Source organism: Nicotiana sylvestris, chromosome 5 (assembly GCF_000393655.2).
Source record: "Nicotiana sylvestris chromosome 5, ASM39365v2, whole genome shotgun sequence".
Taxonomy (NCBI): Eukaryota; Viridiplantae; Streptophyta; class Magnoliopsida; order Solanales; family Solanaceae; genus Nicotiana; species Nicotiana sylvestris.
The window spans coordinates 84,005,682-84,077,770 of NC_091061.1; the positions used below are offsets into that span (position 1 = coordinate 84,005,682).

Sequence of the window (72,089 nt, forward strand, 5' to 3'; positions counted from 1 at the left end):
CATTGTTTTCTTCCGCTTAAATTTAAACTTCCGTTATTTATGCGTTATCACTTTATGTTTGTTAAAGAGAAATAAAATTGGTAAAAAGGTAATTGTTTGATAATTGGCTTTCCTAACTCCCATTAGTAGGCGCCATCATGACTCCCAATGGTTGGGAATTAGATTCGTGACAAGTTGGTATCAGAGCTCTAGGTTACATGGGTCTCACAGTTCATAGACAAGCTTAGTAGAGTCTGAGGGATCGGTATGGAGACGTCTATATTTATCTCCCAGAGGCTACAGAGTTAGGAAAAACTTCACATTTATTCTTTCCTATCATGCAACTTGGTTTCTCAATGCTAATTGAATTTCTACTTTGTTCTTTCGCAGATGGAGAGAACACGCGCTTCCTCATCCACTGACCAGCAACCCAAGCCCCCAACAGCAGCTCCCACGAGGGGCAGAGGGCGAGGTCGAGGCCATGCTAGAGGTCGAGGTAGAGGCAGAGCTCAGCCCAGGGCAGCAGCACCCGCAGCGGAGCCTCAAGTTGATTTTGATGATGAGGTTCTGGCCCCAGCAGTTCCGGTGGGCCCATCTCAGGTCCCAGAGGGGTTTATTGCTACCCTAGTTCTCCAGGATGCTCTGGTCCGTCTAGTGGGCCTTATGGAGAGTGTCACCCGGGCAGGTTTGCTTCCTATAGCACCATCCATCTCTCAGGATGGAGAAGGAGCCCAGACTCCTGCTACTCGAAATCCGGAGCAGGTAGCTCCCTAGTTTCAGACTCCAGTAGTTCAGCCAGTTGGAGCAGTTCAGCTGGGTGTGGTAGCTCAGACCGGTGATGGAGCAGCTATGTCTGTCAATTCCTTGTGGAGGTTGGATAGGTTCACCAAGATCTTCACTACTACTTTCAGCGGTGCATCTTCTGAGGATCCCCAGGATTATCTAGATAGTTGTCACGAGGTTCTCAGGAACATGGGAATAGTTGAGACAAATGGGGTCGATTTTGCTACTTTTCGCTTGTCTGGATCTGCCAAGACTTGGTGGAGGGATTACTATTTAGCTAGACCAGCCGGATCGCTAGTTTTGACTTGAGAGCAGTTTACTCAGCTATTTCTGGAGAAGTTTCTCCCTATAACTCAGAGAGAGGCCTATCAGAGGCAGTTTGAGCATCTCCAGCAGGGTTCTATGACTGTTACCCAGTATGAGACCAGATTCATCGACTTGGCTCGTCATGCTCTTATCATACTTCTACCGAGAGAGAGAGGGTGGGGAGGTTCATTGATGGACTTATTCAGCTGATTCGTCTTCAGATGGCTAGGGAGACTGGGAGTGAGATATCTTTCCAGGAGGCGGCCAATGTGGCCAGAAGAGTGGAGATGGTTCTGTCACAGGGAGGTGGCCATGGGTTGGACAAGAGGCCCTGTTATTCAGGCAGATTCAGTGGTACCTCGTCTGGAGGTAGGAATTCATATGGTAGAGGCCATCCTCCTAGGCCTTTTTAGTCAGCACTTCAGGTTTCTCACGGTGCCTCAGGTGGCCTTGGTCCTCAGATGCAGTATTTTGATCATCAGTCCTACAGTGCACCACCAACTCCTATCAATGCACCGCCGCTTCAGAGTTTTCAGGGTGGTCATTCAGGTCGACAGGGTCAGTAGTCTCAGCAGCTGAGGGCTTGTTACACTTGTGATGATATAGGTCACATTGCTAGGTTTTTCCCTCGAGCACCGAGTAGCTCTCAGTATTAGGGTTCCCGTGCCATTATTCAGGCACTAAGTGTTCCACAGCCCGCCCAACCAGCTAGAGGTGGGGGTAGAGGTGCTAGAGGTGGAGGTAGACGTATTAGAGGTGGAGCTCAGGCCGCTAGAGGTGGAGGCCAGCTAGCAGCAGGCCATCCCAGAGATGTAGTTCAAGGTGGTGGGGCCCATCCCCGATGTTATGCCCTTCCAGCCAGTCCCAAGGCTAAGGCTTTCTATGTAGTTATCACAGGTACGGTTCTGGTTTGTGATAGAGATGCTTCAGTGTTATTTGATCCAGAGTCTACATACTCGTATGTGTCATCTTATTTTGCACCGTATCTGGTCATGCCTAGTAATTCTTTGAGTGCTCCTATTTATGTGTCTACACCGGTGGGTGATTCTATTATAGTAGATCGAGTCCATCGTTCATGTATAGTCATGATTGTAGGTCTTGAGACTCGTGTGGATTTGCTTCTTCTGGACATGGTGGATTTTGATGTCATATTGGGGATGGGCTGGTTATCACCTTACCATGCTATCTTGGACTGTCATGCCAAGACTGTTACCTTAGCCTTACTAGGTTTACCTCATTTAGTGTGGAAAAGGACTCCTAGTCATTCTACCCACAGTGTTATCTCATATGTGAAGGCTCGGCGTATGGTCGAGAAGGGGTGTTTGGCCTATTTGGCCTATGTTTGTAATTCTACTACTGAGGTTCCTTCTATTGATTCTATGCCCGTTGTTCATAATTTTCCTGAGGTCTTCCCTTTAGACCTGCCGGGTATGCCACCAGACAGGGATATTGACTTTTGCATTGATTTGGCTCCGGGCACTCAGCCCATTTCTATACCGCCATATCGTATGGCCCCACCTGAGTTGAAAGAGTTGAAAAGGCAGTTGCAAGACTTGCTTGAGAAGGGTTTCATTAGACCCAGTGTTTCGCCTTAGGGTGTGCTGCTGTTGTTTGTTAAGAAGAAGGATTGGATCGATGAGGATGTGTATTGATTACCGGCAGTTGAACAAGGTTATAATCAAGAATAAGTATCCCTTGCCAAGGATTGATGATTTGTTTGATCAGCTTCATGGTGCCAAGATATTTTTGAAGATTGACTTGAGATCTGGCTAACATCAGTTGAGGATTAGGGCATCTGATGTCCCTAAGATAGCTTTTCGCACTTGGTACGGGCATTATGAGTTCTTGGTGATGTCATTCGGGTTGACAAATTCCCCAGCTGTTTTTATGGATTTGATGAACCGAGTGTTCAGGCCTTATTTGGATTCGTTCATGATAGTCTTCATTGATGATATTTTGATCTATTCCCGCAGCTGGGAGGAGCACGAGCAGCATCTTAGAGTGGTTCTTCAGACCTTGAGGGATAGTCAGTTATATGCTAAGTTCTCGAAGTGTGAGTTTTGGTTAAGCTCAGTTGCATTTCTGGGTCATGTTGTATCAGTAGAGGGTATTCAGGTTGATCCGAAGAAGATTGAGGCAGTCAAGAACTGTCCTAGACCAGCATCAGCTACAGAGATTCGGAGTTTCTTGGGATTGGCAGGCTACTATCGTCGGTTCATGGAGGGGTTTTCATCTATCGCAGTCCCGATGACCAGATTGACTCGGAAGGGTGCCTAGTTCAGATGGTCGGATGAGTGTGAGGCAATCTTTCAGAAGCTCAAGACATCTTTGACTACGGCACCGGTGTTGGTTTTGCCCATAGGTTTAGGGCTTTATACAGTTTATTGTGATGCATCTTGTATTGGACTTGGTGTGGTGTTGATATAGGATGGCAAGGTCATTGCCTATGCTTTGCGGCAGTTGAAGATTCATGAAAAGAACTATCCGGTTCATGACTTGGAGTTGGCAGCCATAGTTCACGCGTTGAAGATTTTGAGGCATTATCTATATGGCGTGTCATATGAGGTGTTCACGGATCACAAGAGTCTGCAGTATTTGTTCAAGCAAAAGGAGTTGAATTTGAAGCAAAGAAGGTAGTTGGAGTTGTTGAAGGATTATGATATCACCATCTTATATCATTCGGGGAAGTCCAATGTGGTGGCCGATGCTTTGAGTAGGAAGTCAGCCAGTATGGGCAGTCTTGCTTATATTCCGGTCGATGAGAGACTGCTTGCTTTGGATGTTCAGGCTTTGGCCAATAAGTTCATGAGTTTGGATGTTTCTGAGCCTAGTCGTGTGTTAGCTTGCACAGTTGCTCGTTCTTCTTTAATAGAGCGCATCCATTATCGGCAGTATTATGATCCCCATTTGTGTGTCCTCAGAGACACGGTGCAGCACGGAGGTGCCAAACAGGTTACCTTAGGTGATGATGGAGTTTTGAGATTTCAGGGTCGAGTTTGTGTGCCTAATATGGATAGACTCTGAGAGTTGATTTTAGAGGAGGCCCATAGTTCCCGGTACTCTATTCACTCGGGCGCCGCGAAGATGTATCAGGTTTTGTAGTGGCATTATTGGTGGAGGAGGATGAAGAAGGATATCGTTGCATATGTGGCTCAGTGTTTGAATTGTCAGCAGGTTAAGTACGAGCATTAGAGGCCCAGTGATTTATTTCAGCAAATTGAGATTCCCGAGTGGAAGTGGGAGCGTATCACTATGGACTTTGTTGTTGGACTCCCACGGACTCAGAGGAAGTTCGATGCAGTGTGGGTTATTGTTGATAGGCTAACCAAGTCAGCGCATTTCATTCCTGTGGCAGTCTCATATTCTTCCAAGAGGTTAGTTGGGATCTATATCTGGGAGATTGTTCGTCTTCATGGTGTGCCCGAGTCTATCATTTCAGACCGAAGTATGCAGTTTACCTCATGTTTCTGGAGAGTAGTTCAGTGAAAGTTGGGCACGCGGGTTGAGTTAAGCACAGTATTTCATCCTCAAACGGACGGGCAGTCCGAGCAGACTATTCAGAATTTAGAGGATATGCTCCGAGATTGTGTCATTGACTTTGGAGGCTCGTGGGATCAGTTTTTGCCTTTAGCAGAGTTTGTCTACAACAACAGCCACCAGTCGAGTATTCAGATGGCTCCGTGTGAGGCTTTGTATGGTAGGTTGTGTCGATCACCGGTTGGATAGTTTGAGCCGGGAGAGGCTCAGTTGTTGGGTACGAATCGGGTTCAAGATGTCTTGGACAAGGTTAGGATTATTTAGGATAGGCTTCGTACAGCTCAGTCCAAGCAAAAGAGTTATGTTGACCGCAAGGTTCGTGATTTGGCATCCATGGTCGGTGAGCGGGTATTGCTTCGAGTGTCGCCTATGAAGGGCGTGATGAGATTTGGGAAGAAGGGCAAGCTTAGTCCTAGGTTCATTTGCCCGTTTAAGATTCTTGATCGAGTGGGAGAGGTGGCTTATAGACTTGCGTTGACGCCGAGCTTGTCAGCCGTGCATCCAGTGTTTCATGTGTCCATGCTTCGGAAATATCACGGCGATCCATCCCACGTGTTAGATTTCAGCACTGTCCAGTTGGACAAGGACTTGTCTTATAAGGAGGAGCTGGTAGCTATTCTAGACCGGCAGGTTCGTTAGTTGAGATCGAAGAGTTTTTCTTCTATTCGTGTTCAGTGGAGAGGTCATCCTGCTGAGGCATCGACCTGGGAGTCCGAGTCCGATATGCGGAGCCGTTATCCCTATCTTTTCCCCGACTCAAGTACTTTATTCATTTGTCTGTTCGAGGACGAATGGTTGTTTTAGAGGTGGAGAATGTGATGACCTTTTTTAAAATGAATTCTGCATTTCGAGGCCTTAAAAACCTCTTTTAGCATCACCTCAATTTGTGTGCGCATTCCAGCCACGTAGCCGGAAAGCCTATGTGTGAAAATCTGTGAAAAATGATAAATTTTGACTATAAAATGAATTAATTTGGCTTCGATCTACGTTTAGGGTAAACGGACTCGAGCCCGTGATTTGACGGTCCTAGAGGGTCCGTAGGAAAATATGGGACTTGGACGTATGCCCGGAGTCGAATTCTGAGGTCCCAAGCCCGAGAAATGAATTTTTGAAAGAAATTATTTTCCAAAAAATATAAAGGTTTTGAAAGAGAAATGTATATGAAACCTGTGCTATGGGGTCCGTATTATAGTTTCGGAGCCCGGTACAGGTTTAATATGATTTATATGTGTTGACGATAAAGTTTGGTAAGAAATGGAATCCATTCGACGTGATTTGGACCTTAAATGCAAAATTTGATGTTTAAAGAAGTTTTGAGAAATTTCATTGATCTTGAGGTTTAATTCGACGTTCATGATGTTATTTTGGTGATTTGATCACACGAATAAGTCTGTAGGATATTTTTGAGGTAGTGTGCATGTTTGGTTTGGAGCCCCGAGGGCGCGGGTGAGTTTTGGATAGGCCACGGGGTGCATTTTGGACTTAGAAAAATTGCAGATTTTCAGTTGTGCATAGCAGCCTGGCTCGCAAATGCGAGTGGTTGATCGCGAAGTCAGGCCAGCTCCAGTCTCGCAAATGTGAGGCTTCTTTCGCAAATGCGAAACTCCCCTGTTCAGCCTTGAGTCGCAAATGCGACCCTGTCTTCGCAATTCCTATGTCGCAATTGTGAGACCCCCTTCGCATTTCCCAACCTAGCAGAGGTCGAGGTTCACAATTGCGAACCCCTGTTCGCAATTCCACATCTGAGACCTGCAACTTTTATACTTAGACGAATTTTAACCCATTTTCACATCTTTTCAAAACACATACTCCCTAAGGCGATTTTTCAAGAACAACTCTTCTTCCAAATCGATTGTAAGTTAATTTTAACTCATTTCCTTCAATCATTAACCTCTTTTAACATGATTTCAACTCAAAATCAATGATTTTCATGGGGGAATTGGGTGTTTTGGGTAGAACATAGGTTTTTCAAAAATTGGGATTTTGGACCTCGATTTGAGGTTCGATTTCAAAACAAATTATATATTTGGATTCGTGGGGGAATGGGTAATCGGATTTTGGTTCGAACCTCGGGTTTTGACTATGTGGGCCCGGGGGCAATTTTTGACTTTTTGGGAAATTCATTTTCATGCATTGGGGTTGATTCATTTAGCGTTTATTGATGTAATTAAGTAACTTGTGGCTAGATACGAGCGAATTGGTGGTGGAATCAAGGGGTAAAGCGATAATTGAGACGTGAATTGTGTTCGTGGCATCGAGGTAAGTGTTCGGTCTAACCTTAGCTTGAGGGATTAGGAGTTGTGTCCTATTTGCTACTTGTTTCTTATTGAGTACGATGTATAGGCATGGTGACGACTATCTATACGTTGGTGTCGAGCATGACCGTGAGTCTTAAATTGAACTTATTGTGTTCTTAACAATTACTACGAATTCCTAAGTCGTTGATTCTCTGTATTGAGCAAGGATTATTATTATTCTCGTGAAAATTACTTATGACTGAGTATTGGTGTTAGTTGAGGTAGTTAGATATTGGAATAAGTCTGGTTATAGTTGTTTCTCCCTTGCCAGGATGTATTTATTTATACTATTGATTCCCTTGCCGGGACAGTGTAATTCTTTATTAATCCCTTGCCGGGACTCTTTTTGTGATTGTTTTTGATTGTATATTTGGATCTGGTTGCATGCGTGCAAATGGTGCAGGTTAATGTAGTGATAGCTAGTGATCAACTGGTACATTCCAAGGTGAAAGAAAAATGTACACAATTTACATGTGACATAACATTTGTGTATGGGAAGAATACTATAGCTAAAAGAAGAAGCCTATGGGATTAACTAAGACAAATACAAAATATTATACAATAGGCATGGTTGGTTATAGGTGGCTTCAATAGTGTGTTATCTATTGATGATCGAATCAATGGGCAACCAGTGCAACAAGCTGAATTGGTGGACTTTCAAAGATGCATTGCTGACATTGGGTTGGGACAACTGAACAGAAAGGGGTGCCAATGGTCTTGGTGTAACAAAGGGATGCAGAAAATAGGATTTTCAATAATATTGACTAGGCTTTTGGAAATGCTTCATGGCTGACATGATATAGTAGTCTTGAAGCTATTTTTGAAAAGCCTGGAGTTTTAGATCATTCTCTTATTATCATTAACACAGTTGCAGTCAAGTCCTATTTGCAAATTCAGACTATAAAATGTGCTATTGAATAATAAGGAGTTTGAAAATCTGTGAATGATGTGTGGTGTCAATAAATATGGGGGAATACTATGTACTCTATTTGGGTAAAATTACCGAGGCTAAAAGACGAAGCAGGGCAGTTGAACAAGGAGGTGTCTTCTTTAGAGAGGAAGCTGGACAATCTAAGGGTACAATTGTAGACTGTTCAAGGGAAACTTGATGTGGATCTATTTAATGGTCAACTGATATCAGAAGAGAAAGAGCTGCTGGTGCAGATAGAAAAATGGGAAGGAATTAATGAGCAAGTGATGTGTCAGAGATCCAAAGCAATGTGGATTAAAGATGGAGACCAAAATACCAAATTCTTTCATGCGCATCTAAAGGAAAGGCATGCCAAAAACAGGATTGATTTGATCTACGATGATCAAGGAACCAGAAATTACTAAACCAAAACTGATAGAGCAAGAGTTTACAGGGTTCTTTAAATCATTGTCAGAAGAGTGTGCTGATGAATTGCCATGTATTGATATAGATAAAGCCAAAAATGGACCTTGCCTCACTAAGTAACAACAAAAAGAGCTCAACAGACCAATAACAGAAAAGGATATTGATCAGGCCCTCAAAGATTTGCCTAATGAAAAAGCACCAAGTATAGATGTGATGACCTTTTTAGGTCATCACTTGTTTTAGAAATAAACTCTGTGTTCTGAGGCCTTGAAAACCTCTTTCTGTATCACCTTGATTTGTGTGAGCAGTCCGGGCGCATAGCAGGAAAGCCATTATGTGAAAATCTGTGAAAAATAATGAATTTTGCCTTTAAAATGAATTTAAGTTGACTTCGGTCAACATTTTGGATAAACGGACCCGGACCCGTGATTTGATGGTCCTGGAGGGTCCGTTGGAAAATATGGGACGGGCATATTCCTGGAATCGAATTCCGACGTCCCAAGCCCGAGAAATGAATTTTTAAAGAAAATTATTTTCTTGAATATTTATGAGTTTTTGAAAATGAAATGTGTTTGAAATTTGATGGTATCAGGCCCGTATTTTGGTTTCGGAACCCGGTACAGGTCTTATATGTGGTTTAAGTTGAGTCTGTAAAATTTTGTAAGAAACGGACTTGAAATGACGTGAATCAGACCTTATTTGAAAAAATTAGAAAATTTGATGTTCTTAAGTGATTTCATGATTTTGATGCTAAATTCATAATTGTTAATGTTATTTTGGTAATTTGAATGCACGAGCAAGTCCGTATAAGGTTTTTAGGTTGTTGGGCATGTTTGGTTTGGAGCCCCGACGGCTCGGGTGAGTTTTGGATAGGCCACAGATTGGAATTTGGACTTAGGATGTTGCAGATTTTATCTGGTATGCTTCAGCCTTGCAGGCTTCGCAATTGCGAAGCCTGGCTCGTAAATGCGAGCAATGAGTCACAAATGCGAGAAGTGGCCTGGGCTGCCTTGGGTCGCAAATGCGATGACTTTATCGCAAAAGCGATTCCTCAAATGCGAAAGTCCCTTCACAAATGCGAAGATGCCCTGAACTCCTCAGTCGTCGCAAATGCGACAAATTTATCGCAAAAGCGACTTCGCAAACGCGAAGGTCCCTTCACAAATGCGAAATAGCAGACTTCTGGGTTCGCAATTGTGAACCCTAGCCGCAATTGTGATACCTGCAACCTTTAAATTCATAACTTAGATGCATTTCAACCATTTTTCACACTCTTTCAAAATCAAAACACTCTTGGACGATTTTTCAAAGACAACTTCTCTTCCAAATCGATTGTAAGTCAATTCTAACTCGTTTTCTTCAATCTTTAGCATCTTTTCATATAATTTCAACTCAAAATCAATGATTTTCATGCGGGAAAATGGGTGTTTTGGGTAGAACCTAGGTTTTTCAAATTTTGGGGATTTGGACCTCGATTTGAAGTCCGAGTTCAAAACAAATCATATATTTGGGTTCGTGGGGGAATGGGTAATCGGGTTTTGGTTCGAACCTCAGGTTTTGACCATGTGGGCTCGGGAGCAATTTTTGACTTTTGGGTAAAACTTTGGAAAACGCATTTTCATGCATTGGGCTTGATTCATTTAGCGTTTATTGATGTAATTAAGTAACTTGTGGCTATATACAAGCGAATTAGTGGTGGAATCAAGGGGTAAAGCAATAATTGAGACGTGAATTGTGTTCGTGGCATCGAGGTAAGTGTTTGGTCTAACCTTAGCTTGAGGAATTAGGAGTTGTGTCCTATTTGCTACTTGTTTCTTGTTGAGTACCACGTATAGGCTTGGTGATGAGTATCTATACGTTGGTGTCGAGCATGACCGTGAGTCTTAAATTGAACTTGTTGTATTCTTAACAATTACTACTAATGCCTAAGTCGTTGATTCTCTGTGTTGAGCAAGAATTATAATTATTCTTGTGAAAATTACTTATGACTGAGTATTGGTATTAGTTGAGGTAGTTAGATGTTGGAATAAGTCTGGTTATAGTTGTTTCTACCTTGTCGGGACGTATTTATTTATATTGTTAATTCCCTTGCCAGGACAGTGTAGTTCTTTATCAATCCCTTGTCGGGACTCTTGTTGTGATTGTTGTTGATTGTATATTTGGATCAGGTTGCACGCCGCAACAATATTATATGTGGATCGGGTTGCATGCCGCAACAATGATATAATTGGATCGGGTTGAACGCCGCAACAATGATATAACCGGATCAGGTTGCACGCCGCAACAGTGATAAACGATATGGATCGGGTTGCACGCTGCAACTGTGTTGTTATAAATTGGGATCGGGTTGCGCGCCGCAACAATTGATGATACAAAGTGTTTTGTAGATTGGATACACGTTCCTTATTATTTTGTTGTGAATTCCAAGTTGTCTTATGCCTTTACTCTTGATTTACTGTTGATATTGATATACCCCCGCAGCATGTACCCCCTCCTGTCTTTACTTGTTTATTCCTATTTTATTTTCCGCTGTATATTATATAACTGCACAGGTTTTGTGACGATCCGGCTAGTAGTTTTATGAGTTACCGCTCTGTTTTTCCCATTTCTGTTTCTTTATGCCTTGTTATCCGTGTTATATGGTATCGGGTTGGTCGGATCAAATCCGGAATGATTTTGGGTAAGGTTTGAGACACTTAGTCTCTCTTTAGGAAGTTTAAGTTGGAAAAATTAACTGGATGTTGACTTATGTGTTAGAGGGCTCGGATGTGAGTTCTGATAGTTCGGTTAGCTTTGGGAGGTGATTTGTGACTTAGAAGCCTGATCGGAATGAGTTTTGGAGGTTTGGAGTAGATTTAAGCTTGAATTGGCGAAGTTGATATTTTGGCGATTTCCGGTTGGTAGGAGAGATTTTGATATAGGGGTCGGAATGGAATTCCAAAAGTTCCAGTAGTTCTGTTGTGTCATTTGGGATGTGTGTGCAAAATTTCAGGTCATTCGAACGTGGTTTGGTTGGGTTTTTTATCAAAAGCGGAATTCGAAAGATATTAGAAAGTTAGGCTTGAATTCGATGTGTTTTGGTTGATTTGATGTTGTTTGAGGTATTTTGAAGATTGGAACAAGTTTAAATAAGGTATTGGGATATGTTTGTGCCTTTGGTTGAGGTCCCAGGGGCCTCGGGTGAGTTTCGGGTGGTCAACCGGATCATTTTGAAGTTAAGAAAGTTGCAGAAATTGCAGGTTCAGCAGTTGCAGGTATTTACTCTTCACGTTCACGAGTGGAACCTCGCGTTCGTGAAGAGTCAGCTGAGGGAGGTGGAAATTTAGCCTTCGTATTCGCGAGGCAGGTTACACGTTCGCGAAGGGCTACGAGATTGTGCATCGCGTTCGTAGGTGTGTAGTCGTGTTCGCATAGAAGGAATTGAGAGGCTGAGCTTTAGTGGAATTAACCCATCGCGTTCGCAATGGATGGAACGCGTTCGCGAAGGTTCGTCTGGGTAAATCATCGCGTTCACGAGGGTCTTGTCGCGTTCGCGTAAGAGGATTTTGGTCAAAGTTATTTTGTGCTTCGCGAATGCGAGGATTTGACCGCGTTCGTGAAGAAGGATTTTCAAGCCTATGCAAAAGTTTAAAAGGTCGTCTTGTCCGCGAATGTGGGGTTTATTTCCTCCATAGTTGGTCATTTGCTTTTTGAAGGAGATTGAAGAGGGATTCAAGGGGAATCACTTGGAGGTAAGATTCTTGGACTTAAAACTCGATTATTATATGAATTCCACCTAGACAATCATGCAAATTAAGGCAAAAATTGAAGAACTGGGGCTTGAAAATTTAGACATTTAATTGAGGATTTGAAGGACCATTTGGGGTCGAATTTGAGAACTTTTGATATGTATGAACTCGTGGGGATATAAGGAATCTATTGATGCAAAAATTATTGAATTCAAAGACGTGGGCCCGGGGGTCGGGTTTTGGTAATTTCGGGATTTGTGTAGTATTTTGATTATTTCCGCTTGTGCTTCGTTCCCTTAGCCTATTTTAACGTCCTCGTTCTGATTTTGAATAGATTTGATGCGAGTGGAGGCCGATTCGAAGGGCAAAGGCTTCGCGAGATAGAGATTTGACCGGTTCGAGGTGAGTAATGATTGTAAATGATGTTCTGAGGGTTTGAAACCCCGGATTTGCACATCGTAGTGCTATATTGAGGTGAGACACACGCTCGATGATGAGTGTGGGGTTGTACACTATTGGGGATTGTGACTTGGTTCGTCCCGACTGATGATTTTACTGCGTATTTGACTGAAATCTATTTGTTATCATCATTATTTGGGCCGAATGCCATATTTGGGCCAAATGCCAACTATTTGAACCTTCGGGGATTTTTACTGGTATTTCCTCACTGTTTTGACTTTATACTTGAACTCAGTCATGTTATATTTCGTTGTTTTCGTACTCAGCCATGTTTACTCTGTTTTAACACTTACATGATCTTTTAAATGATATTTTGGGCCGAGAAACATGTTTTACTAGTGCCCGAGTGGCTTGTGAGGATTTTTGACTGAGTAAGGTCGAGGGCCTATGTTGTGAGGAAACATTTGATATTGATTATGAGGCCGAGGGCCTGAGATATGTACGCCACGAGGTGGCTTGATTGATATGAGGCCGAGGGCCTAATGATGATGCCACAAGGTGGCTTAATATTGCACTTGGGCTGTAAGGGGCCCCTCCAGGAGTCTGTACACCCCCAGTGAGCGCGGGTACCCATTGTGATATGAGATTGAGCTCGAGGGGATGGTATTGTTCTATGTGATTTGCCCGAGGGGCTGGTACTGTTTTGAGATGTTGCCCAAGGGGCGGATTTGTTGATACTGTGCCCGAGGGGCGAGCCTTTATGCGTTTATTTTTCATATTTGACTGTTAATTACCTGCTTAATCATTGAAAAAGGCTTTTCATGAAACTACATTGAGTTAAAGAATTTTACCCATCTTTCATTGATTTACTATTTTTAAGTGGTTTTACTGCTTCATTATAGATGCTTTGTGTCTTACGTGATTTCTTGCTTTCAGTCTTTATTTACATTTGTTACTCACTGAGTTGGAGTACTCACTTTACTCTCTGCACCCCTGTGTGCAGATTCAGGCATTGCTGATCCTGCTAGTGCGAGTTGAGAGCTCCCGGCGGACATTCGGAGTTCACGAGGTAGCTGCTTGATGTCTGTAGTCCCGTGTCTCCCTCTTTATTATTTCTATCATATATCAGACATTTGTAATAGTTTGTAGACTTTTCAGACTTGTATTAGGTGTTATAGATGCTCATGACTAGTGACATGCCGGTTAGGGCTGTGTATGGGTGTTCTTTCGCGTATTTACGTTATCATGGTTATTTCGAATTTATTTTATCATGTCTAGACCGTTTCTTAAATGCTTAACCATTAATAATTGGAAAACGGGAAGTGTTGGCTGGCCTTGTCTTCACAAGAGGTGCCATCACGACCGGGTCCGGGTTAGGGTCGTGATAGGTTTATTTGGTAGTCTAGTCCTAGCCTCGTCACTACTTCGTCAAGGTTAGGCTAGGCACTTACCAACACATGGGGTCGGTAGTGCTGATACTACACTCTGCACTATGTGCAAATCCCGGAGCAGCTCTTGGGCCATAGCATTTGGGTGGTTGCCTTCAGGCCAGCTAGAGATCCCGAGGTAGACCTCCAGGCATCCGCAGGCCCGGCGTTCTCATCTATCTTATTATGTATTCTATTTTCAGTTGTTTTCGAGACATATTATACTTTCTTTTAGACATTTTCTTGTAGTATTCATAGACAGCCCGTGATATTGTGACACCGGATTCCGGGTAGAGACGTATGTTGGCATTGTCGTACTAGCTTTAGTTATTTTATCAGATTAAGTCTTCCGCTTGATTTTTATTTATCGTTAATATTTCAATGTTGATTACATGTTAATTCAAATTGTTAAAAGGGGCTAAAATGAAAGAGTTAGTGATTCTTTATTTCGCGGCTTGCCTAGCTTCTACGAGTAGGCACCATCACGACTCCCGAGGGTGGGAATTCCAAGTCGTGACAAGTTGGTATCAGAGATCTAGGTTACATAGGTCTCACAATTCACGGACAAGTGATAACTAGGGATTTTGACGTATGTCATGCTCCTTCTTGCTTACGCTTTGATTATAAATTCATACAAAATAGTCCCAAAAGACTCATAAGTTGTGCTTGATTGCAGGTTTGATCAATAAAGTGACGAGATGTCAAAGATCGGCTCAAAAGGAGTGAAACCGGCACAAGTACCAAAGACAAGACAAAACTCAGGAGAAACAGGCCTAGTGCGCCCACACTACACTTTGTGCGGTCCGCACTAGGGAGATTCAGAGAGTTGGTTTTTCAAGCATTAAAGTAGTACAGCCGTAGTAGATATTGTGCGACCCGCACTGAAGGCACCACGGTCGCACTACCACTTTGTGCGGTCCGCACTAGGGAGGTTCAGAGAGATGCCAAGTTCTGAAGATCAAGCCTGTGTGGTCCACGGTCATGTTTGTGCGGACCGCACTAGATGCCTCCGCGGCCGCAGTCCATTCTGTGCGGTCCGCGGAGCCTGGGTTCAGAGAGTCAAATTTGCAGAGTCAAGAGCCTAGTGCGGCCGCACACCATTTTATGCGGTCCGTACTGACCCCGTAGGGGCATTTTTGTCCAGTTTTTCTAGCATATTATAAATAGAACCTTTTTCCATTTTTAGGGTATCAGATATTATCAGACGTTAGTTGCGCTCGTGAGAAGACTTTTCTTAGCCATTTTGGGCATTTTTACTTAGTTTTTATCATTGAATCTTTGTATTTACCTTAGCAATTAATTAATATGTTTTTATCTTCATCTATTTCTCTGTTTTTCTCTTCAAGCATGAGTAGCTAGACTCATTAGCTAGGGTTATGGCTCAACCCTAGTGTGGGTAACTGATGGGTGTTGTGATTTAAGGTTAGATTGACTATGGGTGTTTGTTATTTGGGTCAATTTCATGGTTTAATCTATGAATTAATGGTTGCAAACACTAGTTTGTGCTAAGTTTACTTGGGTTCTTCTTGAGAAAGAGAGCCTAAGTCTCCGAAATTGACCCAACAAGGAATTGGGATGGACTCAAGAGAACTGATAGTCCCAATTAAAGGGTTAAACCTCGAGAGAGTAATACCCGACTTGAACCCCAGTTGCTTAAGCAAATTTTCCTACCCTATTGGTCTTGAGAAAGTCAATTGGGCAAAATCATTTTCTCTACCGAGAGGTGTGAGAGTGGGTAAAATTGTGCAATGGTTATAGCATATTCCCCAATCATGTCAATTGTGCCTTAGGCTCAATTACCCGTCAATTGGCCACCTAGGAGCATGCCACTACCCTAGTGCCTTTTAAACTATTAGATACAACTTGTAGCAATTTACTCATAGTTAATTTAATAGCAATTGTAATTTGTAGTTTGATAATATTAGAATATAAAGAACACCCAAAAATGATTAGAAGTGATATTTGGAACAAATACGCAATTCCAACCTAAATAGATACTCGACTCCACTCCTAGTTCTATGTGGAAATCGATCCCGACCCACAAATCGGGTAAAAGCTATTGTGACCCTCTCTTCCTACTTTTTAGTAGTGTGGAGTAGGCAGCGATCAACAAGCTTAGTAGAGTCTGAGGGATCGGTACAGAGATGTCTATATTTATCCCCCAAAGGCTATAGAGTTAGGAAGAACTTCACAATTATTCCTTCTTATCGTGCGGTTTGGTTTCTCAATGCTAATTGAATTTCTACTCTGTTCTTTCGCAGATGGCGAGAACACGCACTTCCTCATCCACCGATCAGCAGCCTGAGCCCCCAACAGCAGCTCCCATAAGGGGCAGAGGGCGAGGCTGAGGCCGAGGCAGGGCAGAGCTCAGCCTAGAGCAGCAACACCAACGGCGGAGCCTCAAGTTGACTTTGATGATGAGGTTTCGGCCCAGACAATTCTGGTGGGCTCGGCTCAGGTGCCAGAGGGGTTTATTGCTACCCCAGTACTCCGGAATGCTCTGATTCATCTAGTAGGCCTTATGGAGAGTGTCACCTGGGCAGGCTTGCTTCCCGTAGCACCAGCCGTCTCTCAGGTTGGAGGAGGAGCCCAGACTCCTACTACTCGCACTCCGGAGAAGGTAGCTCCCCAGTTTTAGACTCCAGCAGTTCAGCCAGTTGGAGCAGTTCAGCCGGGTGTGGTATCTCAGACCGGTGATGGAGCAACTATGTTTGTTGATGCTTTGTGGAGATTGGACAGGTTCACCAAGCTCTTCACTACTACCTTCAGTGGTGCATCTTCTAAGGATCCCCAGGATTATCTAGACAGCTGTCATGAGGTTCTCAGGAACATGGGGATAGTAGAGACCAACGGGGTCGATTTTGCTACCATTCGTTTGTCGGGATCCGCCAAGACTTGGTGCAGAGACTATTGTTTGGCTAGACCAACTGGATCACTAGCTTTGACTTGAGAGCAAGTTACTCAACTATATTTGGAGAAGTTTCTCCCCATCACTCAGAGAGAGGCCTATCGGAGGCAGTTTGAGCATCTCTAGTAGGGTTCTATGATTGTTACCCAGTATGAGACCAGATTCATCGACTTGGCTCGTCATGTTCTTATCATAGTTCCCACCGAGAAAGAGAGGTTGAGGAGGTTCATTGAGGGACTTATTCAGCCGATTCGTCTTCAGATGGCTAGGGAGATAGGGAGTGAGATTTCTTTCCAGAAGGCGGCTAATGTGGCCAAGGAGAGTGGAGATGGTTCTGTCGCAGGGAGGTGGTCATGGGTCGGACAAGAGGCCCCATCATTCAGGTAGATTCAATGGTGTCTCGTATGGTAGAGGCCATCCTCCTATGCCCTTTCAGTCAGCACTTCAGGTTTCTCACGGTTCTTCGGGTGGTCGTGGTTCTCATGTGCAGTATTCTGATCAGTAGCCCTACAGTGCACCACCAGCTCCTATCAGTGCACCGCTGCTCCAGAGTTTTCGGGGTGGTCATTCAGGTCGCTAGGGTCAGTCTCAGTTTCCTCAGCTGCAACATTCAAGTGGATGTTTTGAGTGCGGTGAGTATGGTCATATCCAGAGGGCTTGTCCAAGACTGGTGGGTACTCAATCGTAGCGGCAGGGCTCCCATGCTATGGTTCAGGCACCAGGTGTTCCGTCACCTGCTCAGCCAGCTAGGGGTGGGGGTAGAGGTGCTAGAGATGGAGATAGAGGTGGAGCTCAGACCGCTAGAGGTGGAGGCCAGCCAGCTGCAGGCCATCCCAGAGATGTAGTCCAGGGTGGTAGGGCCCAACCCCGATGTTATGCTCTTCCAGCCAGGCCTAAGGCTAAGGCTTCCGATGCAGTTATCACAGGTACTGTTCTGGTTTGTAGTAGAGTTACTTCAGTTTTATTTGATCTGGGGTCTACGTACTCCTATGTGTTATCTTATTTTGCACCGCATCTGGTCATGCCTAGTGATTCTTTGAGTGTTCATGTTTATGTGTCTATAGCGGTGGGTGATTCTATTGTGGTAGATTGAGTCCATCATTCATGTGTAGTTGCAATTGGGGTTTTGAGACTCGTGTAGATTTGCTTCTTCTGGATATAGTTGATTTCGATGTCATATTAGGGATGGATTGGTTATCACCTTATCACGCTATCTTGGACTGTCTTGCCAAGACTGTGACCTTAGCCTTGCCGATTTTACCTCGTTTAGAGTGGAGAGGGACTCCTGGTCATTCTACCCACAGTGTTATCTCATATATGAAGGCTCAGCGTATGGTCGAGAAGGGGTGTTTGGCCTATTTGGCCTATGTTCATGATTCTAGTGCTGAGGTCCCTTCTATTGATTCCGTGCCTGTTGTTCACGAGTTTCCTGAGGTTTTCCCTTTAAACCTACCGAGTATGCCACCCGATAGAGATATTGGCTTTTGCATTGATTTGGCTCTGGGCACTCAGCCCATTTCTATCCCGCCGTATTGTATGGCCCCGCCTGAGTTGAAAGAGTTGAAGGAGCAGTTGCAAGACTTGCTTGAAAAAGGTTTCATTAGACCTAGTGTTTCTCCTTGGGGTGCGCCGGTGTTGTTTGTTAAGAAGAAGGACAGATCGATGAGAATGTGTATTGATTACCGGCAGTTGAACAAGGTTACAATCAAGAATAAGTATCCATTGCCGAGAATTGATGATTTGTTTGATCAGCTTCAGGGTGCCAAGGTCTTCTCGAAGATCGATTTGAGATCTGGCTACCATCAGTTGAGGATTAGGGCATCCAATGTCCCTAAGATAGCTTTCCGCACTCGGTACGGACATTATGAGTTCTTGGTGATGTCGTTCGGGTTGACAAATGCCCCATCAGCTTTTATGGAGTTGATGAACCGAGTGTTCAGGCTTTACTTGGATTTGTTCGTGATAGTCTTCATTGATGATATTTTGATCTATTCCCGTAGCTGGTAGGAGCACGAGAAGCATCTTAGATTGGCTCTTCAGACTTTGAGGGACAGTCAGATGTATGCCAAGTTTTCAAAGTGTGAGTTCTGGTTAAGTTCAGTTGCATTCTTGGGTAATGTTGTATCAGTAGAGGGTATTTAGGTTGATCCGAAGAAGATAGAGGTAGTTATGAACTGGCCTAGACCCGTATCATCTATATAGATCCGGAGTTTCTTGGGTTTGGCAGGCTACTATCGTCAGTTTGTGGAGGAGTTTTTGTCTATTGCAGCCCCAATGACCAAGTTGACCTAGAAGGGTGCCCAGTTCAGGTGGTCAGACAAGAGTGAGGCGAGCTTTTAGAAGCTCAAGATAGCTTTGACTACGGCGCCAATGTTGGTTTTGCCCACGGGTTCAGGGCCATATATAGTTTATTGCGATGCATCTCGTATTGGACTTGGTGCAGTGTTGATGCAGGAGAGCAAGGTTATTGCATATGCTTCACGTCAGTTGAAGATTCATGAGAAGAATTATCCAGTCCATGATTTGGAGTTAGCAGCCATTGTTCACGCATTGAAGATTTTGAGGCATTATCTGTATGGCGTGGCATGTGAGGTGTTCACAGATCACAAGTGTGACGACCCGGCCCGTCGTCACGTGAGTTACTGCCCTATTTCCCCTAATTTATGCTTCTTCATGTTTCGTTATCGGTATTCGGTGTGTTAGAGTTAAATCGGATTGGTTTTGATAGGAAATGAGACACTTAGTCTTTTTAAGGAAGGCTTATTTTGGAAAAGTCAACTGGATGTTGACTATTGAGTTAGAGGGCTCGGATGTGATTTTCGGTGATTCGGTTAGCTTCGAGGGTTGATATGTGGCTTAGGAGTGTGATCGGAATTGATTTTGGAGGTCCGGAGTAGAATTAGGCTTGAATTGGCGAAGTTAGTATTTTGGCGAATTCCGGTTGGTAGGTGAGATTTTGATACGGGGGTTGGATGTGTGTACAAAATTTCAGATCATTCGGAGGTGTTTTGGTCGGGTTTTTGATCAAATGCGTATTTCGGAAGTTTTTAAGAAATTTAGGCTTGAATCCGATGTAATTTGATGGTTTTGGTGTTGTTTGTGGTGTTTTGATGATTGGAACAAGTTTGAATGATGTTTTAGGATGGGTTGGCACTTTTGGTTGAGGTCCCGGGGGCCTCGGGGTGATTTCGGATGGTCAATCGGACCAATCTTGGTTTTTGAAGTTGCAGATTCCAGCTGAGTGTTGCAGAACATTTTTGTTCTCTGCGATCGCAGGAGTGCAATTGCGATCGCATAGAAGGTTTGGGGAAGGCCGTTCTGATTGCTCAATGCAATCGCGGAGTAGTGTATGCGATCGCGTAGGTTTGATTGGTGAAGCAGTGCGATCGCAGTTAAGGGGTCGCGTTCGCATAGGACATTTTGGAGGCCTGGGAAAGTTGAGCTATGCGATCGCAGAGGCTTGGATGCGATCGCATAGAGTAAAATCTGGGCTGACAGAAGGGTTTTAATAAACATTTCACCCGCGAACCAAGTCCCATTTCCTCCATTGTTGAGTAACCTTGGGAGCTTTTGACGAGTATTAAAGAGGGTTTTGACTGGGAATCGATTGGAGGTGAGTCCTATGGCCTAGAAACGTCATTTAATTGTAGACTCAACATCTAAATTCATGGAAATTTGATTAAAAGGGAAGGATTAGGGCTTGACTTTTGAAATAGAAATTTGGGGGTTTGAGGGAGTATTTGAGCTCGGATTTCGATAAATTTGATATGTATAGACTCGTGGCGAGATAAGGAATCCGGTGATTTCAATTTTTTGATTTTTCAAGAAGTGGGCCCGGGGCTCGGGTTTTGCCAACTTCGTGATTTTCGATATTTTTTGAGTCTTTTTGATTGGGTTGTATTCCCTTAGCCTATTGTAACGTATTACTTGTGGTTTTGATCAGATTCGATGCTTGAGGAGGTTAATTTGTGAGGCAAGGGAGTAGCGAGCTAGGATTTCGGCCTGCTTGAGGTGAGTAATGGTTATAAATGATGTTCTGAAGGTTTGAAACCCCGGATTTGCACAACGTGGTGCTATGTTGAGATGAGACACACGCTGTATGATGAGCGTGGGGTCTGTTACTACTGGGGATTTGGACTCGGTCCATCCCGTTTGATGACTCTACTGTACTATTGACTGAGACTTAATTAATATCATTATATTATGGGCTAGTTGCCATGTTTGGGGTCTTGTGCCGATCTGTAGAACCCTTAGGGGGCATTTGTATTGGTTGACCTCATTTTTCTTGTCGAAATCATACCCTCAGTCATGTTCTTAACTGATAAACATAATGTGAACTAGCTTTAGAAGTTGTTAAATTCTAATGAGAGTAACGTGTGGGTTGAGAACCCCGTCTTATATTAGTGTGCCCGAGAGGCCAAGTCTATATTGACTGAGAGGGGTCGAGAACCCTATTGTGAGGGTATTTGATATGCTATGGATCGGGCTGCACGCCGCAGCAGTATATATATTTATGCGGATAAGACTGCACGCCGCAGTAGTATATTATATGGATCGGACTGCACGCCGCAGTAGTATATTATATGGATCGGACTGCACGCCGCAATAGTATATTATATGGGTCGGACTGCACGCCGTAGTAGTATTGCGCTTGGGCTGAAGGAGCCCCTCCGGAGTCTGCACACCCCCAGTGAGCGCAGTCGACTATTCTTGGATCGGGTTGCACGCCGCAGTAGTATATATATATATGGATCGGCCTGCGCGCCGCAGCAGTATACTATATGGATCGGGCTGCATGTTGTAGCAGTACAAATATGAATTTGGTTATCGTGAGGAGTAAATGAAATGAATACTGGCTTAAAAGACATTTAACTAACTTCTTCATTCAGTTGTTGTTTTCGATATTCTCACTGTTTTAATATAGAACTGCTTAGTGTTTTACGAGTTTTCTTTCTGTCAGTCATTATTTATTGCTATTACTCACTGAGTTGGAGGACTCACTTTACTCCATGCACCATGTGTGCAGATACAGGTATCTCAGAGGCATAGTTTGAGCTTTCTGCTACTGTTCAGCTTATTCCGGAGTCATCGAGGTAGCTGCATGGCGTCCACAGGACCCGATTTCTCCCCTTATCCTCTTTATTTTCCGTATTCTAGACAACTCTATGTATAGGTTGCTACACAGACTTGTGTTAGAGGCTCTTGGCTCGTGACACCAGATCGGTGGGATTTATATTGATATTTTATGGATTTTCCGTACTGTTTATCTATTACTACAGAGTTATAATCATGTTAATTTGGCATTAAATACTATTAATTGGTAATGAATTCTACATAAGGGATTGTGAGTGACAAATTGGTCGGGCTTGCCTAGCATCGTGTTGGGCGCCATCACGACCGGGGATTTTGGGTCGTGACAACAAGAGTCTTCAGTATTTGTTCATGTAGAAGGAGCTAAATTTAAGGTAGAGAAGGTGGTTGGAGCTATTAAAGGACTATGATATCACCGTCTCATATCATCCGGGAAAGGCCAATGTGGTGGTCGATGCTTTGAGTAGGAAGTCAGCATGTATGGGCAGTCTTGCTTATGTTTCGGTCAGTGAGAGACCTCTTGCTTTGGATGTTCGGGCTTTGGCCAATCAGTTCGTGAGGCTGGATGTTTCTGAGCCCAGCCGGGTGTTAGCTTGCACAGTCACTCGTTCTTCATTATTGGAGCGTATTCGAGATCGACAGTTTGATGATCCTCATTTGTATGTCCTTAGAGACACGGTGCAGTATGGAGGTGCCAAGCAGACCACCTTAGGAGATGATGGAGTTTTGAGATTGCAGGGTCGAGTTTGTGTGCCTAATGTGGATGAACTCCGAGAGTTGATTTTAGAGGAGGCCCATAGTTCCTGGTACTCTATTCATTCGGGCACCGCGAAGGTGTATCAGGATTTGCGGCAGCATTATTAGTAGAGGAGAATGAAGAAGGGCATTGTTGCATATGTGGCTCGGTGTTTGAATTGTCAGCAGGTTGAGTACGAGCATCAGAGGCCTGGTGGTTTGTTCCAGAAGATTGAGATTCCTGAGTGGAAGTGGGAGCATATCACTATGGACTTCGTTGTTGGACTCTCACGGACTCAAAGGAAGTTCGATACAGTTTGGGTTATTGTTGATAGGCTGACCAAGTCAGCATATTTCATTCTTGTGGCAGTCTCCTATTCTTCCGAGAGGTTAACTAAGATCTATATTCGGGAGATTGTTCGTCTTCATGGTGCGCCTGTGTCTATCATTTCAGATCGAGGTACGCAGTTTACCTCACATTTCTAGAGAGCAGTTCAGTGAGAGTTGGGCACATGGGTTGAGTTGAGCACAGCGTTTCATCCTCAGACGGACGGGCAGTCCAAGCAGACCATTCAAATTTTGGAGGATATGCTCCGAGCTAGTGTCATTGACTTTGGAGGCTTGTGGGACCAGTTTTTGCCTTTAGCAGAGTTTGCCTACAATAACAGCTACCAGTCGGGTATCCAGATGGCTCCTTATGAGGTTTTGTATGGTAGGCGATGTCGATCGCCGGTTGGATGGTTTGAGCCGGGAGAGGCTCGGTTGTTGGGTACGGATCTAGTGCAGGATGCCTTGGACAAGGTCAGGATCATTTAGGATAGGGCTTCGTACAGCTAAGTTCAAGCAAAAGATTTAGGCCGACCGTAAGGTTCGTGATTTGGCATTCATGGTCGGTGAGCGGGTATTGCTTCGGGTATAGCCTATGAAGAGCGTGATGAGATTTGGAAAGAAGCGCAAGCTTAGCCCTAGGTTCATTGGCCCGTTTGAGATTCTTGATCGAGTGGGAGAGGTAGCTTATACACTTGCGTTGCTACCGAGCTTATCAGTCGTGCATCCAGTGTTTCATGTGTCCATTCTTCGGAAGTATCACGGCGATCCATCCCACGTGTTAGATTTCAGCACTGTCCAATTGGACAAGGACTTGTCCTATGAGGAGGAGCCGGTAGCTATTCTAGACCGGCAGGTTCGTCAATTGAGTTCGAAAAGTTTCCCTTTTGTTCATGTTCAGTAGAGAGGCCAGTCTGCTTGTTACATCTCGCATTTTCGTACGTTACAATTTCGTTTTTTAGTTAACCGACGTAGACGTGGGGATGAGATCATCTTGACGTACTTAAGCTATTTATAACAAGCGGAAAAAATAATTTCCATGAAGGATAAAGGATGCACGAATTAGGGAAAAGGAGTTTCGTTAAAAGTGGTCAATTTGGAATTAAATACGGGTCGAGCAATAATACCCGATAATTATGAACTAGTACCACGCAAGGTACCATATGACCATGGTAGTATAATATATAAAGTATATATGAAGTATTTTAAAAAAATAATAATAATAATAAAATAAATATAATTTTAAGTAATTTGTGATAATTTTAAATTATGCGGGTAATTGATTAATTACCGGGTAACAGGACATTACCCAGTTGACTAATAAGCGGACAAAATTTAATTAAATAACCCAAAGCCACACGGCATAAGGCCACAATGGCTAAACAATGACTCATAGGTCATTAAAGCCATGTGGCTAAAGCCTTATCCAAATAAGACTTAATTATGAGACATGTAAGTCTTATTTTAATGGTTTGTTAAAAAAATGCAAAAAAAGGTATCTTGTCTTTTGATCAGACAAGCAAGCATTAAAGAAAGTAATTTTCATTCATAAGGATTAAGAAGCTTGAAACAACAAATCTTCTATTTAGCCAAAGAGTAGCAACACAGTAACGTTTTCTTGAAGCAACAAATCTTATATTTCGCCAAGAGTAGTAACACAGTAACGTTCAGAAACAAGAACTTGGAAATCAGAAAATGTTCAAGGCAAACACGATTTCATTCTAACGTCAAAGAATCCAGGTGTAAATTTCGTAGAAGCAGATTCATTCAAATAATTCAAGAAACGGGTATGTTAAGGCTAAGCTCTTCTTTCATTTGGCATGATCTCGTCATTACATTCACATACCGGAATTTACGTATATTTTGCTAGTCTCGCAAATTGCTTATATTTTTCTAGTGTTGTAAGTTATAATATTCTCCTTATCGGGATTTCATATTCAGTTGAGTATTTCCTTCTTTCAGTCAAGAGAGCAGAGAAGTTACATATATAATGTATTAAAAGTATTTTCATTACCATCGAGCTATAATCGATGGGTAGGCCCCTATTGGGCAACCTCTGATCAGATGGTAAGTTATATGACGATCCTACTGTGGCCGAGCGCATATGGGCGAGCCCAGTTGATCGAGATACAAAGCCTAGTATGGCCGAGCGCTTATGAGCGAGCCTACTACGGCAGAGCAGATATATATGTATATCGAGCCTTATAGGGTCGGACAGCTATTTTACTTACTATATTGAGAGAATTGAGTCAGTATTATCAGATGATCATATCTTCGAGTTTTCTTTGACTCCCAGTTGTTCTCAGTTGTTATATTATCAGTTCAATTTCAGTTTCAGTTTCAGTATATTGCCTTACATACTCGGTACATCATTTTGTACTGACGTCCCTTTCTGGGGACGCTGCATTTCATGCATGCAGGGTCAGACAGACAGACGGGTAGACCTCCTCAGTAGGTGTTGCCCGAGATCAGCTTTGTCAGTAAGTTCCCCTTCTTTCGGAGTTACCGGGTCTAGCAGTGTGGTGTGCATCTTGTGTATATATGTAGATAGGTTATGGGTAGGTCGGGGCCCTGTTCCGATCATAGTATATCAATTATTAGAGGCTTGTATATATGTCGTGTCAGTTAATACCGTATGTTGGTCTGGTAGGCCCTGTACGTATATTTTGTTAGCTTGTCAGTTGTAGTAAATATGACGGCCTTGCTGGTCCAGCCTTATGTTGATGGTTAGTTAGTGTTAGTCTCTATTCAGTTTTATAGTTTGCATCGCACATTTTCTTGCAGGCGATGTCCAAAATTATGACATTACATGTTCAAAGTCTCTGAGTCACAGGTAATACGCAAGGATAGTTGAGGCACTGAGTTCCAGTCTCGCTCCCAGGTTCGGGGCGTGACAATAGTGGTATCAGAGCAGTTCTGTCCTAGGGAGTCTACAAGCCGTGTCTAGTAGGGTCTTGTTTATAAATGTGTGGTGCACCACATTATATAAGCAAGGGACTACAGGGCATTTAGGAGTTGGTTACTTTTTTTTCAAATCTAAATCGTGTCGTAGCACTGAGTTGTAGAAAATTTGAGTTAAACTTACGTATTGACATTTGCATGCACAGATGGTGATAATTAGGAAGACTACAGCTAGTCAGAGGAAAGAACCAGTAGTAGGTAAGGGGACTAACAGGGTACCCCCAATAGCTGGGGCCCAATCGGAGTCGCAGGGAGAGACCCCTACTCAGCAATTACCGGCTCCTCCACCACCTGAGGAGATTCCTAGGGAGACCACACATCCAGTTCCTCCTCCGCTTCCATCAGATCAGGACTTGAGGGGTGTGGTGCATTTGTTGGCACAGTTGGTAGCTACCCAGCAACAGGCTAGGGCAACCTCTAGTGCAGGACCTTCTGAGGGATCTGGGAGTCCAAGGGTTCGAGAGTTTATTGCTTTGAATCCCCCAGAGTTCACGGGGACAAATCAGAGGGAGGACCCGCAGGATTTCATAGATCAGCTTCATAGGATTTTTCGGGTTATGCATACCGCGGAGAAAGAGGTAGTTGAGTTAGCAGCTTTTCGACTCCGAGATATAGCCATCCTTTGGTATGAGGGATGGGAAAGGTCCAGGGGACGTAATGCCCCTCCTGCTATTTGGGAGGATTTTTCAAATGCCTTCCTCGACCAGTATTTACCATGAGAAATCCGACAGGCCCGACTCGATTAGTTTCTAGCACTCAAGCAGGGCAATATGAGTGTTCGAGAATATAGTCTTCGTTTTGACTCCTTGGCCAGATATGCACCATCTATAGTTGCTACTATGTAGGATAGAATCCACAGGTTTATAGCAGGGTTGGCCCCAGAGTTGACCGAGGCGTGTGCCACCGCTGCATTATAGGATAGTATGGATATCTCGCGAATTCAGGCATTTGCCCAAAATATAGAAAGGGGTAGCCGTCGGCAGCAAAGTGTGGAGAGGACTGAGTCAGGACAATGTAAGAGGATGAGATTTGCCAGGTTGCAGGAACAGTATCAGGGGAGCTACCGGCCCCAGTACTTCAAACGACCACCTAGACCTCCGCCACCTCAGCTACAAGGGTACAGGAATGACCGCTATACTCAGTCAGGACCGGGTGAGAGCCCCCAGGTGGCAGGGTTGCAGCAACAACAAGGTTTGAGACAGACAGGGCCATTTCAGCAGCGATGTGCCATCTGCGGTCGAACACACTTGGGCCAATGCCGAGCCGGTTCTGATGCTTGTTATACATGTGGACGTCCAGGGCATATGATGCGAGATTGCCCAAACAAGGATTCTGGGGATATGGCGCAACCAGTGAATTCAGCAACAGGATCAGCTATGTCTGTGCATCCTTCAAAGCACGAGTCTCGGTCTTTGGCTGGTAGAGGTCGAGGTAGAGGTAGAGGGTTCAGTTCAGGTAGTAACCAAAATCGTATCTATGCACTAGCAGGTCGACAAGACCAAGAGTCTTCACCAGACGTTGTGACAGGTATGTTGACTATTTGTTCTCACGATGTTTATGCCTTGATAGACCCAGGATCTACCTTATCATATATTAACTCATTTGTCGCGTGAAAATTTGGTATAGTGCCTGAAATACTAAGTGATCCTTTTACGGTATCTACACCAGTCGGAGAATTGATTATCTCTAGACGTGTTTACCGAGGTTGTACGATAACAGTTTATGGTCGTCAAACCTCAGCCGACCTAGTTGAACTAGAGATGTTGGATTTCGATGCTATCATGGGCATGGACTGGTTGGCAGCTTGTTATGCCATGGTTGATTGTCGAGCGAAGATAGCTAGATTTCATTTTCCGGGTAAGCCAGTCCTCGAATGGGTAGGTAATACAGCGACACCCAGAGGCAGGTTTATTTACTATTTGAAGGCAAGAAAAATGATCGCAAAAGGGTGCATCTATCATATTGTGCGAGTTAAAGATGTCGATGCTGAGAAATCTATACTTCAGTCTATTCCAGTAGTAAAAGAGTACGCGGATGTATTTCCAGATGAACTTCCAGGTATTCCTCCAGAGCGAGAGATTGATTTTGCAATCGATTTGCTTCCAGGAACACAACCAATATCCATCCCTCCATATAGAATGGCACTTGCCGAATTAAAGGAGTTGAAGGACCAATTAAAAGATTTACTAGAAAAAGGTTTTATTAGGCCTAGTACCTCACCTTGGGGTGCACCGGTATTGTTTGTACGAAAAAAGGACGGATCGCTAAGGATGTGTATCGACTATAGGCAACTGAACAAGGTAACTATTAAGAATAAGTACCCCCTTCCAAGGATAGATGATTTGTTTGATCAGTTGCAGGGAGCTAGATGCTTTTCAAAGATAGATTTGAGGTCGGGGTACCACCAGGTTAGAGTTTGGGAGAAAGATATTCCCAAGACCGCCTTCAGGACCCGATATGGCCACTTTGAGTTTCTTGTTATGTCCTTCGGGTTGACGAACGCACGCGCCATATTTATGGACTTGATGAATAGCCTATTCCGGCCATATTTGGATCTGTTTGTGATAGTCTTTATTGATGATATTCTGGTTTATTCACGTTCAGAGGATGAGCATGTAGATCACCTACGAGCAGTACTCCAAACCCTCCGTGATAATAAATTGTATGCTAAGCTTTCTAAGTGTGAATTCTGGCTAAAGTCCGTAGCATTCTTGGGGCATATTGTATTCGACGGAGGTATAAAGGTAGACACTCAGAAGATTGAGGATGTGAAATCTTGGCCTAGACCTACCACTCCGACAAAGATTCGTAGCTTTCTAGGCTTAGCAGGATATTATCAGAGGTTTGTAGAGGGGTTTTCTTCTCTCTCAGCACCATTAACAAAGCTGACGCAAAAAGTGACTAAGTTTTAGTGGACAGAGGCCTGTGAGCAGAGTTTCCAAGAGCTTAAGAACAGATTGACCTCAGCGCCAGTTCTGGCACTTCCAGATGGTCCAGCTGGTTATGCCATGTATTGTGATGCCTCAGGTGTTGGGTTAGGATGTGTCCTGATGCAACATGGGCGAGTAATTGCATATGCTTCAAGGCAGTTAAGGAAGCATGAGCAGAATTATCCAACCCACGACCTCGAGTTAGCTGCGGTTGTTCATGTACTTAAGATATGGCGGCATTATTTATATGGGGTGCATGTTGATATATTCACAGATCATAAGAGCCTGCAATATATCCTCAAGCAAAAAGAGTTGAATTTGCGACAAACGCGATGGCTTGAATTATTGAAAGACTACGATTTTAACATTCTCTACCATCCAGGGAAAGCTAATGTTGTAGCAGATGCTTTAAGTCGCCGATCTATGGGTAGCTTAACACATGTTGAGGCCGAGAAAAGACAATTGACAAGAGAGATTCATCAATTGGCTTGTTTGGGGGTTCGATTAGTGGACTCTGGCAATGGAGGAGTTGTACTCCAAAATACTGCAAAATCATCTCTCATAGCTGAAGTAAAGGAGAGGCAATACGAGGATCCAGAGTTAGTCAAGTTGAGAGAGCGGGTTCCACAACAAAAGAAGCCGTTGTTAGAACTCAAAGGAGATGGGGTTCTCAGATACAAGGGTCGTTTGTGTGTTCCAAAGGTAGCAAGACTACGAGACAGGATTATGCCGGAAGCACATTATTCATGGTATTCTATTCGCCCTGGGTCGACAAAGATGTATCATGACATTAAGGATGTGTATTGGTGGAACGATATGAAAAAGAACATTGCCGGATATGTCGCTCAATGCCCTAGTTGCCAGCAGGTGAAAATAGAGCACCAGAAGCCCGGAGGGCTAATGCAGACTATAGAGATCCCGACATGGAAATGGGAGGTGATTAACATGGACTTTATCACAGGTTTACCTCGTTCCCATCATAAGCTTGATTCTATATGGGTGATAGTTGATAGGCTCACGAAATCAGCTCATTTCCTACCGGTCAGATCTACCTATACAGCAGAGGATTACGCAAAATTATATATTAAGGAGGTAGTGCGACTACACGGAGTACCCGTATCTATTATATCTGACCGTGGGGCCCAGTTTACAGCACATTTTTGGAGGTCATTTCAGAAAGGTCTAGGAACTCAGGTGAATCTCAGCACAGCTTTTCATCCACAAATAGATGGACAAGCCGAGCGCACGATTCAAACGCTCGAGGATATGTTGCGAGCATGTGTGCTGGATTTTAATAGAAGTTGGGATGAACATCTACCTCTTATCGAGTTTTCATATAATAACAGTTACCACTCCAGTATCCAGATGGCTCCGTACGAGGCTTTATATGGGCGCAGGTGCAGATCTCCCATAGGGTGGTTCGATGTTGGAGAATTCGGGTTATATGGGCCAGACCTGGTTCAACAGGCCATAGAAAAGGTAAAGCTTATCCGGGAGCGACTGTTGATAGCTCAGAGTTGACAGAAGTCATATTCTGACGTGCGGCGACGAGATTTAGAGTACGAGGTTAATGATTGGGTATTCTTAAAGGTGTCACCTATGAAAGGTGTAATGAGATTTGGCAAGAGAGGCAAGCTTAGCCCACGATATATTGGGTCTTATAGGATCATTCGGAGAGTGGGCCAAGTAGCTTACGAGTTAGAATTGCCCTCGGAATTGGAGTCTGTTCATCCAGTTTTTCACGTATCTATGTTACGGAAGTGCATTGGAGATCCTACCCAAGTAGTGCCCATGGATGATGTACAGATTACAGAGAACCTATCATACGAGGAAGTTCCGATTGCCATCCTAGACCGACAAATCCGCAAGCTGCGGAATAAGGAAGTAGCCTCCGTGAAAGTACTTTGGAGAAACAATAATGTGGAAGAAATGACATGGGAAGCCGAGGAAAACATGAAGTCTAAATATCCCTACTTATTTCCTCCTCCAGAAAAGGATTCGACTGAGATATCATAATCATAAGGTATGTGTATAAATTCTTACGTTGGTCATGAGAGGCTGTCATCGTTATTCATAATTATGGTCCTGAATGTCGTTAGATTATTAAGCTCCTACGAGGAGAGTTGATAGTGGTGTTGTTACAGAGCTGACCTTGCCAAAGTTATATAGATCACGGGGAGCTGAACATTCGAGGACGAATGTTTCTAAGGGGGAAAGGATGTTACATCTCGCATTTTCGTACGTTACAATTTCGTTTTTTAGTTAACCGACGTAGACATGGGTATGAGATCATCTTGACGTACTTAAGCTATTTATAACAAGCGGAAAAAATAATTTCCATGAAGGATAAAGGATGCACGAATTAGGGAAAAGGAGTTTCGTTGAAAGTGGTCAATTTGGAATTAAATACGGGTCGAGCGATAATACCCGATAATTATGAACTAGTACCACGCAAGGTACCATATGACCATGGTAGTATAATATATAAAGTATATATGAAGTATTTTAAAAAAATAATAATAATAATAATAAAATAAATATAATTTTAAGTAATTTGTGATAATTTTAAATTATGCGAGTAATTGATTAATTACCGGGTAACAGGACATTACCCAGTTGACTAATAAGCGGACAAAATTTAATTAAATAACCCAAAGCCACACGGCATAAGGCCACAATGGCTAAACAATGACTCATAGGTCATTAAAGCCATGTGGCTAAAGCCTTATCCAAATAAGACTTAATTATGAGACATGTAAGTCTTATTTTAATGGTTTGTTAAAAAAATGCAAAAAAAGGTATCTTGTCTTTTGATCAGACAAGCAAGCATTAAAGAAAGTCATTTTCATTCATAAGGATTAAGAAGCTTGAAACAACAAATCTTCTATTTAGCCAAAGAGTAGCAACATAGTAACGTTTTCTTGAAGCAACAAATCTTATATTTCGCCAAGAGTAGTAACACAGTAACGTTCAGAAACAAGAACTTGGAAATCAGAAAACGTTCGAGGCAAACACGATTTCATTCTAACGTCAAAGAATCCAGGTGTAAATTTCGCAGAAGCAGATTCATTCAAATAATTCAAGAAACGGGTATGTTAAGGCTAAGCTCTTCTTTCATTTGGCATGATCTCGTCATTACATTCACATACCGGAATTTATGTATATTTTGCTAGTCTCGCAAATTGCGTATATTTTTCTAGTGTTGTAAGTTATAATATTCTCCTTATCGGGATTTCATATTCAGTTGAGTATTTCCTTCTTTCAGTCAAGAGAGCAGAGAAGTTACATATATAATGTATTAAAAGTATTTTCATTATCATCGAGCTATAATCGATGGGTAGGCCCCTATTGGGCAACCTCTGATCAGATGGTAAGTTATATGACGATCCTACTGTGGCCGAGCGCATATGGGCGAGCCCAGTTGATCGAGATACAAAGCCTAGTATGGCCGAGCGCTTATGAGCGAGCCTACTACGGCAGAGCAGATATATATGTATACCGAGCCTTATAGGGTCGGACAGCTATTTTACTTACTATATTGAGAGAATTGAGTCGGTATTATCAGATGAGCATATCTTCGAGTTTTCTTTGACTCCCAGTTGTTCTCAGTTGTTATATTATTAGTTCAATTTCAGTTTCAGTTTCAATATATTGCCTTACATACTCGGTACATCATTTTGTACTGTCGTCCCTTTATGGGGACGCTGCATTTCATGCATGCAGGGTCAGACAGATAGACGGGTAGACCTCCTCAGTAGGTGTTGCCCGAGATCAGCTTTGTCGATAAGCTCCCCTTCTTTCGGAGTTACCGGGTCTAGCAGTGTGGTGTGCATCTTGTGTATATATGTAGATAGGTTATGGGTAGGTCGGGGCCCTGTTCCGATCATAGTATATCAATTATTAGAGGCTTGTAGATATGTCGTGTCAGTTAATACCGTATGTTGGTCTAGTAGGCCCTGTACGTATATTTTGTTAGCTTGTCAGTTGTAGTAAATATGACGGCCTTGCCGGTCCAGCCTTATGTTGATGGTTAGTTAGCGTTAGTCTTTATTCAGTTTTATCGTTTGCATCGCACATTTTCTTGCAGGCGATGTCCAAAATTATGACATTACATGTTCAAAGTCTCTGAGTCACAGGTGATACGCAAGGATAGTTGAGGCACTGAGTGCCAATCTCGCTCCCAGGTTCGGGGCGTGACACCGCTGAGGCATCGACCTGGGAGTCCAAGTCCGATATGCGAATCCATTATCCTCATCTTTTCCCCGACTAAGGTACTTCCTTCTTATGTCCATTCAAGGACGAACGGTTGTTTTAGAGGTGGAGAATGCGATGACCCAAAAAGTTATCACTTGTTTTAGAAATAAATTCTTTGTTTCGAGGCCTTGAAAACCTCTTTCTGTCTCACCTCGATTTGTGTGCACAGTCCGAGCGCGTAGCCGGAAAGCCATTATGTGAAAATCTGTGAAAAATAATGAGCTTTGCCTTTAAAATGAATTTAAGTTGACTTCGGTCAACATTTTGGGTTATCGGACCCGGACCCGTGATTTGATGGTCCCGGAGGGTCCGTAGGAAAATATGGAACTTGAGCGTATGCACGAAATCAAATTCCGAGGTCCCAAGCCCAAGAAATGAATTTTTAAAGAAAATTATTTTCTGGAATATTTATGAGTTTTTGGAAATGAAATGTGTTTGAAATTTGAAGGTATCGGGCCCGTATTCTGGTTTCGGAACTCGGTACAGGTCTTATATGTGGTTTAAGTTGAGTCTATGAAATTTGGTAAGAAACGGACTTGAAATGACGTGAATCGGACCTTATTTGAGAAAATTAGAAAATTTGATGTTCTTAAGTGATTTCATGATTTTGATGCTAAATTCATAATTGTTGATGTTATTTTGGTTATTTGAATGCACGAGCAAGTCCGTATGAGGTTTTTAGGTTGGTGTGCATGTTTGGTTTGGAGTCCCGACGACTCGGGTGGGTTTTGGATAGGCCCCGGATTGGAATTTGGACTTAGGATGTTACAGATTTTATCTGGTATGCTTCAGGCCTGCAGGCTTCGCAATTGCGAAGCCTGGCTCGCAAATGCGAGCAATGAGTCGCAAATGCGAGAAGTGGCCTAGGCTTCCTCGGGTCACAAATGCGACGACTTTATCACAAAAGTGATTCTGCAAATGCGAAAGTCCCTTCACAAATGCGAAGATGCCCTGAACACCCCAGTCATTGCAAATGCGGCAAATTTATCGCAAAAACAACTTTGCAAATGCGAAGGTCCCTTCGCAAATGTAAGAATAGCATCGCAATTGCGATACCTGCAACCTGTAAATTCATAACTTAGACGCATTTCAACCATTTTTCACACTCTTTCAAAACCAAAACACTCTTTGACGATTTTTCAAAGACAACTTCTCTTCCAAATCGATTGTAAATCAATTCTAACTCATTTTCTTCAATATTTAACATCTTTTCACATGATTTCAACTCAAAATCAATGATTTTCATGGGGGAAATGGGTGTTTTGAGTAGAACCTAGGTTTTTCAAATTTTGGGGATTTGGACCTCGATTTGAAGTCCGATTTCAAAACAAATCATATATTTGGGTTCGTGGGGGAATGGGTAATCAGGTTTTGGTTCGAACCTCAGGTTTTGACCATGTGGGCCTGGGGGGAATTTTTGACTTTTGGGTAAAACTTTGGAAAACTCATTTTCATGCATTGGGCTTGATTCATTTAGCGTTTATTGATGTAATTAAGTAACTTGTGGCTAGATACAAGCGAATTGGTGGTGGAATCAAGGGTAAAGCGATAATTGAGACGTGAATTGTGTTCGTGGCATCGAGGTAAGTGTTCGGTCTAACCTTAGCTTGAGGGATTAGGAGTTGTGTCCTATTTGCTACTTGTTTCTTGTTGAGTATGACGTATAGGCATGGTGACGAGTATTTATATGTTGGTGTCGAGCATGACCGTGAGTCTTAAATTGAACTTGTTGTATTCTTAACAATTACTACGAATGCCTAAGTCGTTGATTCTCTGTGTTGAGCAAGAATTATAATTATTCTCGTGAAAATTACTTATGACTGAGTATTGGTATTAGTTGAGGTAGTTAGATGTTGGAATAAGTCTGGTTATAGTTGTTTCTCCCTTGCCGGGACGTATTTATTTATATTGTTGATTCCCTTGCCAGGACAGTGTAGTTCTTTATTAATCCCTTACAGGGACTCTTGTTGTGATTGTTGTTGATTGTATATTTGGATCAGGTTGTACGCCGCAATAATATTATATGTGAATTGGGTTGCATGCCGCAACAATATTATATATGGATCGGGTTGAACGCCACAACAATGATATAATTGGATCAGGTTGCATGCCGCAACAATAATATAACTGGATCGGGTTGTATTCTGCAACAGTGGTAAAAGATATGGATCGAGTTGCATGCCATAATAGTGTTGTTATAAGTTGGGATCGGGTTGCGCGTCACAACAATTGATGATACAAAGTGTTTTGTAGATTGGATACACGTTCCTTATTGTTTTGTTGTGAATTCCAAGTTTTCCTTATGTCTTTACTCTTGATTTACTGTTGATATTGATATACCCCTGCAGCATGTATCCCCTCCCATCTTTACTTGTTTATTCCTGTTTTATTTTCTACTGTATATTATATAACTACACAGGTTTATTTGGTAGTCTGGTCCCAGCCTCGTCACTACTTCACCGAGGTTAGGCTAGGCACTTACCAGCACATGGGGTTAGTTGTGCTGATGCTACACTCTGCACTATGTGCAGATCCCGGAGCAGCTCTTGGACCATAGCATTTGGGTAGCTGCCTTCAGTCCAGCTAGAGATCCCGAGATAGACCTGCAGGCGTCCGCAAGCCCAGCGTTCTCGTCTATCTTATTATGTATTCTGTTTTCAGTTGTTTCCGAGACAGATTATACTTTCTTTTTAGAAATTTGCTTGTAGTATTCATAGACAGTCCGTGATATTATGACACCGGATTTCGGGTAGAGATGTATGTTGGCATTGCCGTACTGGCTTTAGTTATTTTATCAGATTAAGTCTTCCGCTTGATTTTTATTTATCGTTAATATTTCAATGTTGATTACTTGTTAATTCAAATTGTTAAAAAGGGCTAAAAATGAAAGAGTTAGTGATTCTTTATTTCGCGGCTTGCCCAGATTCTACGAGTATGCGCCATTACGACTCCCGAGGGTGGAAAATTCGGGTCGTGACAATAGATGGTTTCCCTATTGAATTCTTTAAAGCATACTAGAACCTTGTTGGAGGTGAAATTAAACGAGCTATTCAGGAATTTTTCGAAAATGGGAAGATGGTGAGAAGCATGAACTGCACTACAGTTACACTAATGCTCAAAGTAAACAGTCCTACATTTGTTAAGGAGTTTAGACCCATAACATGTTGTTCTACAATCTATAAACTCATTGCAAAAATTCTAACATCAAAGTTAAATACTGTTGTTGACAAAATTGTTGGACCTGCTCAATTAGCATTTATTGAAGGAAGGAACATATTGGATAATGTTATTATTGCCCATGAGTTGGTTAAATGATATACTTAGAAAGGGGTCTCACCAAGATGTTTGATCAAAGTTGACATAAGAAAGACTTATGATTCAGTTGAGTGGCCTTTTCTAATGATGATACTGCTTGAATTTGGTATGCCTGTGAAGTTTGTACAGCTTGTGATGGAGTGTGTGACAACTGTCAGTTATTCTCTACTGATAAATGGAGGATTGACGACCAAATTCCAAGAAAAAAAGGGGCTTATGCAAGGAGATCCAATGTCTCCCTACCTATTTGTATTAGTGATGGAATATCTGGATCGATCACTGAAGACACTAGAGAGCATTCCAGACTTCAACTACCACCCGATGTGCTCTAAAAAGAACATAACACACATATGTTTTGCTGATGATCTGATCCTGTGCTGCGGAGCAGATAAGCTATCCATAAGCTTACTCATGAGCAGATTTCAACATTTCTCAAAGGTGTCAGGACTTAAAGCAAATATAGAGAAAAGTGCTTTGTATATTGCAGGAGTACCAAAGGAGTTCAAAGAAGGGATCATTGCAGAAATGCAATTCACAGCATGTGAGTTGTCATTCAAGTATCTGGGAGTTCATTTTCCTCTAAGAAGTTATCTATCCAGCAGTGTATGCCATTAATTAAAAAGATTACTGCACGACTCAAATGTTGGTCAACCAAATTCCTATCTTATAGTGGTCGGTTGCAATTGATCAAGAGTGTGATATTTGAAATGCAGACCTACTGAGCACATATTTTCCTACTTCCAAAAAAGATAACAAAATTGATTGTGACTGCTTGTAGAACTTTCCTTTGGACTGGAAGCAATGAACTTTCAAGGAGAGCAATGGCTGCTTGGGACAAGATATGTCTGCCATTTTCAGCTGGAGGTTTGAATGTAATTGATGTGGCTAATTGGAACAAAGCTGCTTTATGTAAACGTCTATGGGCAATTAATGACAAAAAGGACAATCTCTGGATCCAATGGATACACAACTACTATATAAAAGGGAATGCCATAATGACTATGAAATCTCCTAAGCAAGTCTGCTCGCTAGTTAGGAAAATATTTGACACTAGAGATTGGCTAACTCAAAGGGACTCCTCTGCTAATATGAACAAGTACTGTACAAAAGGGAAGTTTAGCATTAAGAATCTATATGTTGCAACAATGCCCTAATATCCTAAGTGTCATTGGAAAAGGATAACAAATTGATTCAAAAGCATTACCAAGGCATCAATTCATCTTGTGGTTGGCTATGCATAAGAAGCTAGCTACAGTGGATCGATTAAAAAGTGGGGACTATCAATAGCAAGTGATTGTATGCTTTGGGAGGAAGATACTGAGGAGACAATGGAGCACCTCTTTTTTGACTATGACTACTCCAGAAATATGTGGGCAACATTGTTAAAATGGCTGGGAGAAAGACACCAAATAGGTAGCTGGAATGCTGAGATTGAATGGTTAGTGAAAAGAAGTTCATGCAGAGTTCGAGCTCACATGCTAGAATTCCTGTTTGCAACTGTAATTTACCATGTCTGGGCAGAGAGGAATCAATAAAGACTTCAAGAGAAGATGATATCAAGCCTTCAGAGGGTGAGGAATATTATCATAGAGCTACACATACGAGGGCAAAATGAATCCAAATAGCACAAAGAGTTAAAAAGATTGAGCAACTATCCTACTTAGACATGTATAGATATATATAGAGAGATAGATAGTAGAGAAGTTGTAGTAGAGAAAAAGGGATTGTTAATTCTATTTTTTTGAGTCTAGCTCAAGAGTCCAATGAGCTAGTGAGTTGTAAATATTATACTTAGTTAAATTAAAATTTTGACAGTTTGACCAAAAAAAAATTAACACGTGTCAAATTTTAGGATAAAGCTCCAACAAATTTGGAGATTCAAAAATTATTTTTTTTAAAAAGGAAAAAAATGATAAAAAAGACACAAAGAAATTAACTACAATTAATTACTCAACCATGGGTGAAGGTTGTTTTATATTAGTTAATTTCTTTGTTTCTTTAAAAAAAATCATTTTCGTTTTTATTTTTAAAATAAAATATGTATTTAAATATTCAAATTCAGACAATATTATTGAAAATAATAGAATAAAATAAAAATAAAAAAATATTTTAAGAGTAATAAAATATATATCTTCTATTATATTACAAAAAAAAGTAACATACAAAAATATTAAGCAAAGTAATATGCTAATAATTTTTTGTTAACAATGCAATTATACTAAACATTAGATAATTTAATTTATCTATATAGAATAGGAGAAGCAAATTAATATAATGATGCAAGTGTAACAACAAATATTTACCAAGTGTCAAATTTTAGGACAAAGCTCCAACAAATTTGGAGATTCAAATTTTTTTAAATGAAAAAAGAAAATGATTAAAAAAATAAAGACACAAATAAATTAACTAACTAAATATAACTACTCAAACATGGGTGAGGGTTGGTTTAGGGTAGTTAATTTCTTTGTTTCTTTTATTTTTTAAATCTTTTTCAATTTTAAATATGTAAGCACGTGATTTTTGCCCTATATGAGAAATACTCCCAGAAAATGCAAAATAAAATGATTTTCCTTGGTGTGCAATTTTGAGTATTTTTGTGATATTTTTGGATAATTATTTGTATTTGTCTGTGTTTGCTTATTTGTTAAATTAATAAAAAAATATAAAAATATGTCGCATTTTGCATGTAGGATTTCATTCTACAATTGTTAGTAATTAAATTAGTTTTACAAAAATTAAAAATTACAAAAATAGGCATCTTTTGCATTTTTAGCATTTAATGTCCAAATGAACAATTTTATGCTTAATTATTACTTAATTGTGCGTTAATTGTTATTGGGAGTTAATTTGCGCTTTTATAACTTAATTTAATTCTTAATAATAATTTAAGTATTTTTATAATTTAGTTTTAGAAAATAAAAGAAGAAAAGAGAACAAAAATACAAAGAAAAATCGGATTGGGCCACTTCTTCAAAATTCAACCCTAGGCCCAAATATTTGTCCAACTTTCTCCATGACCCAGTCTATCTCCACATGGGTCGACCCGGTCCGCCCCATTAACCCAATCCATAACCCAATACCCCTATCTTGCATTTCAAAGACACAAAACAAAAGAAAAAAAAGAAAAAGAACAAAAAAAACCTTAAAAAGAGACCTAAACCATCCGCCCCCATTTTTGGGTTTCTTCTTCTCCAAAACACCAAACACCCCAAGCCATCCATGGCTACCTCCCCTTCCGCACGAGCAGCTCCCATGGCTGCCTCCCTATCAACAACACATCCCTCGCATCCAAGTAAACCCCGCGACTGCTGCGTCGACGTCAAGCTTGGGTTTGAAGCTCGACGTCCATGGCAGTCTTTGCCCCCGACCTCGTTCCAGCTTCATCGTTCATGGCTGAGTTGCATGTGTTTACTTGGACGCGAGTTGCATCTGTTCCAGCTCGTCGTCCATGGTTTCTTCACGAGCGAACGCACCCAGCTGCTCATGTTTCGCGTCATCCATGGTTGCCGTAGCTGCTCCTTCTGCTTTTAGCTTTCGTCGTCCAAACGAACCTCCGGGGTTGCGTCGTCTGCCTCGCCGAACTTCGTCGTCTACAAGCAAGCCGAACGCACCCCAGCTGCTCCTGTTTCATCCCTTCCGTTGCGCCGAACTGCTGCTACTGCTTCGGCGCTGCTTGGTTCGCTCCTTAAATTCGTTCATCGTCGTGTGGTCGAACTTTGGCCGAGGTTCGTCGAGTCAGTCCATACACTCTTCGTTTCAGTCCGGTTAGTAGTTTTTGAGTTTTATGTTTGTCCGTATTTCGTTTTGATATTTCTCGAATCTAAAATCGTTAGAAATGATTTTTTTTTGTTTTGTTCATGTTCATGTGTTCTTGTTAAATTAATTTTTTCAGATTTTAAATGAAAGATTAATTAATTGTTTTCATGTTTGTATTGTTGTTTAATTGATTATTTGTTAGTTTAAAGTTTGTTAGATTCAAATTGAAATTTAATTGGTTATTTCTTCAATTTGTTTTATGTTGTTATGTATTTTCCGGGAATCATTAATGTTGTTTGAGTCATGTGAATCCGTCATGTTTGTTGCTAAAAATAGATTTAATTCATGTTCATCTTTGTTTGAAGTTCATGATTAAATTCAGTGATAGAATGTGAGTTCATGTTTGTTTGTGATTTGCTTGATTTAATTTGAATCATGCATATTGTTGTTTGTATTATTGTCTCTTTGTTCATCCATTAATGGTCTAAATTAACCAGGATTGGTTCCCGATATGGTTGATTTATTTCCATTAATTTGGAGTTTGTGTTGTTCATCATGTTCATGTAAATTGTTGTTGAAGATTGTTGAGAAATTGGTCATCTTGACTATATTTTGGTTGAGTTATGATTAATTGATTGTTTAGAGCAGAGGGGTAATTTGGTAAATTGTATTGCATTCGGGGGTAGATTTGTAATTGCAATAAGGTCGGAGGGGTAGTTTGGTAATTGAACATTATTTTGATTCTTTATGTTAAGCATGGGGGACAAATATAATGGGGTGGGGTTTTTGATGTACTTGTTTAATATAATGGGGGACAAGACAAAACATAATGGGGAGGAATCTTGTACTTGTTTAATGTAGGCATGGGGGACATATTGTAATGGGTTGGTAATGTGGCATTTATTTAATGTAGGCATGGGGGACAAAGTTTTAAAATAAAGAAGACATTTGATAGTGGGACAAAGCATGCCATTGGGGGAATAATTTGGGGGTTGGGAATTGAAGACTTGTCTTGCTATATATAGAGTGATTCTTGACATTAAAAGGAGAGAGATTTTTTGGGGGGAGAGAAAAAGAGTTGAATATTATTGAGAGGATTTTTAGAGAGAGTTGACAGATTCTTTTTACACTTGAGAGTTGACATACTTTTATACTGGGAGAGAGTTTGTGATAGTAAAAGAGAAAGACAATTTGAACTTTCACTCGAACAATTCTGTTTGCTCTTCTTCGAGTGTCATTCAAAAGTCAGAAACTACTGCATCTCGTATCTTTTCTCTCTTCTGCTTTGACTGCGATTGTACTTTTGCACTGCTGAGTTTTCAATCTGTTACTGGGTTATTCTACTGGTTTTTACTGGTTTTGCGGTGTTGCTGAACCTGCTGTTGCCGCGTTATTACTGTCGCTGACTCCTACTTCTTTTGTTCTTGTACTGCTGTTTCCAGGTACACATTTGTACAATCTCGGCTTGAAGCAAAAAATGAAATATTAATCAGGCTTTGTTCCTGTTGAATCCGAACTGTTTAGATTTGTTGTTTGAATATAATTTTCCTTTCTTTATATAAAAATGTAGTCGATTTATTAATAAGTAATGGATTGCATATGTATAACTTCTTCATCTAATAATGTTAGTTGAATTAATCTGTTTTTGATATTATTGTGTATCTATCTCATGCTCTAGTATTAGTAAATAATAGAATGTAGAATTAAAGCAGTTTTTCCTTGTACAAACGCGATCGCAATTTTCCGTTCACATTAGTCGTAACTTAATAAATAAGTTACGTTTTTCAGCATGTAAATAATTAAGAAATTTTCTTTTATTTTAGAGATGAACTTAATAGAAAATATAGTCACTGTAGGTTTATCCTTTTAAATAAAAATGAGACGAGCCTCGACAAACAAAAATGCACAAGCTGCGGGGCCCTCTAAATGTATATATTAAAATACTTAGAATTCGGGACAGGCCGTTTAGCGAATTTTACGGCCTTCCCAAAATAACAATACGCTAGTTGCTTTAGGCGCACCTTTAATAATTTAACCTTCTTAAACACGGGTGCACATTGATGTGACCCAAATCCGAATCTCAACGGAGTCAAAATGTGTCGACGACCACGGGTGCATTGATTGTGACGTGGTTCGAGATGCATTTTCACGACGTTGCAATTCTATAAAAATAAATGATAATAATAAAAGCGGTTTAAACTTAATAAAAGCACGTAAGTCATAACATATATTTAAATCAGATATTTAGCCATTATAACAATTTAAGCGACCGTGCTAGAACCACGGGATTCGAGGGTGCCTAACACCTTCCCTCGGGTCAACAGAATTCCTTACTTAGAATTTCTGGTTCGCAGACTTCATTTGGAAAAGTCGAATATTTTCCTCGATTTGGGATTCAAGATAAACCGGTGACTTGGGACACCAAAAGCCAAACCTTTCCCAAGTGGCGACTCTGAATTAAATAAATAATCCCATTTCGAATATTGTCACTTAAATTGGAAAAACTCCCTCGCGCATTTAACCCTTCGGGGCGGGCGCGCAAAAAGGAGGTGTGACAGCTCTGGCGACTCTGCTGGGGATAATTAACCCAGAACCACTGGTTCAGGGTTCAAGAATTCGAGCTTAGAATAATTGTTATATTTGGCTTTATTATCTGATCTTTATTACATGTTTTTGCATAACGTGCTAAATGTTGTCTTTTACCGCTTTGATATTATCTGAACTGTATATAAACTGTGCTGAAACCCTTCTCTTCTTACCTCCGGGGAGAAGCTCGCTGGTCGAGACTCCCTATTCTGTTAGTGTCAATACCTGAAATAAGAAAGAGGTCGGACAAGTTACAAAGCCGGACGATCTCGCGGGTCCCCGGTACGTAGCCCCCTCCTCGGCTCGAGTTGTCCGCTCGGGTACACAGTCTAGAACGTATACCCAGGTTATAAACCCAGTATAACAAAACCGCTGCTGGAGAATTAGACCCAGAACCGCTGGTTCAGGGTTCAAGAATTCGAGCTTAGAATAATTGTTGTATTTGGCCTTATTATCTGATATATATTACATGTTTTGACATAACATACTAAATGTTGTCTTTTACCGCTTTGATATTATCTGAACTGTATATAAACTGTGCCGAACCCTTCTCTTTTCACCTCCGGGGAGAAGCTCGCTGGTCGAGGCTCCCTATTCCGTTAGTGTCAATACCTGAAATAAGAAAGAGGACGGATAAGTTACGAAGCCGGACGGCCTTTTGGTTCCCGGTAAGTTGCCCCTCCTCGACTCGAGTTGTCCGCTCGGGTACACAGTCTAGAACATCTACCCAGGTTATAAACCTAGTATAACGAAACCTCATGCCGGATCCCTAGTAGGAACGCTTATCTGCATCATGTTGCATTTGACATAGGGGACTCAACACAGGGGTTGGGTCCGTCTAGGACAGGCAACCTGGAATGAAAAGACCATCCTGCTGCATCCCGTTTGTTCTGCGCATCTATCTGCATGTTGACCGGTGTCCGAAAAATTTTCAAAAAAAAGAATAGCAGGGTAGGGAGATAATTACTTATATTTTGGAAAAGTTAAAACCAATGTCCCAGTAATGTCAAAACCTCACCGGAATTTTCTTGAAAAAAAAATATATATATATATATATATATATATATATAAAATGAAAACAAAGCTTGTCTTTCAGTTTGACTATTCCTTTTAATCACTTTCAAAATCCAAAATATATATAAATAAAAAAAAATCAAAAAATTTATTGTTTCATTTGTAGTATTTAAAAGATTTTCGAAATTTCCAAAAAAAAAATGAAAAAAAGGGAAGTTTAAAATGTATAAGTATTTCCTTGGTCTCTTTTCAAAAAATAAATAAAAAAATAAAATAAAAAAAAACATATAACAAAATTCCAGAAAAAAATAGTTATTCTTCTTTTCTTTAAAGGATTTTATTTTTGTTTCTCCTATTTTGATCCTACCGAACTACGCGGGTCTGATTCTCACCGGATGTGAGATACGTAGGCAAACTTCATCGGTTCCGACCCCAATTTTCAAAAATCCAAAAAAAAAATATTTTTCTTTAGTTCTTTCTTTATAAATGTTTCTTTAGAAAATACAAAAAAAAAAAATAATATAGAAGTTTTCTTTAAGCTCAAATAAAATAAAAAAAAATAGTCTCCTTCTTTCTAAAGTCTTTCATATGAAAAAATGAAATAAGAATTAAAAAGCAGCAACAAAAATCCAAAAAAAATACTCTTTGCTTTTTAGTCTCCTTTTTGTAAAATGTCCAAAAAAAATATTTGAAAAATTGAATTTCAAAATATTAGGATTTTTCTTTAGAAGTGCTTTTGTAAATAAATAAAACTCAAAATTCCACATCATTTTCTTAAAAGTCCCTCTTTCAAAATTTAAGAGGCAACATCATATACATTCTTTCTCCCGTAGAAAAGGTAAAACAAACAAAAAAAAAATCAACCAAACACATTTTCTTTTTGTTTAAAAAAAATAATAAAGAAAAAAAAACATTTCCAAAGTTCAAGTCAAAAGCAAATAAATTTTTAGAAGTCTTTCTTTAAAAAAAATAAAATAAAAATCAAAATAAACAAAATTTTCTTTCTTCTTTTAAAGCATTTCTTTCAAAAATTCCAAAAAAAGGGTTAGTCTAGTTACTCCATTTTCGATGCCCGAACTACGCCGGTTTGATTCTCACCGGATGTGAGATACGTAGGCAACCCTCATCGGGTCCAACCCCACATTTTGCTAAAATAGCCAAAATCAATAAATAAATAAAAACGTGTCAAATTTTAAATTTTGCCATAAATAAGTTGGGTGGTGTCCAACCTTTCCTTTTGCTAAAAATAGCCAAAAATATATGTCAAATTTTAAATCTGTCATAAATAAGTCGGGTGATGTTGTTTTGTCATAAATAGCCGAATGTTCCCGAAAGGGACGCCGGAAGGCTGACTTTGCATAAACAGCCACCTTTGGGTCATTTTTAAGGTTTGGACCAGTTGACTCACACAGCCTTAAAATCTTCGTCACCGAGGCGTTGAAAGGCCGTGTTGGAAATATTGAGTTTTCTAATTTGAAAAACGATAAAAAGAGTCATAAATAAGTCAGGTGATGTTGTTTTGTCATAAATAGCCGAATGTTCCCGAAAGGGACGCCGGAAGGCTGACTTTGCATAAACAGCCACCTTTGGGTCATTTTTTAAGGTTTGGTCCAGTTGACCCACACAGCCTTAAAATCTTCGTCACCGAGGCGTTGAAAGGCCGTGTTGGCAATATTGAGTTTTCTAATTTGAAAAACGATAAAAAGAGTCATAAATAAGTCAGGTGATGCTGTTTTGTCATAAATAGCCGAATGTTCCCGAAAGGGACGCCGGAAGGCTGACTTTGCATAAACAGCCACCTTTGGGTCTTGTTTAGTATTTTTTATCCAGTTGACCCACACAGCCTTAAAAACCTTCGCCCCGAGGCGCTGAAGGGCCGTGTTTGCAACACCAGGTTTTTATTGTAATTTGAAAAAAAAAACAAAAAAAAAACAAAGAGTCAGCGGTCGGGTGAATACCGTTTGAATTTTGTCATAATAAGCCGAGCCAGCTTCGGTCGCGTCTTAAACCGTTCTTGCCGAAGTAGCCTTAGAGTATCTTTCAGTTGTCGAAAGGTTATTTTCGTAAAAGAACGGACAAGTTTGTAAAATGATCCTCCCCGACCTCAAAATTCATGTGAAATTTGGAAGGGGCCACGTCTGCAAAAAATAACCGTTCGGTTGCATTTTGTGAGTGTTGAAACCCAATTTTTTATTATGAAAAAAAAATGTTTCATTGCTTTTACCTTTCATTCGGCCCGAACTACGCAAGATCTGATTCATGCGGGGTCATGATACGTAGGCAATCTCCATCGGATTCGATCATAGCTATAAAAATAAATTGAGAAAAGAAAAACAAACTGAAAGAAGAGGGAAAAGAAAATCGAGTGAAAAAGAAAATAGAAAAAACAAACAAAAAGGAAAAAAAGAAAAAAAAAGTGCAAAAAATAAAAGAGCGGCAAAAACAAGATCAAGAGTGACTAAAGAGAGGCAAGAATAAAAGAAAAGAGGTACATAGTGAAGAGGGCAAGTTTAGGGTCGGGATGAAACATGCAACCCGTTCAAACACATGGTAAAAGCGTTTAACTGTTTAGGTGCATTGCATCCCATCTTGCGATTTCCTATATGTTAAATGCTTCAAAACTAACAAGGTTGTGTGTGTGAGTAAATTAGCCAGGTTCTGTTCAGGTGATTGGTTTTGTTGGTATGCGGTGATGAACATGCAGCCCTGCACGCGGCCACAACATTATACACAAAACTGAGCTCCACCTCCCAGAAACGCCCATCCTTACCAAGCTCCATATAGTCCCCAATCAAATGTTCCTCAGTACAATCCTCACCCAAGAGAGTCTTTTCAAAAGGAATCAGTTCACCTCTGTTGGTGAATCATACTCAGGCTTGTTCCAAAAGCTAGTCAGGCGAAGTCTGCTGCAGCCAGTGGCCCCAAATCGGCCAAACACCGAGTCACCCCTCCCCGCATCGAGCTGATACTAGATGTGAATGCCACTCTGGAGCAGTGGGGCACGGTACAAAGGACTGTTGGTCATTGGACCCTCAAAATGGCAGTTGAAGACTTGATTGAAGCTGAAAGAATCGTTCCCCGGGACGAAAAGGTTCCTAATATGATGAACATTCCCCTGCCTACTCTCACAAATGGGCCAATAGACGGAATGATCTGTGAAGCTGAGAAATTTGATCCGGCACTGAAGGCTATTGTAGCCATTGCCGAGACAGAAGAAAAGCCAAAAAACGATTGTCAAGCCTGAAAGTTCCCCATCAGACGGGAGTCTCGGTAGCCTGTCTTGCTATCCTTTCTGCATCTGGATTATCTCAGGGTGTGATCCAGATGTTTTACTTTATTGTCTTACTTTCCGATGTAAACCCTTCTATCTTCAAAAATTAAAAAAAAATCAAATGAAATTGATATTTCATTTTCCCGGAATGTCTCTTTTCTTAAATCTTGTCAATTTTCTCATTCTCTTTTAGTTCTGTTAAATGCAGATTTCAATAATATGACATGCTTGCGGACTTCATGCCCGGATCTTAAAACTCTGTCAGACCTCGAAATAATGAATCAAGAATTGGGTCACCATGAAGAATAGCTTAAGGAAACAAGACAAAGAGTTGGAACAACTGAAGGAAAATTGATTCCCGAAATTGGAAAGGTCCATACATTACAACAAGAGTACTGCCAAAAAGAGTGCGTTGTACTTGGGACACATCGAAGGAAATGTCCTTGAAATAACTGTCAATGCAAATACAGTCAAAAGGTACTATGTTGGATCCTTTATATAATAAAATCTTGTCCGTTTGAGATGACGAAGGCTTTCATTCTCGCTACCCAAACACTATCAACCCTTTGCAAAACCCATTTGAGCTGGTTACTCTTCTTTGATTACCCTCTTTGGAACCTGAAAATATTATTGAAAAAGAAAAATGAAAAAAGAAGAAGAAAGAATTGGAAAAATAAGAAAATATATATACAAAAAAAAAGCAAATCAGAAAAAAAAAATCCAAAAACAAAAGTGGCCTGAACTACGTTTGACTTGATTCCGAAAGGATACGTAGGCAACCTCTCCTTGGGGTTCAGTCACACCAAAACAAAAATCCAAGAAGTCCCCCAAAAGTGAAACTGGGGCAGAAGTTATAACGATTCAGCAATAATCCCGCCCAAAAGGTTCCAAAGTTGTAGTTCAATCCAAATTCTTTTCACCCCAAACCTTGTTCAAGTCCTTCTAATCAATCGGCAAAGCGGTTCAAAATGGGAGGATGGATTTATTTGGGTCTGATACAACAAAATGAGAAGAATAAAATGAGAGAGTCTTATTGGTGAAAACCCACACGGGCACCGTAAGGCGACGCTAAGCAGAGAAAATCAAAATGAGAAGTCTTGTTTAGTGAACACCTACCCGGGCACTATAAGGAGATGGTAAGAAACGAAATGAAAATGCTAGCTCGTGAAAACCCACAAAGGGCGCCCATGACCAAAAATGAGATCCTTACAACCACCGTCATCAACAGAGTCCTAGCAAGGTTCCTCGGTATTCAAGGCAAAGTTGTGATAAATTTTTGGGAGTCAGACGGTTTACACAGATCAGGCATCCAGTCCAAAAGGCATGTCATGTTCATTGAAGTCCGCATGTACTCCGGATAAGTCCTTCTCTCCTTTCCCCGAAAGGGACACTTCTAGTTTTAAACTCATTCTCCATTCAATTATTTGTTTCTCTTTGAATCCCTTTTGGTCTAACACTGTTCCAAAACCAAGACAAAGAAAGGATGGCAAGACTGATTTACAAGGCTTTCGTTGGATACACGCTAATGTGCAAAGGGCACCCAGCCTCAGCAGGGGGCATCAAGACGACCTCGACTGGTCATGGCAGCCTATAAAGGCAATTGAAGTTGAAACGTTTGGGTTTCACATGGTTAATCACCTCCACGAAGTTAAAAAAAAAAAAAAAAGAAATCCCCACAAAGCCTCCCCTTGTAAAAATTCTCCAGCAAGCTTGCCCCAACAAATCCCCAGAAAGTCCGTTCTGTACAAATCCCCACAGAGTCTCCCCTTGTACAATCCCCCACAGAGTCTCGCCAATATAAAAAAAATAAAAATAAAAAAAAAATAAAAAAAAATCCCCGTTTGAATTTCCCCAGCACATCCCCAGCGAGTCCCTTTGTAAAAATTCCCCAACAAGCTTACCCCAACAAATCCTAGAAAGCCCGCTTTGAAACAAATCCCCCAGCATGCCCCGTTGTACAAAAATCCACACAAAGAATCCACTTTGTAAATATTCCTCCCACAGAGCTTCCTTTTGTACAAATCCCCACAGAGTATCCCCAATAAAATCCCCGTTGAGAATCTCCAAGCAAGATGGGACACAAAAAAAAAGAAAAAAAAAGAGTCTTACGAGGCAAATCATCACAGAATCTGGAAATACAAAGCCTGAGCAGTCAAAAGAGTTTCGCCATTTGAATCTAATCAACCGCGGGACTTCGCGACAGAAATAAGGACGCTGTCACACCTCCTTTTTACGCACCCGCGGGGGCGCAGGGAGTTTTTCCAATTAAAGGACAATCGAAACGGAATTGGTTTAATTATTTCAGAGTCGCCACTTGGGAGATTTAGGGTGTCCCAAGTCACCAATTTTAATCCCGAATCGAGGAAAAGAATGACTCTATATTACAGTCTGCGTACCAAAAATCCGGATAAGGAATTCTGTTAACCCGGGAGAAGGTGTTAGGCATTCCCGAGTTCCGTGGTTCTAGCACGGTCGCTCAACTGTTATATTTGGCTTATTTATCTGATTTTAAATACAATATGAACTTATGTGCAAATTTTATCTTTCAACCGCTTTTATCATTTACTGTTATTTTTATCAAGAATTGCAACGTTATAAAAATGTATCTCGAACCACGTTACAATCAATGTACCCGTGGTCGTCGACACACTTTGACTCCGTTGAGATTTGGATTTGGGTCACATCAATGTGCACCCGAGTTTAAGGAAATTAAATTATTAAAGGCGCGCCTAAAGCGACTAGCGTATTTATTTTGGGTAGGACCGTGGAATTTTACTAAACGGTCCATCCCGAAGTCTAAACAATTTTTAAAGCAAATATTTACTGAGGGCCCCGCAATTTGTATTTTATTTGGCGAGGCTCATCTCATTCTTATTTTTTTTAAAATGAATTTGCAACGTCATGGACACGCATCTCGAACCACGTCACAATCAATGTACCCGTGATTAGAAACACATTTCGACTCCGTTGAGAATTGGATTTGGGTCACATAAATGTGCACCCGAGTTTAAGAAGGTAAAATTTATTAAGGCGCGTCCTAAAGAGTCTAACGTATTGTTATTTTAGGAGGGTTGTGAGATTTGCTAAACAACCCGTCCTTGGGGACTGAATGCTTCAATATATACATTTAACGAGGGCCCCGCAATTTGTACACTTTTCTTTATTTTTGTCGAGGCTCATCTCGTCCTTATTTTACAAGGATATCCTATAGCAACTACGTTTCTTGTTGCGTTTGTCTCTACTAGTTGAAAACAGTATATAGTTCTAGTTAATTATGTGCTTGCAAGTTATCTATAACAACATTCAGAAAAGCTTGAAAATCAGAAATGAGGCTGCATGTACAGTCAACCGAACAAATAATCCCGGGCCCAAATCCAGCCCATGCGTAATAGGCCAGACCTGGGCCACTGCTCGTTCGATGCTGGCCCGCCTGGTCTGTTTTGACCTGGGCTCGACCTTTATGAGGTTGAGGCCCTAAATTTGTGTTTTTTGTTTTAAAGGTGTGGCTTATCAATTATAATGAGGCAGTTTATCAAAAGAAATAAACTTAGCTAACAATGGATGGCTTCATGCTTAGCATGTATTAAAGAATATGCTACACGATTATACTAAGTCTAAGATACAACCCAACACATTGAGAATACTAGCAGCATACGTATACAAACTGATATTCAATTACCATGCATTGATATCTACTAGGCGTGCAAGCTACTTCCAGCATCCAAACAAGAATAAAATTATTCTACATTACATGATATTTAATGCAACAATCTATGTATAAAAGACATTCTTCAGGTTTTCTCATTTGTATCCATCCTCAATTTTCCAATTACATCTGACAGTGTATTAGGTGTGTACCTGGTATAGAGAACAAAAGAAGAAAGGAATGGTCAGTCGGGCAGTATGCCACAAACACAGCAGCAGCAGATGCACAGCAACAGCACAGCAACAAACCAACAACCAAAATTGTTTTCCACAGTCCACAAACAACCAACAATAATTCCCAGAACAAAAGAAACCAGCAGATAGTCGAGCACCAAACAAACAATCCTAGGAAAGAGTAAGGAAACAACAGGAGGGACAAAGTGTTCAATGCAGCAGACCAACAGTTTGACAATCACAAGCAGCTCAGTCAATGCCAAAGAAATAGAACTTGGCCAAGACAGCTTGACCAATATGAACTCTTATATAGCTCTCAGACAGTGTTTGGTTACAATGTTTTTGAAACTCTCTTATGTTTTCAGTCTTTTTCTTTAAACTCACAAAACCTTTCTCAAGACTAAGAATTCCAGCCTCAAGACTCAAAATTCTCCTCCCCCCTTATGTTCTGAAACAGCTTCTTTATAGGCTAATCGACCTAGTGCAGCTAAGCTGCCTGCCCTGCCAATTGGCAGACTGCCCATACCCTTTAAGCCCATGCCTAAGCATCTTTTGGTGCCAGCCATTTGCTCCCCACGCCTGGTTTATTCTTTAATCCAGGATTATGGGCTTATTTTAGTATTCCTTTTAAACCCATGCCCTCATGTTTTGTTCCCCATTGTCACTAGGTTAATCATATTTTAATTACCACTTGACATATTCTGAAATTATCCCCTAATCAGACCCTGTCTTATGCCAAGATTACCCTTATACCTTGCATATTACTGTATTACCCTAACTCTTAATAGTTAGTATATAAACCTTTCTGATTTCAGCCAATACCTGAATACTAGCTAATTAAACTCAAACTGCTTTCAGGCTGATTTGTTAGATTCCTAAAGCTAATTGCCAATTCTCTGCCTGAGTTCAGGCAATGATTCAAACTTTAAGCAAACAGGGGTGCCAATCAAATGGTATGAGTTGGCCACATTGGGAGCCAAGCCTGACCAACTCACAACCAATTGATCCAATATGCAGTCAAGGGTGTAAACTATAATCGACGTGCTACTATATCAGTCTTACAAACAACATCATAAAATAAAAGAAACAGGCACAGTAATCGTACTGAAATGTAGACTCCTGATTTTTCAATCTTTCAAGTGAATTCAGTTGACGACACTTATTTAGATGACTACACAAACTATAATATACAGCAAACAACCAATAAAACCAACAAACAAACTCATCATTAACTTAAAACGGACACAAACATGGACAGATGAGTCACAAAACAAAACAAACCAGAACATGAACGATAGATAGATTTTAGGAGGACAAAAGAAAAAGGAAAAATACCTCAGGGGAATGAAACTAAGATCGACACAAGCTCGAACTTGGACCAGGTTATTTGGGGTCTAATGGAATTTAACCGAAGTGTTCTCAACTGAGAACACTTTGGTAAAAGTCTGCTAGACCCTGATCCTGCCACTGATTCGAACAAAACCCATAGATCTAAATCCTAGGGCTCTTGAGGTTCGATTTGGGAACCGTTCAATTCCAGTCAGATTCGAACGGAACCAAAGCCACTCAGGGGGTGAGGGAGGTCAGGAGGGGCTGTGGTGTGAGTTTGGGGTCAATCGGTGTAGATCTAGTTTTTGCTCGAATCTTCATTTGAAGATTCAAGAAGCTACGGGTTGATTCGAGGTGAGCGATTAACGGATTTGTGTTCAGGGTGGCTGGGTGCATCGGGGATGTTATTTTGGTGGTCATCGGAACTGTAGTTACCGGGCTCATGGGGGAAAAACCTAGGCTGCTAGGGGTTTGAGAGGAAAGGGGTCCTGGGGAAGATGGTGAACAGTGGCTGAAGGGGGGTGTGGCTTGGGGCGTGGGGGTAAGGGGTCAGGTTTATATACGGGGAGGGTGACTCAATCCTGGCCGTTGGATTGATCACAATTGATGGTCAGGATTGGGGAGGCTTATCAATACGGTGCCGTTTTGGTTAAGTAGGGGGTCGGTTAAAATGGGAGTGGGTCGGGTCATGAGGGCTAATAAGGGCCATCGGATCACTGGGAAATGAACGGCTCAGATTAATCATCCCTGAAATGACGTAGTTTTGGTGTTGAACTACGTCGTTTTGATGGCCTGGGGAATGGGTCGCTTGGGCTGCTGATTTGGGCTGCTTTTGGGCTTAGAATATTCAAAACAAACAGGCCCAAATCCGGTTAATTTTGCACTCTTTTCTTTTTGTTCCTTTTTTCTAATTTTAAAATTAAATAAATAGAAATAATAAAAACTGACATTAAAACAATCACTAATTTAAACCTTTAACACAGTTATCACTCACATATTGAAATATTCAAGTAGGTTTAAATCACCACCTAGATGCATTTCATATTTTTGTGGATTTTCTTTTAACGACCGAATTATGATTTTAATTACCCTGACATACATGCTTTGTATTTTGATCGGTAAGATTAGATGCAAAATGGACAGACCCACAAATGATTAACAACACATGTCACGGAAAACTCGAAACATTGTATAGCGCAGTCATTTGTCACTATTTTTATTTTCTTTTGGAGCGATTGCTGGTAAAGCAAAAATCACGTGCTTACAGCTGCCCCTCTTTGCACGAGGACACGAAGGGTTTTCGCGCAAAGATAAAGCGAGCGATTTTTGCTCGTCCGAGTACTCTGTGTGAAGCGTTTTTGAAAAAGATTTGACCGAACCTTTGCTTCAGAGGTTTCCTACATATCCTGGGCTGAACAGGAATCAGGTCAATGTAGTTCGGGAAATTTGGTAGCTGGGACTACTGTGTGACTGTAGTGCTTGCTGCTGTTGTGCGCTGTTGCATGCTGCTGTAGGATGCTACTGCTCGCTGATCTCCTTGTTACATTATTCTTGAAAGGAAAAACAAGAAGCTAATCTAGAGTGTGAGATCTCATCTATCTTCAACTTGTTCTTGTTGCTTTGCTTTCTTGTCGGCTAACGCTTTCCTCTGATGCCCTTATTTTGTGAACTTTGGAGATGATGCCGGTTCTTCACCTTTTCTGAATGTCAGTTCTCATCACTTTGCTTGGTTTGCTGGGAACATGGCTTTCTTCTTTAAATCTTTCAATGGTTTCTTCAGTGGTATGGCTTTTCATCAGAATTGTTATGTTGGGCATGCCATAACGTTCTCAAACTGCTTCTTTTGAGATGCGTTCCTTCTTCCTTTTGAATCGCGCGCTTGCCTTTGCAGCCTTCTGCTTCTTGGTGCTGGGGATTTTATTGTTTCCTGCTTGGGGATCTCTGTTGTAACCTTCCGTCTTCAGGTGGGGGGCTACTGATTCCAAAATCTAGAGCTAAAAAGTATTCCCGCATTTTACTGGTGGGCGACCTAGAACTTAAATGTATTCCCGCATTATACTGGTGGGCGACCTAGAATTTAAATGTATTCCCGCATTATACTGGTGGGCGACCTAGAACTTAAATGTATTCCCGCATTATACTGGTGGGCGACCTAGAACTTAAATGTATTCCCGCATTATACTGGTGGGCGACCTAGAACTTAAATGTATTCCTGCATTATACTGGTGGGCGACCTAGAACTTAAAAGTATTCCCGCATTATACTGGTGGGCGACCTAGAACTTAAATGTATTCCCGCATTATACTGGTGGGCGACCTAGAACTTAAATGTATTCCCGCATTATACTGGTGGGCGACCTAGAACTTAAAAGTATTCCCGCATTATACTGGTGGGCGACCTAGAACTTAAATGTATTCCCGCATTATACTGGTGGGCGACCTAGAACTTAAAAGTATTCCCGCATTATACTGGTGGGCGACCTAGAACTTAAAAGTATTCCCGCATTATACTGGTGGGCGACCTAGAACTTAAATGTATTCCCGCATTATACTGGTGGGCAACCTAGAACTTAAAAGTATTCCCGCATTATACTGGTGGGCGACCTAGAACTTAAAAGTATTCCCGCATTATACTGGTGGGCGACCTAGAACTTAAATGTATTCCCGCATTATATTGGTGGGCGACCTAGAACTTAAATGTATTCCCGCATTATACTGGTGGGCGACCTAGATCTTAAATGTATTCCCGCATTATACTGGTGGGCGACCTAGAACTTAAAAGTATTCCCGCATTATACTGGTGGGCGACCTAGAACTTAAAAGTATTCCCGCATTATACTGGTGGGCAACCTAGAACTTAAATGTATTCCCGCATTATACTGGTGGGCGACCTAGAACTTAAAAGTATTCCCGCATTATACTGGTGGGCGACCTAGAACTTAAATGTATTCCCGCATTATACTGGTGGGCGACCTAGAACTTAAAAGTATTGAAATTGTTTCCCCGTTCTTCCGAGAAAATTTTCGACAATCGGCAGAAAATTTTCTGCCCCGGTTCTTTGGTGATTTCCCTGGCGTTGCGTTTTGATGCCCTTATCAATCCTTTGTTTTCCTGCAGCAGATAAAAGGATTTAGTTAGTTTTGATCGTGGTGGTAGAGGGTGCCTTTCCGGCGGATGATTTTTCCCTCTCTTCCCCTTTTCTTGCTCTATGTCCCCATAATTGGTTGGCGGGCAAAGTTGCCTATTGGGGGGTCTCTAGCCTGCTGGGGATTGGTTTTCAATTTATCCCCTTTTCTGCTTTCTCTTTAAGCACATGCTGTGGGAGTCTGCTTTTGACTCCCGAAACCACTCCCTTTAGGAGCGTACTTCCTCCAAAATTGCCGGGCCCGAACATTGCATTGCCTGGGATCGGCCTCTAAGACTGTTTGTTTTATCCTGCATTGGATGAATTCCCCTCCGGTTTCTGGTAGTAAGCTTTGAAAAATCCTTTTCAAGACAAATTTTAGGAAGAGAAATAACAGCTAGAAAAGGAGAAAATCTTTCTGAACCCATATTTGGTGGGGGAGAAGAAACTCAGAAGAACTTATCTGGAGGACATGATTGGTCCCCGTGATCATGACGTGCACCATAGATTCCCGACCTAGTCTATTTGTATCAATCGATTTGCCCGGTGGTCTGACTTGCTGGGGATGATAAATGACTGTCCATTTCGTTGCAAATGTGGTAGTTTTTTGTTGATCTATCTTGTCGCCTCATAGTGCCCTTTGAGGGGTTTTCACTAATGAGACTCTCTCTTTTCTCTCATCTCCAGGCGCCTTATGGTGCCTGTGAAGGTTTTCACCAATAAGACTCTCTCATTTCATATCCCTCATCTTACATCGCCTCTCGGTGCCTGTGAAGGTTTTCACTAATAAGACTCTCTCATTTTATTTCTTTCGAGGAATCGGGGCGTTGTAGATACGACCCTCTCTTCTGGAGATTCCTTTGACTATCAATTCATTCCCAGTCTTACGATCCTCTTCTTTGCTGGGGATCGGTGTATTATTCTCGGTCTCATTTGCCTGACTCGACATCTCTTGAACATTGATCGGGAGGTCTTTTGGACGTTGATGTTGGTTTTGGTGTGGAGTTAAAGAAAGGCTATAAAAATGAAAATAATTTGATGGGTGATGTGCTACAACTTTTGGAATCAAACCTTTGTTGGAACTTAAAACATAACCTCTGCCCCAGTTTTCTTGCTTGGGGAATTTATTTTTTTACACTTATGTTGCGCTATGTGCGTTACGCACGCTGTGCCTATTATGCACACTATGTACATTATGCATCCTATATTCACTATGATGCATACTATGACCGAGCCGTGAGGCGCCTACATATCCTCTTTGAGGAATCAGGTCAAACGTAGTTCCCAACGGTTTTGTATTTCTTATGATTTTATCTTCTTCTTTTTTCTTTTTCATTTTCTTTTTCTTTTCTTCTTTTTTTTTTCTTTCTTTTCATTTTCTTTTTCTTTTCTTCTTCTCTTTTTTTTCTTTTTTTTTCATGCTCTTTTCTTTTCTTTTTCTCTCTTTTTTTCATGTCTTTTCCATTAGTGATTCCAAAAAAGGGGTATGAAAGAATAACTTTAAGCTCAAAGGGGGAAACAAGGGTTAAAAAGTGTTTGGATAGAAGAAAGAATTGCCTCCGTCATCTCATTATCCAATAAATGCCAAATACAAACAAGTAAACCAAAAATTGCCATAATTAAATAAATTACGCATAATATCTCTTGACCGCATCTGAATTGATAGCCATGTCGACACATCTACCTTCGACATCTGTCAAACACAAAGCACCGTTGGACAATACTCTGGTCACGATATAAGGCCCTTGCCAATTTGGGGCGAATTTGCCTTTTGCCTCGACCTGATGTGGGAGGATCTTCTTCAATACCTGCTGCCCTACTTCAAACTTCCTGGGGCGCACCTTCTTATTATATGTTCTTGCCATTCTCTTCTGGTACAGCTGACCATGGCACACTGCTGCCAATCTTTTCTCATCTATCAGGCTCAACTGTTCCAATCGAGCTTTTACCCATTCATTATCATCAATCCCGGCTTCAGCGATAATTCGGAGGGACGGAATTTCGACTTCCGCTGGTATTACGGCCTCAGTTCCGTACACCAACAAATAAGGAGTTGTGCCTATGGAGGTTCGGACCGTAGTGCGGTAACCCAACAAAGCAAAGGGTAATTTCTCGTGCCATTGTCTGGACCCTTCCACCATTTTTCGCAGTATCTTCTTGATATTCTTATTGGCTGCTTCGACTGCTCCATTTGCCTTAGGACGATATGGGGTGGAATTGCGGTGTGTAATCTTGAATTGTTGGCATACCTCTCTCATCAAGCTGCTATTAAGATTCGCACCGTTATCCGTGATGATCACTTTTGGGATCCCAAATCTGCAGATGATATGGGAGTGAACAAAGTCCACCACTGCCTTCTTGGTTACTGATTTGAAGGTTTTAGCCTCAACCCATTTGGTGAAGTAATCAATGGTCACTAGAATGAACCTATGACCGTTGGATGCTGCCGGCTCGATGGGCCCAATGACATCCATGCCCCATGCCACAAACGGCCAGGGTGCTGACATCGTATGTAACTCTGTTGGCGGAGAATGAATCAAATCTCCATGTATCTGGCACTGATGGCATTTCCTCACGAAAGTGATACAGTCGTGTTCCATGGTGAGCCAATAACACCCTGTTCGAAGGATCTTTCTTGCCAATACATATCCGCTCATGTGTGGCCCACAAACTCCAGCATGTACCTCTGTCATAACCTTTGCTGCTTGACTGGCATCTATGCATCTCAACAATCCCAAATCCGGGGTTCTTTTGTACAATACTCCTCCGCTGAGGAAGAAACCATTCGACAAACGCCGAAGGGCTCTTTTTTGGTCTCCAGAGGCATGTTCTGGATATATCCCCATTCTGAGGTATTCCTTGATATCATGAAACCAGGGTTCGCCATCTGCTTCTTCTTCTACGGCATTGCAGTAGGCGTGCTGATCACGGACCTGGATGTGCAGAGGATCAACATACATTTTGTCAGGGTGGTGCAACATTGATGCTAAGGTGGCCAAGGCATCCGCAACCTCATTGTGAACTCTCGGGATGTGTTTGAACTTCACCGATCGAAATTGCTTGCTCAGATCATGCAAGCATTGTCGGTATGGTATGAGTTTTAGATCTCGTGTTTCCCATTCACCCTGAATTTGATGTACCAAGAGGTCCGAGTCTCCCAAGACCAAGACGTCTTGGACATCCATGTCAGCAGCCAAGCGCAGACCCAGAATGCAAGCCTCATACTCGGCCATATTGTTGGTGCAATAGAAGCGTAGTTGAGCCGTAACAGGATAATGCCGTCCTGTTTCAGAAATGAGTACTGCTCCTATTCCAACCCCTTTTGCGTTTGCAGCTCCATCGAAGAAAAGCTTCCAACCCGGTTCCTCAGGTAATTCCACCTCATTTGTATGCATCACCTCTTCGTTAGGAAAATACGTTCTTAAGGGCTCGTATTTTTCATCAACGGGATTCTCTGCCAAATGGTCTGCCAGCGCTTGGGCTTTCATGGTCGTCCTCGTTACATAGACGATATCAAACTCTGTGAGCAGAATTTGCCATTTTGCCAACCTTCCCGTGGGCATAGGTTTCTGAAAGATATACTTCAATGGGTCCAAGCGGGATATGAGATAAGTAGTATATGAAGACAGGTAGTGCTTCAACTTCTGAGCTACCCAAGTTAGGGCGCAGCATGTTTTCTCGAGTTGAGTGTACTTGACCTCATGCACTGTGAATTTCTTGCTAAGATAGTAGATGGCTTGCTCCTTCCTTCCTGTGTCGTCATGTTGCCCCAACACACAACCAAATGAATTTTCCAAGACCGTCAGGTAAAGAATTAGGGGCTTCCCGGGCTTAGGCGGGACCAATACGGGTGGATTAGACAGATACCCTTTGATTTGGTCGAAAGCCTCCTGACACTCTGCCGTCTAACCTACCGCAACATCCTTTCTCAGCAACCGAAATATGGGCTCACAAGTTGCTGTGAGTTGAGCGATGAACCTGCTGATGTAATTGAGTCTACCCAGCAAACTCATTACCTCTGTTTTGTTCCTTGGCGGTGGCAAATCTCGGATGGATTCAATTTTGGATGGGTCTAGCTCAATCCCCCGTCGACTGACGATGAATCCTAGCAACTTTCCTGATGGAACCCCGAATGCGCATTTGGCCGGGTTAAGCTTGATATCATACCTCCGGAGTCTTTGGAAAAATCTCCTTAGGTCTGCTACATGGTCCTCCTGACGCCAAGATTTGATGATCACATCATCGACGTACACCTCGATTTCTTTGTGTATCATGTCATGAAACACAGCAGTCATTGCTCGCATGTACGTTGCCCCGGCGTTCTTTAATCCGAACGGCATTACCCGATAGCAGTAGGTTCCCCATGGCGTAATAAACGCTGTCTTCTCAGCATCCTCCTCGTCCATTAGGATCTGATGATAACCCGCATAGCAATCCACAAAGGATCCGATCTCGCGCCCAGCGCAATTATCGATCAGGATATGAATGTTGGGTAGCGGAAAATTGTCCTTGGGACTTGCTTTGTTGAGGTTGCGGTAGTCAACGCACACCCTGATTTTTCCATCCTTCTTTGGGACTGGTACCACATTAGCCAACCACTCGGGATACCGAGTGACCCGAATGACCTTCGATTGCAACTGCTTAATCACTTCTTCTTTGATCTTTACACTCATTTCTGTTTTAAATTTCCTTAGTTTTTGCTTGACCGGAGGGTATGCCGGGTCAGTGGGCAATTTGTGAACCACTAAATTGGTGCTTAATCCAGGCATATCATCATATGACCATGCAAAAACATCTTTGAATTCCATGAGAGTTTTGATCAATTCTGCTCTGACATTCGGCTCAATGTGGATGCTAATTTTGGTCTCTTGGACGTTATCAGCGTCTCCTAGATTCACAGCCTCGGTGTCATTTAGGTTAGGCTTGGGTTTCTCTTCAAATTGGCACAGTTCTCTGTTTATTTCTTCGAAGGCTTCACCTTCGTCACATTCAGATTCATCGTCACAAACGACCTTTTGCATCATTGAGTCGGTTTCAGATTGATTTATTAGACTAGGTCGAAGATCCGCTGTGCATGCCATGTCATTAGAACCAGTAAAAAGAGAACTGTTCAGAAAGAAAAAGAACAAAACAAAATTAAAATGGGACAAAAGAAAAGAACTTTATTAAACTTGCGGGATAAAAAGGGTTCACACTTTTACAAAAACGAAAGTAAAATTTGGATTACACCCTTGAATAATCCGGACAAAACAAAACACACAAAACATAAATCAAAGCCTACTACCAAGACTCCCTCGGACAGGAAGAGGAGTAACCGTCCAATTGTTGGTCTTGGCCTCAGGCCCTACAAACTGTATCTCTGCTCTGCTGGAACCTTCTCCAGCTTCCACCATACTGACATTCGCGAATATTCTCTCAAAACTCTGATTCAGGTCTTCATTTATACCGATCAAAGGTCCTCGAATCTTTGGGACCGGCGACCCCTTGGCACTTGCTTTGACAAAAGACTTTGAGAGGCGTGGCACTGGTTTAGGCAGAAACCAGACCCTCTTCTTCATTTTTCGCGATTGCTTCCTGTCTGCTGTGGTTGGTTTGAACCCCAATCCGAAAGTTTCCAGATTCTTAGGAAGGGATACAGGTTGGACTATCCCTTGAAGCTCGACTCCCAGGCCTTTTCCCGGCACGAATCCGTTTCCCAGCATTTCTGAAACCATCATGACTGTTGCGGCAGCTACCCTAGGGTGCGGGATGATTTCTCCTTCAGAAATTTTGTTGGCCGACCCTGTATTGAAAATCTGGTAGACCCAAGGACCTTTGTCATCAGCGGTCTCTATGAAAGGTACAATGGTTCCGCCCATGGTGCAAGTTGTATCCTCGCCGTGTAACACGACCTCTTGTCTTTCACACTCAAACTTCACCGTCTGATGTAGGGTGGAAGGCACTGCTTTGGCTGCATGAATCCAGGGTCGTCCTAACAGCAGGTTATAAGAAACTGTGGCATCTAATATCTGGAATTCCATGGTAAACAGGACTGGACCAATGGTCAGTTCAAGTACAACATCCCCCACAGTGGCTGTTCCATTTCCGTCAAACCCCCGGACACAGATGCTATTCTTCCTGATTCTTCCGCGGTCGATCTTTAACTGGTCCAGAGTGGATAATGGACAAATATTGGCGCTTGAGCCGTTATCCACCAATACTCGAGTTACCACCGAGTCTTCACATTTGACAGCTAGGTATAGAGCTTTGTTATGCTCCGTACCTTCCACCGGCAGGTCATCATCTGAGAATGTTACCCTGTTCACCTCGAAAATCTTGCTGGCAATGGTTTCCAGGTGGTTTACAGAAATCTCACTGGGTACATGAGCCTCGTTCAATATCTTCAACAGGGCCCGACGATGTTCCTCAGAATGGAGGAGTAATGACAACAGTGAGATCTGGGCCGGTGTTTTTCTCAGCTGCTCAACCACAGAATAGTCTTGTACTTTCATCTTCCTCAGGAATTCTTCAGCCTCTTCTTCGGACACTGGCTTCTTGGTTGCCACTGGGTTGGTTTTTCTTAGCTCCACCGGAGCAAAACATCGACCTGATCGAGTCAGCCCTTGCGCTTCACAACTGACTTCTTCCACCTGCTTTCCTTTGTACATCACCACTGCTTTTTCATATTTCCAGGGCACAGCCCTGCTGTCAAGCATTGGCAGTTGGACCACCGGCTTTATGGTCACCCGTTCTCCACATACCCCTTTCAACATGACTGCCGGTGTGGGCAGGATCCCTGGTATTACCAACTTGCTTGGCTCGGGTTTGCTTGCTATGACGGACGGGCTCTTCCCCCATATTACTACCGGCTTGACGCCTTCTTCCTGCGACTGTACATTTGTTCCTCCACTGGTTAAGACTTCTTTTGGGGCAGCCTGGATCATCATCACTGTTTGTGAGGGTTTTCTTAATTCTCCTCCCTCACACACCAACTCAATCATGTGAGTTTCGTGGTGCGCTGGCAGTGGGTTTTGGTTGATGTTAGGAGCCTCCGGTGTCTGGACCTTGATCTTATTGGTGTCAATAAGATCTTGTATGGCATGCCTTAATTTCCAGCACTTCTCGGTATCATGCCCGAGCATCCCTGAACAGTATTCACAACTGATTGATCGATCCAAATTCTGAGGTGGGGGATTTGGTTCTCGAGTCTGGACAGGACTAACCAAACCCAATTGCCGCAGCTTGTGGAACAAAGCGGTGTAGGTTTCTCCCAGCTCCGTGAAGGTTCTCTGCTTCCGCAACCTGTCATTCCTAGCATCTGGATTTCCCCGAAAGCCTATCCCTGAAGGGTTTCTATATGCCCTTGGTGGAGGGTAGGTGTTTTGCGGTGGGTAGTTATTATGTGGAGCTGAGTATGTGTTGTAGGGGGCCGGTGCGCGCCATTGTGGGCGAACCGGAGGCTGAGTGTATGCCTGGGCTTGGTGTACGGAACAATGTGGTTCTCGAGGTGGATAGAAATTTTGTGGTGGGCTGTATGGGTATTCTGACCTGTGAGGTCTGGGTTGGTTGTAGTGTGGCCTGCCAGCCCTGGACCAACTGCCTGCCTCGATCGTGGCAACCTCTTCTTTCTTTCTTCTCAACGCACCTCCCGTGCCGTTTTGAATGGCCTGGGTTGTGGCCTTGAGTGCCGAATAGTTCAAGATCTTGTCAGACCTCAAACCCTCTTCTATCATGACCCCTATCTTGACCACCTCGTTGAAAGATTTTCCAACTGTTGTCACCAAGTGACCAAAGTAGGTTGGATCCAATGTCTGCAAGAAATAGTCCACCATCTCTCCCTCTCTCATGGGAGGATCGACTCTAGCTGCTTGTTCTCTCCAGCGGAACCCGAACTCGCGAAAACTTTCCCCGGGTTTCTTCCCAGTTCTCAATAATGTGAGACGGTCAGGGACTATCTCGAGATTGTACTGGAAATGACCTGCAAAAGCCTGCGCCAGATCATCCCACGTGTACCACCTGCTGGAATCCTGCCTGGTATACCATTCTAGTGCAGATCCGCTCAGACTTTGGCCGAAATAAGCTATCAACAGCTCATCCTTGCCGCCTGCCCCTCTCATTTTGCTACAGAATCCCCGCAAATGTGCCATGGGATCACCGTGCCCTTCATATAAATCAAACTTAGGCATCTTAAAACCAGCCGGGAGTTGGACGTCTGGGAAAGGACACAGATCTTTGTATGCTACACTGATTTGATTGCCCAATCCGTGCAAGTTCCTGAAGGACTGCTCCAGGCTTTTGAACTTTCTCAACACTTCATCCTGTTCAGGAGCCTTAACTGGCTTCTCAACCTCTGCCGGTACTTCCAAATGGGGATTGTAAGCCTGTGGTTCGGGTGCATGGAATGTAGGCTCAGGGGGATAGTATTGGGTATCGTGAGCCTGAAACAATGGCTCACTGGTCGTTCTCTGCAAAGGGGCTGATGTGGGTCCCACAAAGATGGGAATATTGGGTGTTGGGAGAGGTTGATGGGGTGGTGGAGCTTGGGAATCATGAGGGCTTCTTTCTTGATGATAAAGGGGATTTGGACGGCTTGTGGAAGGGCCAGAGTGAGGGTATTCCGGCATGTGTCCCAGTGTTTCAGGGCTCTTTTGTGTTTTGGCTAGGGCTAGCTGCATTGCATTCATCTCTAGTCTCATCCTTTCAATCTTTTCCATCGCTTCTTTTAGCAACTGGCCCATTGGCCTTTCTTCCTCATTACTATTCTCTGAAGTAGTCATGCTTGTTGCTACCGGTCCTTTGGATCTGGTTTGGTATGAGTGTGTTGCCAGAGTTTTTTAACAACTAACTTGTCTGGTATAGACAACAACAAACTTTGTTAGCGTTAGAGTTTAACAGATTTGATCATAACACATAGAGGATGCAATGCACCTAGGCAGTTAACCGTTTCTACATGCTTTGCTTCAAACAACATGCGTCATCCCGGTTTGCTCATTCGTCCCTTTAAAGTATTTTGGGAAACCCTGCGTTTTATTTTATTTGCATTTTCTTTTCTTTATTTTATTAAAAGCGGTCGAATCTTATGGGGATTGCCTACGTATTACGTCCCCGCGTGAATCAGACCAAGCGTAGTTCTGCCACGAAGTAAAGACACATAGAAATTCTTCCGGAGTTGCTTAATTTCATTATCAAAATTTGCTATTACACATTGCTTTAAACAAAATAGCAACAGTACAGATTCCACGGTTTTAAACTTGGTTTGAGGAAAAGAAAACAACATATGGGGAAACAACAAACAAAACGACCAGGACTCGATCAACAACTAATTTTCCAACTTAGGGACCCACGAGGCATCTTTCGGCCCTTTCGCGGCCCTAGGTGTAAGGTCTCTTTGCAGGCTCTTCAACTCGTTCATAATCCGGTGGACGCAGCCCATGATGGAAGCAATGAGGGTTTCCCGAGGTGTTTGCTCGCATGCCAAACATTTTAGGTAGATGTAATGCCCGATTTCGTCAATTCTTGCTCGAATGTTGTCCCTTTCTGCGAACAACTGCCTTATCTGTCGGCTCTTTAATCCTAGCGTTTGTGCATTGGTGGCGAGCTGATCCTGGAACATATCCATTTGCCTTTCCATCTTTGTTATTGTATTGTAATAGCGTCTCCTGTCGGTTTGGGCATCTTGTGTTTTCTTGAAGATCCGCTCTTGCAGGGCGGAATTTGTTTCCTTCGCTGCTTTGATGCTCAGTTCACAATTCCTCATGACTTGCTGTAGGCGCTTCCTCCGGGCCATTGTACCTTCTGCCCATTTGACCCTCATCCTTGCTATGCAAGCCTCTGATTGGTCTAATTCTTCTTGGCTCTGGATGACCTGATTTCTCAAACTGGCTATCAATCTTTCGTCGGAGCAGCGCTTCTGTCGGTCGATGTTATTCTTACTGGCTTGTCAAAGGCGGGCCTTCAGGGTTTGGTTCTCTTGGGCTAGCTTGTCTTTTTCAGCCTGCTCTTGGGCGACTTGCACGTTGTTTTCGAATACAATCCTTTCAACTTGTCGCTTCAGCTTCCTGATTTCAACCAGGTAACCTTCTTCTCTTGCGAGCCAGTCCCATTGTTCTTGCGATGACTCAACAAATTCTTGGAGGTGAGGCCGTTTGGTGGGCCGTTTCGCAATGTTCTTCTTGTTACGCCAAGTGAGATAGGCCGGCGAGACTTCACCCCTAGACACATCATTTACCCGGGTATTCGCCGTCAAGTACTGGCATTCACTCCATATGCAACGAACTGTCTTTTCAGGAAATTGGCCGTCACTGCTGACCTCGACTGCATAAGTGCTGAGATCTTCGTCCGGGTGTAGTACTTGACATCTTCCCAACTGTCTCATTACCCTGTAAGGGGCATAAGGTTGAATACCCCTGAGTCCCATCAAGAGGAAGTGAGGACCAGTGGCGGGCATGTATATGATTTCTTCCACAGAAAGCCAACCCAAAGTCCAGTTTATTTGGTCTGCGGTGATGATCCGGAGATAGGATATCCATTCTTCAAACCCTCCCGGTGATCGGAAACCTGAAACCCTTAGGCTATAACCCTCGATGCAGCCCCCATTTGTAGACATGTAGCGCATATACTGAGGGTGGTGACACAAGTGTTCGATCATCCACATCTGTAACAACAAGTTGCACCCTTCGAAGAAGTCTGCTCCAGCCTTACAAGCCGTGAGGGCTCGGTATATTTCTGACATTATCATATATCCTGTTACTGAGGATGGTGACACAAGTGTTCGATCATCCACATCTGTAACAACAAGTTGCACCCTTCGAAGAAGTCTGCTCCGGCCTTACAAGCCGTGAGAGCTCGGTATATTTCTGACATTATCATAGGAGCAAGGATGCTTTTATCGTTGGTAATCAGGATTTTGACGATTCCAGCCACCTTCAGGTCGATATTTCTATCTTTTCGGGGAAACACCACAAGGCCCAAAAATGCCACCATAAAAGCGAACCGCCTATGCTCATTCCATTTTACCAGATTTCCCCTGCTGCAAATACCACTTTCTGGATCATTAAATCCTCCTTTGCTCCCGTACCTCTGGTATATGAATTGTAGGGTAGAAAAACCTCTATCCAGTTCAGCGTATGGGACTCCTTTGCTTATCTTCAACAGATCCATGAATTTGTGTGAATTCACAGCCCTTGGAGCGATCAGGTATTTGTGTCTCAAACCTTCAGTGACGTCCATGTAACCCGCCATTTCTTCTAAGGTTGGGGTGAGTTCAAAATCTGAGAAACGGAACACGTTGTGGGCCGGATCCCAAAATGTAACCAAAGCCTTTATGATGTCGCACCGAGGCCTGACTTTCAACAAATCAACCAAACCTCCCAGGTGCAGTTTGACCTTGTCTTGCTCTGACTTTTCCAAATCCTCCCACCATAATCGCACTTCCAGGGGGATTTTGCTTCTAACTGTTACCGGCAAACTTGGACTCATGCTCATTCTGCATGTTTATTGGGGTGATTAAGCAAAGATCCAGACTCATTGGACTCAAATACACAAATTGACACACTATTTTTCTAGAAAAACGAAATTTTGGTTGTTTCTGAAAAGTACGATGTTACCTTAAAAACTTTCGTTATTTGGATTGTACCTATATTTTGAAAAACAAGTTGAGCCCGATGGGGGTTGCCTACGTATCTTGCACCCTGCGAGAATCGAACTGACGTAGTTCAGGCATAAGCCGAAATTTGGAGACACACTATTTTTCTCTTAGAAATGAATCAAAGACCCTTACTAAAACAAATTAATAAGACACACATTTTCTTTTTTTTTTCTTTTTTTCTTCAAAATTCTGGCAGAGTTTTAACCATTTTCTGGGTATTGATCTTTCAAAAATAATTATCTCCTTATCCGTTATTCCGAAACCGGTCATCATGCAAGCCTTGAAACAAGTAAATGCATAAAGCAAGCAGGATGCAGCAGGATGGTCTTTTCATATCAGGTTGCTAGTCCTAGACGGACCCAACCCCTGTGTTGAGTCCCCTAAGTCAAATGCACATGATGCAAATAAACGTTCCTACTAGGGATCCTGGCATGTGGCTTTGTTATACTAAGTTCAGAACCTGGGTGTTTGTTCTAGACCTGGCTTACCCGAGCGGACAACTCGAGCCAAGGATGGGAGCTGTGTACCGGTAACCAAAAGGCCATCCGATTTTGCAACTCCTCCGAATCCTCGTTCTATTTTGGCATATGACACTAACAGAAAGAAGCCACGACCAGCGTGCGCTCCTCAAGAGAGAAGAGAAGGGTTTCGGCACAGTTTATATATACAGTCCAAATAATATCAAAGCAGTAAAAGCAGCATTTAGCACATTAGGCTCAAACACGAAAAAAACCAGATAATAAATAAAGCCAAATAATAACAATTATTTCAAGCTCGAATTCTTAACCCTGAACCAGTGGTTCTGGGTTACCGATCCCCAGCAGAGTCGTCAGAGCTGTCACACCTCCTTTTTACGCACCCGCGGGGGCGCAGGGAGTTTTTTCCAATTAAAGGACAATCGAAACGGAATTGGTTTAATTATTTCAGAGTCGCCACTTGGGAGATTTAGGGTGTCCCAAGTCACCAATTTTAATCCCGAATCGAGGAAAAGAATGACTCTATATTACAGTCTGCGTACCAAAAATCCGGATAAGGAATTCTGTTAACCCGGGAGAAGGTGTTAGGCATTCCCGAGTTCCGTGGTTCTAGCACGGTCGCTCAACTGTTATATTTGGCTTATTTATCTGATTTTAAATACAATATGAACTTATGTGCAAATTTTATCTTTCAACCGCTTTTATCATTTACTGTTATTTTTATCAAGAATTGCAACGTTATAAAAATGTATCTCGAACCACGTTACAATCAATGTACCCGTGGTCGTCGACACACTTTGACTCCGTTGAGATTTGGATTTGGGTCACATCAATGTGCACCCGAGTTTAAGGAAATTAAATTATTAAAGGCGCGCCTAAAGCGACTAGCGTATTTATTTTGGGTAGGACCGTGGAATTTTACTAAACGGTCCATCCCGAAGTCTAAACAATTTTTAAAGCAAATATTTACTGAGGGCCCCGCAATTTGTATTTTATTTGGCGAGGCTCATCTCATTCTTATTTTTTTTAAAATGAATTTGCAACGTCATGGACACGCATCTCGAACCACGTCACAATCAATGTACCCGTGATTAGAAACACATTTCGACTCCGTTGAGAATTGGATTTGGGTCACATAAATGTGCACCCGAGTTTAAGAAGGTAAGATTTATTAAGGCGCGTCCTAAAGAGTCTAACGTATTGTTATTTTAGGAAGAGGCCGTGAAGGTTCATTAAACGGCCAAATCCAAAGTCTAGTCAATGGTTATGTATTTTATTGAGGGCCCCGGCGGTTTGTGATTTATTTGGCGAGGCTCGTCTCATTTTTATTTTAAAAGGATAAACCTATAGCGACTACATTTTCTATTAAGTTCGTCTCTAAAATAAAACAGTATATAGTCCTAGTAAATTATGTGCTTGCAAGTTATCTATAACAACATTCAGAAAAGCTTGAAAATCAGAAATGAGGCTGCATGTACAGTCAGCCGAACAAATAATCCCGGGCCCAAATCCAGCCCATGCGTAATAGGCCAGACCTGGGCCACTGCTCGTTCGATGCGGGCCCGCCTGGTCTGTTTTGACCTGGGCTCGACCTTTATGAGGTTGAGGCCCTGAATTTGTGTTTTTTGTTTTAAAGGTGTGGCTTATCAATTATAATGAGGCAGTTTATCAAAAGAAATGAACTTAGCTAACAATGGATGGCTTCATGCTTAGCATGTATTAAAGAATATGCTACACGATTATACTAAGTCTAAGATACAACCCAACACATTGAGAATACTAGCAGCATACGTATACAAACTGATATTCAATTACCATGCATTGATATCTACTAGGCGTGCAAGCTACTTCCAGCATCCAAACAAGAATAAAATTATTCTACATTACATGATATTTAATGCAACAATCTATGTATAAAAGACATTCTTCAGGTTTTCTCATTTGTATTCATCCTCAATTTTCCAATTACATCTGACAGTGTATTAGGTGTGTACCTGGTATAGAGAACAAAAGAAGAAAGGAATGGTCAGTCGAGCAGTATGCCACAAACACAGCAGCAGCAGATGCACAGCAATAGCACAACAACAAACCAACAACCAAAATTGTTTTCCACAGTCCACAAACAACCAACAATAATTCCCAGAACAAAAGAAACCAGCAGATAGTCGAGCACCAAACAAACAATCCCAGGAAAGAGTAAGGAAACAACAGGAGGGACAAAGTGTTCAATGCAGCAGACCAACAGTTTGACAATCACAAGCAGCTCAGTCAATGCCAAAGAAACAGAACTTGGCCAAGACAGCTTGACCAATATGAACTCTTATATAGCTCTCAGACAGTGTTTGGTTACAATGTTTTTGAAACTCTCTTATGTTTTCAGTCTTTTTCTTTAAACTCACAAAACCTTTCTCAAGACTAAGAATTCCAGCCTCAAGACTCAAAATTCTCCTCCCCCCTTATGTTCTGAAACAGCTTCTTTATAGGCTAATCGACCTAGTGCAGCTAAACTGCCTGCCCTGCCAATTGGCAGACTGCCCATACCCTTTAAGCCCATGCCTAAGCATCTTTTGGTGCCAACCATTTGCTCCCCATGCCTGGTTTATTCTTTAATCCAGGATTATGGGCTTATTTTAGTATTCCTTTTAAACCCATGCCCTCATGTTTTGTTCCCCATTGTCACTAGGTTACTCATATTTTAATTACCACTTGACATATTCTGAAATTATCCCCTAATCAGACCTTGTCTTATGCCAAGATTACCCTTATACCTTGCATATTACTGTATTACCCTAACTCTTAATAGTTAGTATATAAACCTTTCTGATTTCAGCCAATACCTGAATACTAGCTAATTAAACTCAAACTGCTTTCAGGCTGATTTGTTAGATTCCTAAAGCTAATTTCCAATTCTCTGCCTGAGTTCAGGCAATGATTCAAACTTTAAGCAAACAGGGGTGCCAATCAAATGGTATGAGTTGGCCACATTGGGAGCCAAGCCTGACCAACTCACAACCAATTGATCCAATATGCAGTCAAGGGTGTAAACTATAATCGACGTGCTACTATATCAGGCTTACAAACAACATCATAAAATAAAAGAAACAGGCACAGTAATCGTACTGAAATGTAGACTCCTGATTTTTCAATCTTTCAAGTGAATTCAGTTGACGACACTTATTTAGATGACTACACAAACTATAATATACAGCAAACAACCAATAAAACCAACAAACAAACTCATCATTAACTTAAAACGGACACAAACATGGACAGATGAGTCACAAAACAAAACAAACCAGAACATGAACGACAGATAGATTTTAGGAGGACAAAAGAAAAAGGAAAAATACCTCAGGGGAATGAAACTAAGATCGACACAAGCTCGAACTTGGACCAGGTTATTTGGGGTCTAATGGAATTTAACCGAAGTGTTCTCAACTGAGAACACTTTGGTAAAAGTCTGCTAGACCCTGATCCTGCCACTGATTCGAACAAAACCCATAGATCTGAATCCTAGGGCTCTTGAGGTTCGATTTGGGAACCGTTCAATTCCAGTCAGATTCGAACGGAACCAAAGCCACTCAGGGGGTGAGGGAGGTCAGGAGGGGCTGTGGTGTGAGTTTGGGGTCAATCGGTGTAGATCTAGTTTTTGCTCGAATCTTCGTTTGAAGATTCGAGAAGCTACGGGTTGATTCGAGGTGAGCGATTAACGGATTTGTGTTCAGGGTGGCTGGGTGCATCGGGGATGTTATTTTGGTGGTCATCGGAACTGTAGTTACCGGGCTCATGGGGGAAAAACCTAGGCTGCTAGGGGTTTGAGAGGAAAGGGGTCCTGGGGAAGATGGTGAACAGTGGCTGAAGGGGGATGTGGCTTGGGGCGTGGGGGTAAGGGGTCAGGTTTATATACGGGGAGGGTGACTCAATCCTGGCCGTTGGATTGATCACAATTGATTGTCAGGATTGGGGAGGCTTATCAATACGGTGCCATTTTGGTTAAGTAGGGGGTTGGTTAAAATGGGAGTGGGTCGGGTCATGAGGGCTAATAAGGGCCATCGGATCACTGGAAATGAACGGCTCAGATTAATCATCCCTGAAACGACGTAGTTTTGGTGTTGAACTACGTCGTTTTGATGGCCTGGGGAATGGGTCGCTTGGGCTGCTGATTTGGGCTGCTTTTGGGCTTAGAATATTCAAAACAAACAGGCCCAAGTCCGGTTAATTTTGCACTCTTTTCTTTTTGTTCCTTTTTTCTAATTTTAAAATTAAATAAATAGAAATAATAAAAACTGACATTAAAACAATCATTAATTTAAACCTTTAACACAGTTATCACTCACATATTGAAATATTCAAGTAGGTTTAAATCACCACCTAGATGCATTTCATATTTTTGTGGATTTTCTTTTAACGACCGAATTATGATTTTAATTACCCTGACATACATGCTTTGTATTTTGATCGGTAAGATTAGATGCAAAATGGACAGACCCACAAATGATTAACAACACATGTCACGGAAAACTCGAAACATTGTATAGCGCAGTCATTTGTCACTATTTTTATTTTCTTTTGGAGCGACTGCTGGTAAAGCAAAAATCACGTGCTTACAGACGCAACAAAGCAACAGGAACGATCAAGGTCACCAAACCGACCGTCATTTCCGAACTAACAATTGTTCTTTGTCTGAAAAGTTGAAACAGGTATAATCCAAGACAA

General features: G+C 42.0%; 1 protein-coding gene across 1 annotated transcript; it reads left to right on the forward strand.

Annotated features, from left to right (window-relative positions):
* The first annotated feature begins 26,737 nt into the window (after positions 1–26,737).
* Positions 26,738–37,467, forward strand: LOC138868906 (uncharacterized). The gene is made up of 5 exons (XM_070146484.1): positions 26,738–27,341; positions 27,441–28,222; positions 28,727–29,836; positions 36,323–36,870; positions 37,092–37,467. The coding sequence occupies exons 1-5, from the start codon at positions 26,738–26,740 to the stop codon at positions 37,465–37,467; spliced, it is 3,420 nt and encodes a 1,139-aa protein (XP_070002585.1).
* Positions 37,468–72,089: the final 34,622 nt, after the last annotated feature.

Excerpts from the sequence above, each read along its gene's own strand:
- LOC138868906 (XM_070146484.1), top strand. The coding sequence starts at position 26,738 with ATGGATATCTCGCGAATTCAGGCATTTGCCCAAAATATAGAAAGGGGT. Across the intron at positions 28,223-28,726 it reads TGAGGTCGGGGTACCACCAG|TGGACAGAGGCCTGTGAGCA; the intron begins GTTAGAGTTTGG and ends ACTAAGTTTTAG. Across the intron at positions 36,871-37,091 it reads GCATGTGAGTTGTCATTCAA|AACTTTCCTTTGGACTGGAA; the intron begins GTATCTGGGAGT and ends GACTGCTTGTAG.